This window comes from Pinus tabuliformis, chromosome 7, assembly GCF_031772625.1.
Source record: "Pinus tabuliformis cultivar Carrire ecotype Pingquan chromosome 7, CPIR1, whole genome shotgun sequence".
Lineage (NCBI taxonomy): Eukaryota > Viridiplantae > Streptophyta > Pinopsida > Pinales > Pinaceae > Pinus > Pinus tabuliformis.
The window spans coordinates 1,463,843,677-1,463,915,765 of record NC_142293.1 but is presented as its reverse complement, the minus strand read 5'-3'; the positions used below and the strand labels follow the sequence as shown (position 1 = coordinate 1,463,915,765).

The 72,089-nt window shown below is 37.5% G+C and overlaps 1 protein-coding gene across 1 annotated transcript; it reads left to right on the top strand.

The window, feature by feature from the left end:
- The first annotated feature begins 36,217 nt into the window (after positions 1 to 36,217).
- Positions 36,218 to 38,853, top strand: LOC149253310 (cyclin-dependent kinases regulatory subunit 2-like). The gene is made up of 3 exons (XM_089456805.1): positions 36,218 to 36,270; positions 36,488 to 36,548; positions 38,701 to 38,853. The coding sequence occupies exons 1-3, from the start codon at positions 36,218 to 36,220 to the stop codon at positions 38,851 to 38,853; spliced, it is 267 nt and encodes an 88-aa protein (XP_089312931.1).
- The last annotated feature ends 33,236 nt before the right edge of the window (positions 38,854 to 72,089 follow it).

Here is a 72,089-nt window from a genome sequence, read left to right as displayed (position 1 = left end):
CACCTCATCCTCTTGTCTGTACCACAAACCATATCCCGATGTGCCTCTCAAGTAGCGCAATACATGCTTGCCCGCCTTCCAGAAGAGCTTGGTAGGCTTAACCATAGCTTGTGAAATATGGTTAACTGCATAGCATATATCAGGTCGTGTATTGACCAAATACATCAGCGACCCCACCAACTGTCGATAAACAATGGCATCCACTTCTTCTCCCGAAGTGGCATCCTCCTTCCTCCAACCTCCAGGAAGAGGAGTATCAACAGGCTTGCAGCCATGCATGTTGAACTTCTCCAGTATCTCCCGAGCATACTTGCCCTGAGAAACAAACAGTCCACCACTGCGTTGCCATATTTCCAATCCTAGGAAATAGTGAAGGAGGCCCAAATCCTTCATCTCAAACTCTGTAGCAAGATCCTTCTTGCATGACAGTATCAACAGCTCATCACCTGTTAGAATCAAATCATCAACATACAGTACAATGATAAGCAACTTACCCTCCACCACAATCTGGTATAGGTTCGGATCCGCCTCACTCTTGGAGAATCCAAGTCCTGTGAAATAGCTGTCTATCCGTGTGTACCAAGCACGTGGTGCTTGCTTCAACCCATACAGCACTCTCTTGAGCCTGCACACATGAAACTCGCTGTTGAAGACTTCAAAGCCTTCGGGTTGCTCAATGTACACCTCCTCCTCAATGACTCCGTTGAGGAACGCAGTCTTCACATCCATCTGATGAATGTGCCATCCCATCTGCGCTGAGAGAGCAATAATCGTCCGTATGGAAGAATACCTTGTGACAGGTGCAAAGGTCTCCTCATAATCGATCCCCTCAATCTGTGAAAAGCCTCGGGCAACAAATCTTGCCTTGTACTTCTCCACACTCCTGTCAGCTGCCTGCTTAACTTTGTAGATCCATCTCGAACCTACCACTGATTTCCCTTCCGGTCTAGGAACAATCTCCCATGCACTGTTTCTGACAATAGAATCATACTCTTCCACCATGGCGTCTACCCATGCGGGATCCTCCACAGCTTCCTCGAAAGAGGATGGCTCAGTCACAACACACTTGCTCATAAGAGCCATGTATCCAGTGTACCGATCAGGTGACTGTCTCTACCTGCGTTGGGCTGTAGGTGGTCCTACAACTTTCTCTGCATCTTGAGCCAGTCGCTCAGCTTCTGTCAAGCACTTTCACCCTCTGATGGTTGGCGCTGCATGAGTGGTCTCTTCCACTCCATGAACCTCGTCCTGTGGCTGATCCACATCCTGAAGCTCATCCTTAGGAACTAATAGCTCCTCATCTGCATGCAAGTGTAACTCCCTCTCAAGCGAACACTTCATGGCTTTCTCCTCCTGAAATTTTATATCCCGTCGCACAACAGTTTTACCACTGTCTGGAAAATACACACGATAGTTGTGGGGCGTATCAGTGTACCCCACAAATATCCCAACCTCTGCAGTCGGCTCCAACTTCTTTCTGGCATCCTTCGTCACATGCATGTAAACGTTAGCACCAAAAATCCTCAAATGAGAAAGATCAGGCTTCTTACCAGAATAAGTCTCCTCAGGTGTACTCATGCTAAGTATCCTATGAGGACAACGGTTCTGCACATAAACTGCTGTATTGCATGCTTCCGCCCACAAGTGAAGGGGTAGGCCCTGATCATGCAACATTGCCCGTGCAGCACCCACAATCGTTTTGTTCTTCCGCTCAGCTACCCGTTCCCGCTGTGGGTTATGGGGAGCTATGAGCTCTCTACGAATCCCTTCTGCATTGCAGAAATCCTTGAACTCGTCCGAGATGTATTCACCACCATTATCGCTCCTAAGAGCCTTCACCTTCTTCCCCGACTCCTTCTCGACCAGTGCTTTGAATTCACAGAACTTTGAATATGTCTCGCTCTTCTTCTGCATGAAGAAGATCCAGCACTTATGAGAGAAATCATCAACAAAAATCACATAATACCTATGTTTTGCTGTCGAAGCAACTGAGAAAGGTCCACACACGTCTGTGTGAATTCTCTCAAGGATCTTCGTGGCGCGACTATCCTTCTCGTGAAAGGTGGCTTTCACAAACTTCCCCAAAGTACACCCCTTGCACTGATCTGACTGCGCAAGTGTGCCTTTAGGAAGCCCTGTAGTGATCTGCTGCAGTATCTTCAAGGCTCCATGGTGAAGGTGACCCAATCTCCTGTGCCACAACTCGCCATCATCCTGGCTCACCAATCCTTCTGCCTTGCCTGCCATTGTTGCGCATCCATCTACATGCAACTGATAAAGGTTCCTCACTCGAACCCCTATCTTCCGGGTCTCACCAGTTGTCTTGCTGCGCAGGAAGGCCTTTCCCTCGCTGAAAACAACATCATACCCCTTGTCTTCTAACATCGCCACTGAGATGAGATTCTTCTTCAATCCTGGAACATGCATGACTTCCTTCAATACAAAGGGTTTACCAGACTCCCTCTCAAAGGAAATGGTACCGATACCGATCGCACTGTATCTACCATCATCGCCCATCTCGATGTGCACTCCAAGATCTTTGTCCTCCAGATCAGAGAACAAATCTCTATCTCCCGTCATGTGAAAATACGCACCACTGTCCAAGAACCACACTGATCCCATCACACTTGAAACCAAGCATGCGATCAATGAAAAATCAAGCTCAAACTGAGAAGCTAAGGCCTCTCCCCCTGCAGATCCAGCAGCTTGCTTGTTCTTCTTCTTCTGAGGACAATTTGTGGCATAGTGTCCATGCTGGTGACAGTGAAAACACTTCACCTTGGACATATCCTGCTTCTTGCCTTTCGCACCAGACTGAGAAACTTTCTTGCTCTTCCCTTTCTTTGCTTTGGCAGCCAAAGCACAATTCTCTTCATCAGCTCCCTTTGACGAAGATTCGTCCCTGGTACTCCGCCTGATCTCCTCCTGCACAAGATCTGACCATAGTCTTTCCCATCCTGGCAACTTCTCCCAACCATTGACAAAGTCCTGATAGGAATGCCAACTCTTCGGAAGACCAAGGAGAGCCAAGCTCACCAAGTCCTTATCATCGACAGTAACCCCCACACTTCCCAGCTCATCTCGACACTGAGTGAACTTCGTGAGATACTTGGGAATACTGTCACCCTTCTCGCATTTGATGTTTCTGAGTTTATCTTTGAGTGCCAGCTTCCTCTGATCGCTCTTTCTTTGGAATAATTCTGTTAATGATTTCCACATCAAATATGGAGTAGCCTTTCCATGGAGGCTGGACACAATGTGATCCTTCACGCCCTCCAATAGAATCCTTCGACATTTTGCGATCTTCTTTTGCCAAGCATCAGCTTAAGTAGCATCAGTAGGCTTTGGGATATCCGTATCTATGAACTCCTTCAGCCCGTTATCATCCAATACTGCCTCCATCATGTCCTTCCATGCAATATAGTTTGAGTTGCCCTCAAGAGCATACTCCAATCGCAATCCGTTGAAAGACATTGCTGCGTTGTCACCAAGAAAACACTGCTGCAAATTCGAATTCCACCAGCAACCAACTCAACCGCCTCGGATCTAAGATTCGTGAGAACACAATATTTCTCGTATAGAGATTGACTGTATGGTCTTTTACCGGATATTTCACCTTCCAAAGGAAGGATGAATCCAGAGGCTACCTGGCCCGATTACAGGCTCTGCCTAGAGAAATAGAATGTAAACACTTCCTGAATAGTAGATCTGATGATCAACAGCTCTGATACCATGTAGAAACTTTTTCTACAAATCATCTAGCTCTGATACCATGTAGAAATTTTGAATAATTTAACACATATTCAATGGAGATTATCCTGATCATGTACTATTGCAGAAAACATACACAATACATAAGCTCCTCTACGTTGATCATCAATATAGCAGCATCAATAAAAATAAAACATCAAGAGCATTCACACATTAACACAGTATGTATCCCGGGGAAAGCATCACGCTAAAAACCCCAACTATCTGTATATTAATGATTGAGTCATGTAACATTACACAGCATAATACTTCTCACAAGTATCTCCACCTCTATTACACACAATACAGCTCAGATCTGATCTCCAGATCTCTTCCACTACTTGCCTGCCTCCACTGCTCAATACCTGCTCAAGAACTGATGAGAATGGCTTCTCAAACTCGTTTTTCACCTGCAAAATAGTCACTCACTCTTTGTGGACGTGAGCAAAGGCTAAAATGTGGGCCAAATACATGAGCAAACTCATTGTCATACTCAATCCCTTGATTGTGCAAGATCTAATGCACAACTATAGTCATAACTGATAGCAATCTGATTCTCTACCACTTGTCCCTGTTGAACTGAACATGCACTGACATGCAACTGAGTTAACTGATGTATTCTTTAGTTGTATTATGAGTTAATAATTAGTTTAACAACTCATCATTAGTCTATCTGCAGTTAGACTAACTACAACTAGTTTAACTAAGTCAAACTGAACACAACTCCATCAACTGTACCTCCAGTCCACTAAACTCAACTCACTTGAGTTCTAACTGAAGTCATGCATGCAACAACTCAACTGACTCATAAGAAAAGCGTATTTCCTTCTAACAGCTGCATGTGCCACCTCTGTAGCTCAAACTGAAGTGCTCCAAGAGAATAAGATCAAGTTTATAGTCCAAATATTATTGTGAGATAATAATATTTGACTTTTCTATTTTTGACAGCCAGTCTAAAAATAGACTTTGATCACTCACACTATGATCACTCACACTTTCATCAAAAATAGAAGTCCATCTATTTTCCCAGCTTGATCAATCATCCATAAACATAGACATGATCCATATGTCTAAAAATAGACATAGTCTAAAAATAGACATGCGCCAAAAATAGCCTGCGGGCCCACTTAGTGAAGGCGACTCTTTTCACTAAGCTCCATCATCTTGTTGCAATCTCAACATCCTGGACCTCCTCACACCCTTATCCTACCCCCATACTCACTTCTCCACCTTTTTCTCTCCATCCACCCTCCAAAATCCCATTTCTGAACATCTTGTAGAAAATACTGAACATTGTGTAGAACCCCTGCAGAATTCTTGTAGAAGCTCACGAAAGCAGTTTCTTGATAGCCAAACTTTGTGAAACTATCTGGAAGGATGCTATGGAACCCTTAGGTTCTCTTCCAAACTTTCCAACATCCTGCAAGCATTCCCTCTCGCCAATCCACCTCTGCACAGTCAAAAACCAGTTAAAGCACATGCGTGACAATTCTGACACTTCCTGTAGAAGCTCGCGAAAGCAGTTTCTTGATAGCCAAACTCTGTGAAACTCTATGGAAGGGTGCTAGGGACCCCTTAGGCCCCCTTCCAACCTTTCTAACCTCATGCAAGCATTCCTTCTCGCCAATCCACCTCTGCACAGTCAAAAACCAATTAAAGCACATGTGTGACAATTCTGACACTTTACACAAAAATACAAAAAGATGTTTTTTTTTTTTCAGATTTTATTGTAGAAGTAGCTTATACACATGTATTTCACCTTCTTAGAAGTCAATGGCATCTCTTTTAGTAGCTTTTGTCCTCTTTCCTACATCAGTAGGATTAGCTGGTAAAATTAGGGTTTGCTAGGGTTTGCATTTCCTTTTAGCATTTCAGTTTCTTTCTGCAAATAGATTAGCCTCCTTTGAGTTAGCTTCCATCCATCAGTTAGAAAGCTTCTTCTCAGAGCTCATAGAAGTTGGCTTAAGCTCCTAGCAGACTTGTGCCAGCTGACCAAGTGACAATTGCAGCAAGAGCTAGTACTTGTGCATACAGCACCGTCGCTTCCAATTTTGTTACGAACTACCGGGTTGATAAGAGTAAAGAAGGGAGTCCCAGGAGTTGCAGCATTATTGCTGCAAAACTGTAGCCCACCACCTACAACACAGAATCTTTAGAGAGTCTTGAGGAATATTTAGATTCCCTTCGAGGATGAATTTTTCCAATGTTAGAATGTAGCCAACTTTATACTCATTCTTCTCATAATTTCTCAAGGATCGTGATGGTGAGATCAGATTTTTCAACAAAGTAGCAAATCTCTAATCAGCCGGTGGATAGGAATCTTTGTGGAATCTTCAAGATTCCTGAAGGCCCAAAATTTGATGATATCAGAATTGGACGAGTTCACCGTCGATATTACACTACTCGACACGAGAAATTCAGTGGTGCAGTCAATTTCAACAGCTGAGACTTTCATTCTTAAACCACCTTCAAACATGGAGGCACATGATGCAGTTTGTTATGCATCCTTTTATTATTGTTGAGATGATGTATTATCTTTGAGATCCATGTTGACACTATGTTGGGGGATGCTTGTTGCCACATTATTGTGAGATTATATTAGCTTTTCATGCTGAAGGAAGACCCATTTTGAGGGAGAGTTCCTGTAGGGAGAATGTCTCATGGAGAGATAAGCCTCTTTTGTTGAGTGTATTTGTCCTTATTATGATAAATAATATTCCATGTACATCATCGTCATTTACAACATTATATGAAGCGACCTCCACACTCTTCACAATGGGCTTGGAGATGTAACCAACATTGGGTGAACCCCATTATCAATATGTTTTATTCTTGATTCTTTTATCGTCATTATGTTTCGTCTTGTTTAAGCATGCACATGTGGTTCCTTTATGCTCTTTTATATGCAATTCTATTAACACCACAAAATTAAAAGATATTGGTTAATTCCGGTAGCCGAAGAGATTCATATCACACACCAATGAAAACAATGACCCATGGAACCTTCCTTCAAGGAAGTCCATACTCTACAAGTTTTCACCCACAAAAATGATGGAATATCTTAGATTTAACACAGAAAAAAGTGTATCATGCCATTATAGGATAATACCATCCATCTAGGTTCTAAAATGTATATAAAAGATTAGAGGCATTATAAGAAGGAAATGATCATTAGTTATTATTGCATCGATTTGGTTGACTAGAGTAAAAATTATTTTCTTTCAAGACATGTCTCTTAGGATATGAACCAATGCAAAAACACACATACTGTCTCTACTAATTAACACAGTCCATGCAACTACAGACTCGTCATTGTAATATGGATCCATAATGTGATTTTATCCTTATCATAGTACTCAGCTAACCAATGTTATCAACACATTGTAGAGATCCAAAATTGTCTTTAACCTCAATGAAGAATACATGTTCTAGATCAACCTCCCTAAATAAATAATTTATTAAGGTGTAACCAGCCAATTCCTATTATCACCATGACACCTAGAATACTATAGAGGAATGCTTATCCATAAGGAAACAAACCCCATCATGTAAATATTAAGAGTATGATGTCTCGTCAAGCCCATTGTGTTGAAAGAATAATTTCTTTTTACCAAGCTTACGATGCACTACTCCTATCTGACACATGCCTTACTCCCTAACTATTAATGCACACTACGCACTGTGATCAGAATAATTTATCCATCCAATAACGCAAGTCCAAAAAAAACTGCACGGTGTATGAACTTGGGTACAAACTCAGTTCATTAAATACATAGTCGACACTAGAGCCTAACAACTCCACTAGTCGAAAGTAATATTTCTTAGCACTGTGACCCACTGTTTCATGCTCGACCCTTCACACTCATTAAAAATAGGTTCAACACAAAAAGTATCATGGATCCATACCAGAAGTCATCATCTCCCTAAGAAACAATTCCGTAGCATATTATTCATGAACATTCATACTATTAACCAATCACTACTAATTTCCAGTCTTTCCTATAGCATTTCAGGAGCTAAGCCATCAAATATCATAAAATATTCACACTGATGCACAAAAATAAATTAGAACAAATTCCACATTCAGTGGTTTATATTCATATTCGTATGAGAAACAGTGTATCCAAGGTTACATCCATTAAATCAATAGGCCCATCGGCCTTCGACAACACCACCAGGTGATAGTAGTAACCAGACTATAAACATTAATAATAAACTCATATAATAAGGGACCAAAGTCATTACAATGGATTTGCATAGTAGTGATAGACTCAACCACATACCCATAGATTACTTTCAAAAGACACTAACATTATACAAAAACTCTATGGCTCCGCCTTTCCTGTGCTCGATCGTCCAATAGCAACGACTCAACATTCCACCGTCATCAACTACTACTAATTATTTTTCCAACCCATGTTTTTTCCTCAACAGGTTGTCTTATAGTTTCCTCAAACCCTCTTGAATCCTCTTAGCTTGGCACCTAACTCATTCAGCAGTCTTGAGAAATCGTTAAGATATTTCGATCGTACTCCTGAGCTATCCCAAACACATAATTGATTGTCCCAAAATATATTTCCTGTTGTTCAAATCGACTCTAACCTACCCCCTCCCACCTCAAAATATATCCAGCTTCCCATTCATCATGATCTCCCTAGTTGGCTCCTCTCTCTACAAAATCATAACCGATAATATTCCTCAGCATGTGTCTTCCTTCCTAAGGTGATAATGTCATCCTTCTACTCAACATCCATCTGCACCACACTCTACCTACTGCGCTCCATCTTCTCCACTAGCCTTATGTCGCACTCCATATTATCCTTTACGCACCCCTTTTCCCTACTACGCAGAACTGCACTTACAAAAAATTTGCAAAATATTTCTTGGCTCCAACATTCGCTCCTCTTCATGTTGCAACTTTCTAAGGTTCATGAGTTATTCTTTCCTAGATCTCTTCTTGAGAATGAGTTTCTATTATATGTGATGAGGCCTCTCATTGTCTCCTCTATTTATCCTTTTCTTTTGGTCACTTAAGAACCCTCTAGTGCTAGAGTTTTAACCTATTGATCTTAAGAATAAATTTATAATATTTCTTTCCTGGTCTTAAATCGCTTACTTGGGTCTAAGGCCCCATTTTTGGTAAATGACCCAACAAACAACTTACTGATGGGTTGTCCTCTATCGAAAATACTTTCCGAGCTACCCAAAATCTAACAATCCTAGGTAGAAAATTATATAAGCCAAAGGAAATAGAGAACAAGGATTACATTTGAAAAGAGGAAGACTCTCCTATGGTCAATATGTACTTTGGCATGCCAATTGAAGAGTATAATAGATAGGAGGAAGGGGGTAACCTAAATAGAGAAATGCATGCTTGGAGGGGCTAGTTGGAAGATGAGGGCATTGTGCTTCAAGGAAATTTGAATTATGTCTAGCAAGATTATCTTAGCAGCGGAGGGGGAGGGTCTAGAAGATAGAGCTTCTACCAATTTTCACTCGAAGCTTGTGGTTACTGCTATCAATGAAGTCAATCCAACAACTAAGAAGAATTAATGAGATTTCCATTTGGCTCAAGCTAACTAGCGTAGTGCACTCCATAATCAATTAATCCAAAACCTGAGTTGGCCTAGGATTATAATTTTTTGAACAAAGAAATGATAGAGAGCCATAAGTTTATCCTAAAGGGAAGTAAGCCCACAAGTGACGTTATGCTAGTCTCCATTATCATTCATAATTGTAAACACCATTGCGAAAATAAATTATAAGTGTGATAGATTGTAAAATTTATTTAACAGCCCAAGATTATCAATACTGAATATTTCACAAACAGAACTTAATATGATAGATGACATACCTTGATTAACAACGGAAGATGTAATGGCTGCCATCTACTTTCTTCTGACTTCTGTCTTCTACTATTCTTCAGAATTCGGTTTCTCTCCTCTTGCCCTCACTTCCTTTATGTGCTTCTTGATGGAGAAGAATGCAACTCTTGTTTGAGAGAGAGAGGACCCAATTCTTTATATATTATTTAACTCTAATCTGGTACGTCCATCATATACCAATTCAACGCTTAAGATCTAATGCTTTAGATTAGAAACTGCTTTAGGATAAAATCTAAATTCTTTAAGATTAGATCGGGTCACATTAAGATTAGAAACTGCTTTAACGTTAAAAAGCAATGAGCCTTTTGCTGTTTCTAATAGCAGTTTCTAACATTCTCCCACTTGACCCGACTATTCATAATATTAAGTGTTGAACATCATACTATGATAAATTGCTGAGAGTTATGGCGGTTGTGCACTATTAATTCAATGCATTCCCTTCCATATACTACAATACCAGCAATCCATCAATTCATACTCATAATTTATATAAAACAGCATAATGGTCCACATAATGTCTTATATCATAATGATTAAACATAATATCTTTATAAGACTCTTTCTTGTTTAAAATTACATAAAATACGTACTACTTCATTAAAACAAGAAACACATGATTGTATATCAGAAACACATAAAAGAGCTCAGAATGTCACACATCAATTATTATTAATACAACCAAGATCCATTCTTTGAATATGTTCCTTAAATTGTCTTGGTTGTAACCCTTTCGTCAAAGGGTCTGTAATCATAAGTTCTGTCCTGATGTGCATGATTGACATTCTTTGTTTCTGAACCTCATCTTTCACAACAAGATACTTCAGTTCTTTATGTTTGGCACCTTTAGAGTACTTGTCGTTCTTTGAGAAAATACTGCTGCAGAGTTATCACAATAAATTTTCAGCAGCTTGCTAATGGTGTCGACAACCGCAAGTCCTGAAATAAAGTTCCGCAACCATAATGCATGAATTGTGGCTTCAAAACATGCCACAAATTCTGCCTCCATAGTGGATGATGAAGCAACGATAGTCTGTTTCGCACTTTTCCATGATATGGCACCTTGAGCAAACATAAACAGGTAACCAAAAGTCGATTTTCTAGTATCGATGCATCCAGCAAAATCTGAATCGCTATATCCAATCACTTCCGATTCATTGGATGAGCATGTAATCTTTCGTTGAGAGAAATTCCTTAGTCTCATGCAGTATACTTAAATTATTTGCAGCAAGCAAGACGTCATCAACATAAAGGACCAGATAAATAAACTTGCTCCCACTGATCTTTCGGTATATACAGTGATCAACCGTATTTTCCTTAAAACCAAAAGATGTAATAATGGTATTGAACTTAATATACCACTGCCGAGATGCTTGTTTAAGCTCATATATTGACTTCTTAAGTTTACACACCAATTGTTCTTTACTTTCTACAGAAAAACCCTCAGGTTGATCCATATAAACATCCTCATCAAGATCTCCATTCAGAAAAGCTATTTTCACATCCATTTGATGCAACTCCAAATCATAATGAGCTACTAATGTCATTATTATTCTTAGTGAGTCCTTTTTCGAAACAGGAGAAAATGTCTCCTTGTAATCAACACCATCTTTCTGAGTGTAACCCTTAGCAACAAGTCTAGCTTTATACCGTTCGATATTACCACTAGAGTCGTGTTTGGTTTTAAAAACCCATTTGCTTCCGACTCTTTTACAGCCATGTGGTAACTCAGCGAGATCCCAAACTTCATTCTGTTGCATGGATTTCAGTTCTTCTTTCATGGCATTAATCCATTCCTTTGACTCTTTACTTTCTACAGCATGTGAAAACGAAACTGGATCCTTATTGATTCCAATATCATAATCTGATTCTTGCATATAAACCACATAATCATTAGAAATAGCTGACCTACGATTTCTTTGAGGTCTTCTTAATGCTACTTGTTGTGGTTCATGCATATCAGCATTATGTAAGTCATTTCCTTCAGGAAGTACTTCTTCATTTTATATGTTGTTCATTATCATCATGCTGTTATACAACAGCTGGAACAACATTTGGAGTAATAGTAGATGGAGGAACTATTCTAGGTAATGTAACATTTACCCTTGTTTCTTTATTACTACTATTTCTCTTCTAGTACTCCCACTGACTTCACCATTCTCAATGAATCTTGCATTACCAGTTTCTACAATTCTTGGACTATGATTAGGACAGTAAAACACGTACCCTTTAGATTTCTCAGGGTATCCTAAAAATATCCACTGATCGTTCGAGAATCTAATTTCTTTTCATGTGGATTATAAATTCTCGCTTCCGCTAGACAACCCCAAACATGCAGGTGTCTTAAGCTAGGTTTCCTGTTAGTCCATAACTCAAAAGGAGTCTTTTGAACAGCTTTACTAGGAACCCTATTCAACAAATAATTAGCGGTTTTGAGAGCATATGACCACAAATTCTTAGGTAGTGTAGAAACTGACATCATACTCCTAATCATATCCATTAACGTCCTATTGCGCCTTTCTGCTACACCATTTTGCTGTGGTGTACCTGGCATTGTGTGTTGCGCACATATGCCATGACTTTCGAGGAATTTTGCAAATGGACCTGGACACTGGCCTGACTCATTATATTTACCATAATATTCACCACCTCTATCAGACCTTATGATTTTCACCTTTCTATCTAATTGCCTCTCAACTTCCTTTACAAACGTCTCAAGGACATTCACAGATTGAGATTTTTCATGAAGCAAATAGACATAACCATAACGGGAAAAATCGTCAATGAAAGTGATGAAATACTTTTCTCCATTAAAGGCTGGAGTGTCCATAGGTCCGCAAATATCAGTGTGTATTATTTCAAGAAGCTGGTTGCTTCTAGTGGCTCCTTTCTTATTATGTTTGGTTTGTTTACCTTTAATACAATCCACACATAATTCTAGATCACTAAAGTCCAAATTTGACAAAATTTCATTACTTACTAATCTCATCATTCTTTCTTTGGATATATGACCTAGTCGTTTATGCCACAAGAAAGCAGAATTTTCATTCAACCTGCTACGTTTACATCCAACATTATTTACTACATTCAACAAGGAATTCGCATAAGTGTCATTCAGTTTCAATTTATATAAACCATCAATTAGAATACCAGAACCAACATTATCAGTATTCTTATATAAATCAAAACAACCAGATCCAATCACACATCTAAAACCAGAAATATCCAATTTACTTGCGGAAATAAGGTTTCTAGATAATGAAGGTACATAAAGGGTACTGTTTAAGTCTAATACATATCCACTTTCTAGAATTAGACGATAAGTCCCAATGCCTTCAATTGAAGATTTCATTCCGTTTCCCATAAAGAGAAAACGATCTTCATTTGGATTTATGGTTCGGATCGTAAGAAATCCCTGCATATTGTTGGAAACATGAGTTGTAGCACCAGTATCAAGCCACCATGTATTAATGGGAACTTCAACTAAATTTGCTTCAAAACATACGAAGGGAACTCCTTGATTAAAAAAATAACTATAAGCTCATAACTAACGCGATTCAGATGCAGACATAATAGTATAATATAGCACTCCTTTGGGTAGATACTATCTTATACTTAACATAATTAAATACCAAAACATAAGTAGGTAATAAATATATTCAATTAAATAGAACTGATATCTTTGGATGATCAATACTTATTTAATCAAAATATCTATCAAACCTCATCATGTCAACTAGTTATAGAACAAGACTTTCCTTTGGGTAAGTTCTCAGGTTCTATCATTAGTGACGCCAGTTTTTAATTGGTATTATTATAACTGGCAATTTCTATCAATAATCATTATGTCACTTATGCACTAAATGATTATTCTGATTTTGACCACTTTGGTGATTAACAAAATCATAAATCTCATGTGCATAATAATTTATAACACATACCTTATGCAAAACAGCATTCTGATTTTGACCACTTTGGTGATTAACAAAATCATAAGTCTCATGTGCATAAATAATTTATATCACATACTTTATGCAAAACAATCAGTCATAGAGCAATTACTTTTATGCCCAAATTTCAAACAAGGTTGAAAACTTTATATCCGACGGTAATATCTACCATGGTTGACATGCAACCTCAAAATTTCCAGAATCCGGATCATCAATGTATCATTATATCATATAAAACATGAACTCTACACTCAATAGAGTAAACAAGGCCATATGCTAATCTTGAATCACTTTCGGCATTCTTCTACATTGATAATTCTCTAATATTTTGTGCATGAGTAAAGCGTTGGAAAGGTTGAAACATTTAAATATACATGTTAGCGTTCAATTAACCGGGGCGTATCTTCCCTTCACAACGCTCTTTGATTAGCAAACAATTATTTTGGATTTCCATTACTGGAAAGGCATACGAATGCGTCATTTAAACAACAGATTGGACTTTCATTACCGGATCGGGATTCTTTATGCCGGAAACACATGAACGGTTCATTCAAACAACATATTGGACATGCATTTCCGAAAAGGCATTCTTTATTCCACTGCAAGTGTAACACTGTCCAGATAAAGGCAAATTTTATGCAGCCTTTTGTGCTCTTTCTAATTATCGGATAACTACCCCACATGAAATTCAAAGAATTGTGGTGGATCGATAAGGTACTATGATAAATACGAATATTCCGTAACCTAAAAACTCCATTCACTAATATTTCCGTCAACTCACGGCTTTGTTGAAATCTTGATGGAAATCTCGTGCGGTGCACATATTGTATTTTCCAGTGACGGAATAACAAACCGAATATTCATTAATTTAAAGAAAGGGCATCGTTTCCATCACATTAATGAATAATTAGCCGTTTAACAAGACGGAATCCTAATGGTCTTCACCTAACGGCGGCGTAACCTTTCAGTTTTGCCTTCCCAATGACATGAAAAATTGCGGTTCTTCACATTTAGTGAGAGGAAAGAAGGCTGTAATGGCGATGGTCACGTTTAACGAGAGGTCCCGGGTTCGAACTTGAGAATCCGAGAAGGCAGGCAGAGACAGAGGCTAACCCCGGTTAAGCCGAGTCAACTTTTGTGATCATGGCATCTTACATTTAATATAAACAAATATTTTGGAAATAGAAAAAAAAAAAAAAATACGATTCGTGATCATTTCATGAAACCCCCACAATTTCCCGAGGGCTCAATCACATGAGTAAAGCACAGAACAGATCAATTGCAATCATAGGAAATATTCAGTTATTGATTGTGGCTCTGATACCAAATGTAAAATTTATTTAACAGCCCAAGATTATCAATACTGAATATTTCACAAACAGAACTTAATATGATAGATGACATACCTTGATTAACAGCGGAAGATGTAATGGCTGCCATCTACTTTCTTCTGTCTTCTGTCTTCTACTATTCTTCAGAATTCGGTTTCTCTCCTCTTGCCCTCACTTCCTTTATGTGCTTCTTGATGGAGAAGAATGCAACTCTTGTTTGGGAGAGAGAGGACCCAATTCTTTATATATTATTTAACTCTAATCTGGTACGTCCATCATATACCAATTCAACGCTTAAGATCTAATGCTTTAGATTAGAAACTGCTTTAGGATAAAATCTAAATGCTTTAAGATTAGATCGGGTCACATTAAGATTAGAAACTGCTTTAACGTTAAAAAGCAATGAGCCTTTTGCTGTTTCTAATACAGTTTCTAACATAGATCTCTAAAGAGATTGAGCCATTGTATTTTCCTTGTACTAAATGCATCTGAGATAGATAAAATAAATTCATTTGCATGTATAACTGTATCATTTAGAACAACTACACCCTAATGCATCTGAGATAGATAAAATAAATTCATTTGCATGTGTAACTATGTCATTTGGAACAACTATACCCTACCATTTCCTCCCCCTTATACCCATAGTTCTAATGTTTGAATCGAAACCGTGAGGAAATTGGCTTGACCAAGGAACAAAAGTCATCATTTATAGGGGAAGGAGGAAGTCACGGAATGCATCTACACCTTTTAATTCCATTTATTTATGTTTGACTAGCATTAAGGAAATAAGCAAGATTGGATTGTTTGTCGCTTCTGAGTTTTGATGTATGAGGACGTGGAAGGACTATGGATCGTTTAAAAAGCTATGGATATTTGAGATTATGCAAGATACTTAGGGCCATGTAGCTGGCTTAGTTGAAGTCTCTTTTATGCTGACGGTCGCATGAGGTGGAACTTCAATCTCATTACGACGATTCCGTCCGACAGCGAACGTGGTGGACACTATTTAACGCTTAACGTGGCAGTACCTTCAGTCAAAGTTAGAAGCCCCAATTTTTCCTGCGAATAGTTTATGAAATCTTAGGATTGCAGATTCCCTTGGGCATACACTAAATTTAGTCAAGTATGTCAGATATAGAGAATCTGCAGTTCAATTGAATTCATGTGATGATGGAAAAGTAAAATGACCATGAATAAGTTGAACTGGTTTGTTTTGTTTTGTTTGAAAATTACTAACATTAATAATAATATTAATTGCTTATATAGGTTTATTTTAAATACGAATTTAATATGAATTGAGAAGGATATAGTTTTTTTAAAGTGTAAATAGTTTTCTGAGGTAATATTATTTAAATGTTTTGTATAATTATTTAATTTTTTTAATTTTTAGATTTTTAAATTTTTTTATTTTGATCCACATGACTAAAATTTAAAATTTAATAACAATCAAAGAGCATTACACATCATACACTTTGTTATTCCTTTTCCCCACATTTATATAATAAAAATATGATTAGTTAATTTCTATTTTTAGACTTAAAGCCATAAATTAATAATTAACTCATTATTAATTTATATTATTATCACAATGTTCTTAAAATAATATTTATAAATTAAATTAAAAAAAAATTCATTATCAATAAAATAATAATAATAATATATCATAAATTTTAACATAGCCTATTTTGATTTTATATCATTTTATGAATCAAACTTTAACCATTCCAATTCTCTGAATAATTATTATTATTATTATAAGAAGAAAATTAGTTTATTTAAAATTTTCAAAAGCATATATTCATACAATTTCTATGAGCTACATTAATTAAAAAAATCCCTTAATCATTGAAAATTAAAAAATAATTACAAATATTTAAAATAGAAAAATTAAATCATTTCTACTGGTTTATTTTTAATTTTATAACAAATTTTATATATATACTATTACCCTTATTAAAAATTTAAAAATAATAACAAATAAAAAATAAAAAATTTTATTGATTTATTTTTAGTTTCATATTTTGTAATAAATTTTTAAAAATAATAAATAATATTAATATTATTACCAAATCCACAAGCATTTTCTATTTTTTTATATTATTAATCCTGCCCACCATTCACTTTTATTTATTTTTAGTTTTATATTTTGTAATAAATTTAAAAAATAATAAATATATATTAATATTATTGCTAAATCCACACGACTTTTTTATTTTATTTATATTATTAATCCTGCGAACAATATTTTTTTTACTGTGCATGACCTCGTCTGGTATTCTCCTTTTCATTGGTTCCAGTTATTATTTTGCTATAATAATAATCAAAGGCGTAAATATTTTATCACTTGTAAATATTTTATCACTGGTAAATGTTTCGTGTGAATGATCTCAGGCTTTAGTTTTATATTTTGTAATAAATTTTTAAAAATAATAAATATATATTTAATATTATTGCCAAATCCACACGACTTTTTTTATTTTTTTTAATATTATTAATCCTGTGAACAATTCTTTTTTTTAAGAGTGCATGACCTTGTCTGTTATTCTCCTTTCCATTGCGTCCAATTATTATTTTGCTATAATAATAATCAAAGGTGTAAATATTTTATCAATTGTAAATTTTTCGTGTGAATGGTCTCAGGCACATGACCCTCCCTCTCTTTGTCAATATTTTCATTAGGAGAAGATGGGTGGACATTGGGGAGAAAATCGCTTAGCCTAAGGTTGATTTCTTAGATTTATATATAATACACAAGATAAGCAATTTCTCCACTCGAAATCTGTAGAGGGCGTCAGTGGTGCAGGGACCACTAAAAGATTGTAAGTGCATGGGCTCTTACAAATTTGATGGTTGTTTATTTGATTTGATCTGATTTTAAAATATTTACTAAATTGACAATGGCTAAATTCTATAATATTTCAACCAGATTAGTGTCGCTTGGAAACCCGGTTATAAAACCCATGCACGTTATATGTGATTTGTTTTCTAATAACACTAAAATAAATACAGTGTTTTTCTAATAGCACTTAAATAAATATAGTTGTTCTCTAATAGCACTAAAATAAATGCAGTCGTTTGGTTTTTTCTTAAAGGCCAGTAATTGGTGCAGAGGCATCTAATGGTGAATAATTCTTGGCTGATGAAACTAATGGTGAAGAATATAATTAATAAGTAATATTATGTAACAAATAGCGTCATTATTAACAATTTTCGAATATAATTAATAATAAATATTATGTAACAAATAGTAGTTATTATTAACAAATTTCCAATTTTAGGTTCGAATTATAAAATCACCAAATATAGTGATAAAGTAGAAGAATTTGGATGTTTAGTCTACGCACAAAAAGAATGGGCCCTCAACCTCAAAAAAACAATACAAAACCCTTCCGTCGACAAAATTTGTGACAATGGACAAATGGCTCCCAAACATAAACAAGGCAAGCTGCGAGGCAGCATGTCCCTGCATTGAGTGGGGTAGTTGCTCAAACAAACAATTGACGTTTACGGGTGCATTATTTACTTGATTTAGACTGTAATGTTGAATCCTGTGTTCAATTCCTTATGGAAATAAGAGAAAAACCAGCGTAAGGTACAATACTTATCATAGACACACAGAGGCGGTGAACTGAATAATGAGAGGAACAGAAAAGGTGCTTAAATTCCCTAGCATATTTAGATTGGGGTTACGCATATACAGACCTTAATCCTTCACTGTGCAGTATCTTTCGGCATCCGCTGATTCCACTTTCTGTACTGGGCAGCTCGTAAAGGTCCTTATGAGCATTTGATGGGCGTTTCAACCTCCATTTCAGAATCGCTGCCACAAATACTAGGGCGAAACGCGGCAGTGGGTTACCTCCAGGCATGCGATGTCGATAAGTGGGCGTTCCTGCTAGAAATAACAGCGTGGACAATCCCGCTGCTAAAGCAGACAACCAGAATCCTAATACCCACAAGCCATTGTTTTCAAAGTAGACCAGTATTGTGTTAGAGAAAAGAGAACCAAGATTAAGGGCAAGGTAGAATCAGCTGACGAAAGCTATTTTGGAGGGTATTTTCGTGTCATCTTCTTCATCAAATTGGTCTGCACCAAACGTCGTTATCAAGGGCTGGTATCCTCCGTTTGCTAAAGCCACAAGGTAGATTGATAAATAGAACACTCCAATCCCCATTGTTGATGGAGATTGGCAACTCAAGCTTCCGTCTCCACAGTTAGTAGGCTTCACTAAGATCAGCTTTGATGATAATGCCAAAAGCACCAAACCCTGTTTGCCAGAGAACATACTTTAGTCTCTACTTCTTCATAGATCAATACCATTAAATATTGTTAAGAGAATTTTAATAGTTTTTCAGGCTTACAAAAGAATGAGTCCAGCCAAAACAGCACTTAACCCCCTTAAATGCTTGACGTATCTGTCTGGAAATGTATCAGGTAGTTCCAGGCACATTAGTGAGCAAAAAGTTAAGAATTTGACTCACCACTACAAAAATGATGAGAAACAGAGTGCATGTCCGATAGCGTCCCAGGTATGAATCACTAACAAATACCCAAGAAAATATATAAACAGTTCCAGTCCACTTGCTCACATTACTTGCTGCCGATGCATTGCTCTGATGAAGCACTCTCGTCAAGAATAGAACCAGGTTTACACCCACCCCAAAGAACGCAAGCGTTGCCAATCCTTGATTAACTATTTTACATGGACAAGCAGTACAAGTAGTCAGAATACAGAATAATTAAACTTGTCTTTCAGCGATCTCACAATAACGAGTTATTTTTGTGGAGCAGAGTTCGAGATACCACACCATGTAGTTCACAATAAAAAATACATAGACATTTGCGAGTACAAGAACCGGAACATAGATATAAAGATTATTAAATATTCATGAAAATCTCAATGTATGACACAGGAAACCTCTTACACAGAACATACAGAATACAGTTCGTTAACTCAACTGATATTCAAAGAACAAAGAAAATAAAGATGTAGGCAATCCTGAGTGTATGCAATTGTTACGACGACCTGATGTGTGGTAAACAAGAAACCATATTGCCAATAGAACAAACGCTGCAAGCAGTATCCCGCCATCAAAGATTTGTTGTCCAACAACTAAATTGTGGTTTAATCTTTTTATTAAGACAAGGCCAGCCGGGTTTTTGGCCCCACCACGAGAGACAAGCCAAGAGTGACAGAAACCTGGTTGAACATAAAAAGGTCGAAAATACATTTCAAATTTTAAGAGCGATGTAATAGTTGGTACTTTGAAAATTATAAATTTATAAAAATAAAATAACTTCAAAATTTAAAAGCAAAAACTTCAAAAAACCTTGGACGTAAAAGCCTCCTATACCCGACCGATCAATAGTTTTAATTGCTTTTAATTATCATTTGTGACCATAATATTTAGGAATTTGAAATGACACAATTTTAAAATTATTTAAAAAATCTAAATGTTTGGTTTAAAATTTACAGCCGCTTCCCTGTCACGTTGCAAATTCAAATCTGGTAGTGGAGCGGATGGAATGCTGGTTGTCCTTCCCAAGAAGTTATCAAACAAGAGACGCGGTGTTCGATAATTCGACTGATATTCAAAGAATAAAGAAAATAAAGATGCAGGCAAGTATATGCAATTGTTACGACGGCCTGAAGTGTGGTAAACAAGAAACCGTATTGCCAATAGAACATACGCTACAACCAATATCTCGCCAGTAGGGATATAGTTTAAATATTCATGTTTCATAATAATTTTTTTATTAAGAGAAGGCCAGCAGGGTTTTTGGCCCCACCACGAGAGACAAGCCAAGCGCCACAGAACCCTGTTTGAACATAACAAGAGAGGTGGTTGAACATAATGCATAATGCAGGATCAAAACATGGTTGAACAGCAGGACAACGGTGACAAGTGTTGGAATGTTAATTCCAACTGCAGGTGGCGGACGTGGAAAATACGGCTGCACCCAAAACCACCGAACAAAACCACAAACCGCCCAGACCATATCGCACCGCCATCCAGGGAAAAGCAGTTTCCGTATGTTTGGCTCCGATGCGATTTGGTGAAGACGCGTGGCTCTCACCTGACATCAGCATCTCTGACATATCGGGAGGTAAAGCTCAGCATTAAACTGCCTTCCGATATCAATCTCCATCGTCCGATCTGGTTGCGTGTTGTCAGCCGTCGATCCTTGAAGGTGCACGGGCCTGCGTCAATTTAATTTTGCGTGGAGTAAACGACTTTTGTGTTGACCGCCGGATGGATGAACTTATGGTTTTTAATGCTGTTCGTATTGTTTGGTCGAGGCCCTTTTAAATGGTTATGGGCACGTTAATGATTTTTATATATATATGCACGATGGTATGGGCACACATATCATATGTGTCATATTTCTTAAAGAAGCGTTGACCATTATGAAATAACAAAACATATCGAATAAAAAAGGGTGTGTGGTTGTGTTATTTTTTATTAACACATGGAATGATTAAAATAGTGCTCGTGGGTTGTAATTTGTGTTGAGCATTTTTTATGAGAGCTGGGGGAGCGTTTTAAAAAAAAGAGAGAGTGCACAGCAGTGCATGAGGGATATAGCGTAAAGTTATTGTTGCACATGAGAGTGGTGTAACGCGCAGCAGCGAAAGAGCAGGGAGTGCTCAGAATGAAGACCAGCATGTGAAGCAGGGGAAGATATTGCACAGCAATGCATGGATCTTTTTTAATGTATTGGGTATGCATTGAAATGCAGGAGAAAAGAGTGTTCAGGTATTTTTTGAGATTGTGAATGTAATGAAAAGTTTACTGTATGTGTAAAATAAATTTACAGCAGTATGTGTAAAATAGTTTTACACCAGCAAATGTAAAAATGGGTTTTACTGCAGTAAACCCAGTGAACTCCTCTCAGGTGGAGAGAAAAGACAGAGTTTTTGTTTTTGATGGGTGAAAGTAATTTTGGTGAATCCCTCTCAGCAAAGAGGAAGACATATGTATCAGGCATGTATTTGTATCAGGCATGTATTTAAATCAATAGAAATATTTTTATGGCTGTGTAATAGACTGTTGAGTCATTTTGTTTTTAATGCTTCCCTGTGCACAAAAGATCCTGGAACAGTGGAAACAGAGCATTGGCTCTGTGGTGTTTGTTTGTCTGGTTTTGGTATTTTCCCGTTCAAAAATACCCAACAGTGGTATCAGAGGTAGTCCAGGCTCTTTGAAGACTCAAAGAAGCTGAAGGAAGGTGTGGTTGCAACAGTAAAACTTCTTCAGCAGTGTGAAGATTCAGCCAAAGGGATTCAGGTATTTCTCAAGTTTTTCTGTGTTGCTGTTGAAGAAACAATGAGTCATTTTAAAAAACACAGTCAGGGATTTTAAGTATAGTTAAGAATGGCAAGGTCAAAGAAGAAAGCCTCCAAGCCTGTTAAAAATGTGTCTCCCTCCTCTACTAAAATAGAAGGCAATCCATTAGAATACATTTTATTTGAAACCCCAAAGTTTGATGGAAACTTTGATGTATGGGAAATAAGGATGAGGGCTTTCCTAATGTTTGAGGGGATTGAAGTCTGGGAGTCAGTGATTGATGACAGCAAGAAGGATAAAGAATCCATGGAGTATGATGCACAAGCAGCAAAGACTATCTTGGATGGACTGCCTGATTCTGTGAAGAAGAATCTAGGAAAATATACATCAGCAAAGGATATATGGGACAGACTGCATGACCTTCATGCAAAGGGAGCACTGACCATGACAATGAGTTTAGAAGAACCCATCATAGAAGCTGAGACTGAAAAGCTTGACCTCATCAAGCTTCAAGTAAAAGAAAGGGATGAAGAGCTGGCCAAGCTTAAGAAGGAGCTTGATCAATGCAAGAGGAAACATCATGAAGAAGTCATATCCATGACAAATCAGCTGAATGAAGCAAAGAAGCAGGCAGATGCCTTGACAAGCCAACTTGAACAAAGGCACAAGAGAGTGAACAAGCTTGTAGAAGAGATTGGACAGTACAAGGAAGAGGTCTCCTCCCTTAAGTCCGAACTACAAGAAGCCAGGAAGCAGGCACAAGGAGCTGAAAAGAAGATGGAGAGCAGTCAAGCAGAAATCTCCAAAATGAAGACAGACATCATCTCTTTTAAAGTAGCAGCAGCTGAAGCTACTTGTAGTAAAGAAGAAATTGAGGAACAGCTTGCAAAGAAGAACAATGTATGTGAACAGTTGGAAGAAGAGATTGTCCTCCTCAGGAAGAAGGTTGAAGGGATGAACAAGATCATGAAGAGCTCTCAAGCTCTAGATGACATGCTCAGCTATCACAGATCTCCATTTGATAAATCAGGACTTGGGTATGTAGGTGAACCCTCAAACAAGGATGAGGATGCTTTAAGCAAAGGAGATGTGAAGAAGCCAGAAAGAAGTTGTGATGCTCCTAGTTCCAGCAAAGGCAAGGAGAAAAATGAAGGCTGCAATAGAAGAAATCCTGCTCCAAGCAGAAAACCAGCTCCAAGAAGAAATGTAGCTGATGTCAAAGAGGCAAGAGGCAATGGTGATCATCAAAGGATCTCAAGGCAGCAAGGCTTCAGAAGTACATCAAGGAAACCTCCATCTCCCAGGTACCAAAGTTCATTTTATGGTTATTGTTATGCTTGCTCAAACTTTGGTCATATGGCAAAAGACTGTAGAGCATTTCATAAAGATAAATGTTGTGATCTCCAGAAATCTCCAAGAAATAATTTTAGAAGAAATCATGAAATGTTATTCATGAACAATGTAGAATGTTTCAAGTGTCATAACATTGGGCATATGGCACGAGATTGTAACTTGACATGGGCTCTTACACAAGCTAGACCCATGCAAAAGAAGAAAGTTACACAAGTATGGAGAAGGAAGGAAAGACAATCTGAAAGCCCCTTGAACTCCCCAACTGATCTAAATTTATTTTGAGAAGAGTCTGCCAAAAGAAGACAAGCATACATTAAAGGGGAGCTTGTAATTTTTGTTTGCTGAACTGTATTAACAGTCATTTGTTGATGGAGGATGTATTGCAGCGCAACAGTTGCAAATGAAATCTTTGTTAATCCCTCTAAAAGGTAATATGCAGCAGTGATGAAATCAACAATGTTTTTGCTTTGTTTTTATGCAATATGCACAGAAATGCATAAAGAAGAAAAGATGGCAGCGCTGAAATGTAAAGAGCAGCAGCGAGATAAGAGAAAAATGCAAAGCATGGAGACCCTCACAGCAGTGGGAAGATAGAACATAAGACAGCAGTTTGGAAATTTTTTTTGGAGCACATGGATTAGAATGAACAGCAGTTTAATTTTTTTTTTGTGGTGCACATGCATTGAAATGCATAGCAATGGAATGTAGTTTTCCTTTTATGTAAAGTGAGAGAATATACTCACAGCAGAGTGAGTATAATACACAGCAGATTGAAATGTTTTCTATTGGGAATGAAAATGCAAAGCAGTGAGAAGAAAATGAGAAGAAGGCAAAACGCAGCAGAACGTAAATGCCCAGTGGCTGAGAATGCAATGAAATTCTTTCACACAGCAGTAAAAAAAATGTAATGTTTTTTTTATGCAATGCAGCATGCAAAGAAATGCATAAAGAAAAACAAGGACATCAGATTTTTAATGCACACTGGATGTATAAGAATGTGTGTGGCAGCAGAAAGCCAAAGGAATTGCACAGTAGTGCATTGTGTAAAAAAATGAAGACTAAGATTGTGTGAAGCAAGGGTGCATAAGAAAAGGCAGCAGCCTGTGTTATTTTTTTGTGGAGAATGAAGTGCCAAGAGTATGGGCACAACAGTATGATGAAACAAAAGGCAGCCATAGTGCAAATTGCAGAGGCAACGCAGCAGCAAATAAAAACCCAGGGATGACAGTCTATGGTTATGGGTATGGACAGCAATGAATATGAAAAATGCAGCAGCAAGAAGTTATGGACAACAGCATGACGACAAGAAGGAGAAGCACACAGCAATGCAAATAAGAAAATGCAGCAGCATGAAGTTTTGTTGAAGAAATAAAAGGTAATGGACAGCAGCACATGTAAAAGAAAATTTTGTTTACAGCGGTATATGTAACTGTAATGAATTTGTTGTTCATTGAATTGAAATGCAATATATGTAACAGCAGTAAGTGTAAGAAATGTTTACACACAGCAGTGTAAACTTGTAAGTGGGGACAGTGTAATTGTTCCAGAAAAGACAGAGTATCTTGTCTTTGAAAAGTACAGAAGCAGTGCAAGTGTAGACACAGCAGCGTGGGATAGACACAGTAAAGAAGATGGCACAACAGTGCAGCAGAGAATATGCATCAGCATAAGAGAACATTGTAATGAGTTTGCACACACAGCAGTGCAATGATTGTTTGTTTTTGAAACTGCATGCAAAGCAGTGTCTGTTTGTAATCCCTCTGTTAATGAGGAAGGTTCTTTTCAGCACAGTCATTTGGTGAAACCCTCTATGAAAGAGGAAGATGCTTTTCAGCATAGTGTGGTAAATCCCTCTATCAAGAGGATGATGCTTTTCAGCATAGTCACAGGTGAATCCCTCTGTCATGAGGAAGGTGCTCTTCAGCACATTGTTATGGTGAATCCCTCTGTCATGAGGAAGGTGCTCTTAAGCACAGTTTCAGGTTAATCCCTCTATTAAGAGGAAGACAACTTTGTTTGTTTATGAACTGCATCAGAAGCAGTTGGTGAATCCCTCTATGTGAGGAAGATATTTTTCTAACAGCAGTGTTGGGGAATCCCTCCATGTGAGGAAGTGCTTGGGTAAGATTGAATGCCCAGCAGTTGAAATTAAAGGGGAGTGTTGGAATGTTAATTCCAACTGCAGGTGGCGGACGTGGACAATACGGCTGCACCCAAAACCACCGAGCAAAACCACAAACCGCCCAGACCATATCGCACCGCCATCCAGGGAAAAGCAGTTTCCGTATGTTTGGCTCCGATGCGATTTGGTGAAGACGCGTGGCTCTCACCTGACATCAGCATCTCTGACATATCGGGAGGTAAAGCTCAGCATTAAACTGCCTTCCGATATCAATCTCCATCGTCCGATCTGGTTGCGTATTGTCAGTCGTCGATCCTTGAAGGTGCACGGGCCTGCGTCAATTTAATTTTGCGTGGAGTAAACGACTTTTGTGTTGACCGCCGGATGGATGAACTTATGGTTTTTAATGTTGTTCGTATTGTTTGGTGGAGGCCCTTTTAAATGGTTATGGGCACGTTAATGATTTTTTTATATATATGCACGATGGTATGGGCACACATATCATATGTGTCATATTTCTTAAAGAAGCGTTGACCATTATGAAATAACAAAACATATCGAATGAAAAAGGGTGTGTGGTTGTGTTTTTTTTATTAACACATGGAATGATTAAAATAGTGCTCGTGGGTTGTAATTTGTGTTGAGCATTTTTTATGAGAGCTGGGGGGAGCGTTTTAAAAAAAAGAGAGAGTGCACAGCAGTGCATGAGGGAAATAGCGTAAAGTTATTGTTGCACATGAGAGTGGTGTAACGCGCAGCAGCGAAAGAGCAGGGAGTGCTCAGAATGAAGACCAGCATGTGAAGCAGGGGAAGATATTGCACAGCAGTGCATAGATCCTTTTTTTAATGTATTGGGTATGCATTGAAATGCAGGAGAAAAGAGCGCTCAGGTATTTTTTGAGATTGTGAATGTAATGAAAAGTTTACTGTGTGTGTAAAATATTTTTACAGCAGTATGTGTAAAAATAATTTTACACCAGCAAATGTAAAAATGGGTTTTACAGCAGTAAACCCAGCACAGTGAACTCCTCTCAGGTGGAGAGAAAAGACAGAGTTTTTGTTTTTGATGGGTGAAAGTAATTTTGGTGAATCCCTCTCAGCAAAGAGGAAGACATATGTATCAGGCATGTATTTGTATCAGGCATGTATTTAAATCAATAGAAATATTTTTATGGCTGTGTAATAGACTGTTGAGTCATTTTGTTTTTAATGCTTCCCTGTGCACAAAAGATCCTGGAACAGTGGAAACAGAGCATTGGCTCTGTGGTGTTTGTTTGTCTGGTTTTGGTATTTTCCCGTTCAAAAATACCCAACAACAAGTACCATTCTATGTTAATCTTGCGTGTTGGATAGCTGAGCGAAAAAACTTAGAAGCTTGGTTAGTACCTGCAGTAGCAGCGAGCATGAGCTGAGGTTCTTTCGGCTGTCATGAAAACCTGGAGGAGCCATAGTGCCGGTTTTGCTGCTGGTAGTGTGGAAATGCTGTCATGTGGAATGCTGCTATTCATTCTAACTTGAATGAAGGAAGCTCGAAGGATAGCGTAGCTGGTTATTTACCCCCGACGCGAAGGGAAGTTGCCTCTGCTATAAGCTCTTTAACAAGCTATAAAACTAAAAGGGATGTTGCGGGCTTGGATGCCTCCGCTCTAGCTGGCTTTGCTCCTGTATTTTCCACCTAGGTTGCCCTTGTCTCTACCATTGGACATAGTTATGGGTGCATTTGACCGAGATGGAGATCCAGATTATGCGGTTGATTATGCAAAAGGTGATTCAGTAGATTCTATAGATGCAGAAGTTGGAGCAGCAGGAAAGGCAAGGTCAAAAGCAGCAGAAGCTTATCCACCACCAGCAGTCTCTAAGGCAGAGGAATTACGTATATAGACCAGCGCTATCCGGTTTAGTAGGGTTATGCGCTGCGCTATCTGTTTTGCGTGCTTAAGCAAGTGATTCAGTTTCAAAAGTGGAAATTCCAAGCACGGATTCAGTTGATTCAGCAAAAGATCCAATCCCACCAGACGCAGATGCGAGGCTATCAGTTTCACCACCCATTGAATAAGCAGACTCTGCTGCGAAGATCTGGAATACCTTCTGCAAGGATAGCGTAGCTGGTTATTTTAGCTAGAAGCCGATGAATACCAAATTTTTTGTTGCTAATAGTATGATGAAGGGCTCCGTCATTTGGCTGTAATCCTGTGAGCTGTTGGAGCAATTGAGGCCACCAGAATAAGAATTTCTTTCGATTTTGCGTAAGCATTTTTGGCTTTTCAGCAACTTTCTCTATTTTGAGTAGGCATTCAATGGTAATCAATACAATAGAGATAACAGTAATGGGATTCACACTACTTAGATAAGAGTAGTATTACCATATGTAGAAGCTTGATACACGAAAGAGACGTGTGCCCCGGCGCCTCCCTCTGTCTACTGTCTCGACACCTACGGAATCTTTACTAGAAGCCTGGCCTTTAGGTGTTGAACTTTTTCCCTGGACATTGCCCTTAAACACTAACAACGATGTGCTCCAGGAGGGACGCTTATGAATTTTGGGTTACTACCAGCAGAGCTACACCTTTGCAGTGGGCACCCAGGAAGCTTGATACAGATTGAACAAAAACTTCTCATTGGTTGAATGACTGAGCTATGCCATGGAGGAAGTCTTTCTCTGAGCATGCCGTGGAAGAACTACTACTTTTGTTGCTGCCTTGGCTAAGCTGCTTGCCTGAAGCTCTGTTCATATCACGCAAGAAAGAGATAACCTATTGGCTCTGGCTAGATGAGGTACTAACGCCACCATAATTGTTGATGGGGTATTAGCTATCGATCCTATAACACCATCGGCCGTTCTGTCATCTTCATCTGCATCGAGCCGGAATTGAGCCGGATATTAGGGATGAAGCACCAGCTGTTCCAGGGAATGGCTTCAAATTTTGTAAAGGGTTCACTTACAGAAACGCAAATACAACACGCCATCAAAGAATGCAACATGTGTGGAGATTTGAGCATTGAGAAAGAACTCTTTCAGTGCGAAAGATGTTTATATCACCTTCAACACAGGTTATATTTCAGAAATTCATTTCTAGTTTCTCTATCTTTCTATAATAGTAATAGGCGTGTTAGTCTTTTGACATTTGTCAGCAGCCCCAAGTATCTAACCGACAAAGGTTTCTAAAAAACAGTTCATATATTGAAAGTCGATTTCCCTAATAAACTAGACTAGGTTTTCTGCAAACTCTGAATGACTGTTTCTGCCACATCCAGATACTGCAGTACACTGTATGGATATGGAGAATTGAAAGAGTTGATCTGCAACTGGTGTCTGCATGAACAAGAAAGCAGCTGCACGAGAGACATGAACAAGAAAGCCACTGCACGAGAGACAGAAACACGAGGCAAATGAGGACTGCACAATATATTTCAAGAGAGGAGCCAGCAGATTTAAAACCAAATTCAGACAATGAAAAAGCCAAAGGCAGGAGCTCAGGTCACAATGTGGAATGCGTTAATCAACCTCCAGCAACAGCAATAGGTAACAGTGAAAATCCACAACATTCTTCCCAGCGGAAAGGAATGATGGGAGAGAAAGATAAGATTAGAAAACAGCGATTTAGATATAGGTCTCTTGCAAAGCTTCTTCAGTGGCCTTGCGTCCATCCGTGTTCGACCAAAACTCGCTCTGTTCCTCCCTCCACCTGAAGACCATCCACCTTCAGCTGGCAATAAGAACTAGTTAGTCCCTACGCCTGGTGCCTGGTTCATCCGGTGAGTTCTCTACCTATTCAAGTGAATGAATTTGAATTTTATTGCAGCTCTTTAAGCAAAGAAATATTAATATTGTTAATGCACAGTAGAGAGGAAAGTTGGCACCTGTTACATGCCCACAAAAGGCATAGATGTGGTGGCAGGCGTACATGTAACGGTGGTACATGCGGTGGCAGGCGTAGATGCGGTAGCAGGGTACATATGCTATTGTATTGTAGCAGTGGTACATGCAATAGTGGTACATGTGCTTTAACATAAAATGTTTAAGATTTAATGCTAATATTAATTCATATCGTTTCAAATGGTGGTTTAATATCTATTTTACCCTAAGCTTTGGCCTCATATGCCTCGGTATGAGGCCAAATAAGACGATGAAAATTGAAACTGAAATTTCATTGGCCGTAAAAACTCGACTCAAAAAAACATTAAGCTATAAGTCATATAAGTCATACAAGATCACACAAAGTAATGCTAAAGTGACCCATTTCGATTACTATAGTCCCTGGCCATTGCCAGATGGCAGGGACTAATAAGGTGACTCTCACCTCCTTATCACTTTGACCTCACAATCCACTCTTAGCATAAAGGAAGATGACTAATTCCGAGGTGTCAACTCTGTGATTGCACCTTTAAGTAGTCACTGAACAGAAATAGTGCAAATAACATCATTGTGAATACAATATCTTTTCTCATCTGCATAACTGCTTATAGGTTTTTAGAAAATCGCTGTGTTTTCAAAGGTTATAATTGCGTAGAAGTTTTTGAAAAATGGTAGTGTTTTCAAACTCATAACGAGTTTTAAGTATAAATATTTTCTAACGAGTTACTTCAAGGTAAATTTTAGGGTACCTGTCGTTGCTAAGGAGGAGGATTCAAAGGAGGTTCTTGGATTTCCTAAGGCCTCCATCTTTATGATGGATTATTCTATTGATGGGGTTGGTTGAAATATGGCTGTAAGTGAGGATCAACACGTTGAGGAGGATATGGCCCAATAGTAGGCATGGGCCAAAGTGAAGAACTAGGAGGGAACTAAGGTTGATATTAGGAGTTGGAATGAGAATGGAAGTTCATACTTTTCTGAAATTGTTTTCAAGCTTGTGGCCTTTCCTTATTATAGAAGCACAACTACTCCATGTGCCTTTTTGTTCCTTAGTAAATAAACTTAACATATTATTAACATACATACAGAAAAATCTTTTATAACATTCATTATGTGATGTCTCTTAATGCACTAGGGAAAACACAACCAACGATTTTTCCATTTCTTCATGTTTCAATTTGATTTGCAAAGTATCCATCTACATAGAAGATGTGTGAGACATTTGGATTTTCATGACTTCTTGCTGGGAATCAAAGAATACTATTTTTTTTGGATGGGGGAGTTGAATCAATGTTATAAAAAAGTTACAATTATTTAGTCAATTAAACAATCAAATGCTTCAACAACGTAGTATAGAACATTTCACATAAAATGTTGAACACAGAGAATAACTTGGAAACCAATATTTGAGAAAACAAAAAATTATGTTTTGATTATGTTGTAAATATAAGCTCCAAATTTTGATTACATCAATTATGTAGGCATCAAACTACATGATGATTTAACCCCCATTTCTTTGTAAGCAAAAATTGCTACTGGAGAAACTTCCAATATTTGTAGCCACCAACCTGGTAGAGACATCAACCATCCAATCTTTTTATGAGCCAACCTATTACAATCACTCAGTTTTTTATTTCATTCAATTTTGAACTTTTATCAGATTTCTTTAAAATATTTATAGACAAAATGAAAAATTGTTAGGACTACTCACTATATTTTGGAGTGATATTTCTTCTCCTTATGTAAACATGCGACCTTACCCTCGGTAAAGTGCTCACTTGATACTTCAACTCTTTAGGTCCAATTAGAGAAGCGATATATTTTTTTTTAACTTTCTCTCAAGTTATCACAACTCAGAGTAGATGTCACCATCACTTGAGAAGTTTCTAGTGATATAAAATTTTGTCCAATTTCAACTCTTGGATCTTAAGTTATAAATCCTTAAAGTTTTATTTATTTAAAATTGTAATTTCCTCAATTCTACCATGTGGTACCCACATGGACTCCACATGCTTCCCACATGTCATATTATCTCATTGCTTCTTTGCTGAGGCTCATGGAGTCTAAGGACCTATGCCTATATGGCATATCACATGTGGTGTTCCCATTTGTAACTATGTAGGTTTATTTTTGCGGTTAGGTATATATAAATATATATATTTGTTAGTATTTAATTGTCAACATGGTTAAACACCGCAACCGCATGTTACTGACTCTGTCATGGATCCAAACCCTTATGCATTATGTGAATTTTATAAAACATAGATAATTATTATATATATGTATGGATATCTACACACAACCTTATACATAAGTCACAATTCATTCATGTAACTCACATAAGATACATATATATGTTTCTTATATATATATATATATATATATATATATATATATATATATATATATCACTTATCCCAACACACATAGTGGACCCATAGTTCCTGCTATCAACCACCATGTATAAGCCAAGTCATACAAGATGTCAAAGTGCATATGTGATTACACAATCCATTTATATTATCTCATGACTCTTGATTTATCGACATATATAAAGGTAGGCGGGGGCTCACCCCTTCCCCGGGAATGTCACAGGGGTCACCTCAACCAAAACCTCAACAGTTGATCATTTGGAGGACATCTGATGGCCAAAACCATCATAGGACCTTCCCCCCACCCATGTTGACATCACAGGAAGGGAGGCCCTATAATGATATAGGCCATTGAACTCATTATAATTCTCCACCATCAAATGTTTAATCTATTCAAATTCCATTACTTGTAAGTTTGGATTCTACCCTAGCAAACATGTATATATATATATATATATATATATTTCATCATGATGATAAGTTAGGACCTGATGTCCAAACTTAAAAAATTTGGTTATGTGACACCGTTTCATGGATTAAAGGCCCTTCAAACTAAGGATCTCACCTATGCTAAAAAAGTTATAGGTTTATTATGGTTATATGTATAAGGTAAGGTTAACACCATATATATATACAACCACAATAAACCTATAACTTTTTTAGCATAGGCAAGATCCTTAGATTGAAGAGCCTTTAATCCATGAAACGGTGTCGCGTAACCAAATTTTTATATACACATACCAATGGTTCAAACTCAATGCTACAAATGTCTCACTGAGCGACACTGATCTAGGTGGCTCCAGACATACTTAGGGGTCAAAGAGAGCTTATAATAACTCAAAATTAAAAATGGTAAGATTGCTTTCGAACTAGGACTAGATCGAGGTTCTTGTCGCCCTGATTCCAACAGTGTCAACGACACTCCAATCCAAGTTCATATGAAAGAGATAGAGCTAGTCAAAGTTTTGGTCAAAGTGGGCCAAGTTTAATGATCCTACAAATTCACCGAGACCTGGTGCACGGAATCCGACCACCGCCTACTTAATTTTCCGAATAACCCTTATTTTCGTCAAAGTTAAAAAAATACAGTTTATTTTATAAAAGCAAAAAATATTAAATTATGCATGACGGGCTACCACCCCAGCCAGCGCCACTAGAGAATGTCATAACAAAAAAACAAAATCAGTTATATGATTCGGGTGGCAGGCAGTCAAACCTTGCCAACAAGCCTGGAATTTGACATTCCCCAGCACATATTTCCTATTTTAAGACGTATTTGACAGTTGTTATAAATTTTTACCCGCCAAATTTGACGTGCTTCATAAATTAGAAACCGTCATTTTGACATTTAATTTAGGATTTGTCCCATCAAAATTTATAGTACCCGTCTTTAAGTTAAAAACACCAAAGTCAGACTAAGCTCAGGGTCATAATGCAAATGCATACAATACCTCTAGCTCACATGGCAATGGAGCCTAGCACACTTTCATCGATTTGAATTCTATAAAAAATTATCTGGCTATAGCTTTTTCGTAGATTTGAACTTTATGAAGGGAGATCTCGCCCTAGGCAACTAAGAACAATTACATTGTAATCTAGGTATTTCATTCAAGGAACCGAAAAACCAGTCTATGTCAAGAATTTGAATTTAGCCATCAAACTGTAAGCTAGTACGTGATCGAAAAATACTAAAAATATACATGCATTTTTTGGTGTGTATAACACTTAGAAGGGGTGGTGAGCTTGTTTTTGTTCCTTAGGCTTCCCTCAATCGTTCCACACTCTCCCTCTTGTTTGATTCTGCTATCTTCCAACATCGATGAAGAAGTTCCATCAAGAAATAAAAGCAGCCAAGGAACAACTGGTGACTGGTGACGTGAAGCGCAGTTGCAGTGTTTATTTCGAAAACATATTTGTGGAGGCTTATCAGAAGTCACAACAAATCAGAAATAATTGTAGGGCTCCCTACTGCGAAAAAGTTGGGCTCAAGAAGGGCCCTGGATGCCCGAAGAAAATCGGCAGCTCGTTACTTACATACTGTAGCACAACTATGGAAGCTAGAGGGCTCTACGGCAAAAAGTTGGGTGCTCAAATAAGAAAGAGCTGGAGATTACATTGGGCTAACTATCTAAGACCAAATATCAAGGGGAAAAATTCAGCATGCATGAAGAGAAGACTATTATTCAACTTCATGCTCTACTGGGAAATAGGTGGTCTACTATTGCTACTCACCTACCATTGCTACTCACCTTCCCAAGCAAACAGACAACAAAATAGCAATGGAAAGTGGTAAGCAAAAGGTGGACCTTAAACTCATTCAAAACAGTAGTCACTGTCATGTTATTTTCTTGAAAAGCAAGGATAATTATTGATTTGAGGCTCTTGCGATCTATATATCATGTGTGGTGTTGTCTTTTGGAGTCATTGCATACAAATTCTTGGAATTTATGTTTCGAACCATTCTCCCACGAAAGATTGTTTGAAACGTCGATTCAAAAACATTGTATGCTATAACTCCAGAAAACAACACCACAACCAAAAATAAGTCACTAAAAATAAATATTACTTCAAAATCGACAAGATTTACCTATTTTCAAGTCCCAAGTAAGTTTCCTTCTTCAACGAGTTTCAATCTCATTGGGTTGTTGTTTTTTTATTTCTTTCTTAGTATTTATTTTACGTGAAATAAATGTTGTGAAATTATACAGGCTTGTCAAAATGAATTTCTCTGAGGTCCATTCTTTTACAAGAATAGTATATCATGTCACATTAAAAAAGTGTCTTAAATATTAGAAAATTAGCTTGTGATTTATTCCATAATGAAGTGTTCAATTACCATTTTGAAAAGCCCATGCTTATTTTGACTATTTTTGTTTTTTTGAGTGGCCTGACTTATTTTGACTAAAAATACCTTGTGATTTATTGCATAATGAACCGCTCAATTACCATTTTGAAAAGCCCAGGCTTATTTTGACTATTTTTGTTTTTTTGAGTGCCCTGGCTTATTTTGACTAATTTTTAAATTTTGAGTTTTTTACTAAATGTTCTGAAATCAACTTCATTTTTACTGTAGTGAATTTCTCTTTAAAAAAAATAATTAGGCCGATAGGCCTTCCTTTGAAAGAGACTTTTGTCGTCCTTTTGTTTCTAAGGCTGACACCTGGTGTCCACATTCAGCGGGCATAGAGGCCCTAGGATTCGATCGTCTCTTCTCGCTCCATCGTTTCAATTCCCTCTGCAACGGCTTCGTTCGCATAAGCAGCATGAATTCCCGTAATTTTTCCGATGTTTTCATTGTGGCTAAGGGGAGTGGGCGGCGGTGGACAGCGGAAAGGGATATGGCACAGCTGGAACAATGCAATACCCCTGAAAGCGATCGGCATACCGTTATTAAATTGGAGGGTAAACACCCTTTTCTTTGGCACGACCATTGGCCTGTTCTTGATTATGCCAGAGTCTTTGAATGCCTGGTTCTTGTTGATAATTTGTCCGCCGAAGTCTCCAGAGTTGTATCCAAGCTAAAGAGCTTAAGCTCTCGAACTGGAATTGATCAGAATAAAATCAGAATGAGCCCATTCATATTTCAACCCAAATATGTGGCGGTTCATATGAGAATTGAGAAAGACTGGATGATCCATTGCAAGAAGCTTGAGATGAGGTCCAGAGCTAGAAATGGCAAGGACTTGAAAATTTGCAGTAGTAAGGAGGAAATAATGAAGAGGGTTGCTAACATTCCTGGACTGGAGAAGCCCTTGAAGTTTGTTCTTGAAGATGTTTATTCTAAGCGACTATTTTGGATATTTGGCAATTGCATATACAAAATTAGATGGTTTGACTCTAAAACTATAACGAACGAGGACCCTAGCCTGTCTTTCCAATGCATCTGGCTATTTCTGGTTGTAATAGAAAGGGATTGATTTTCCTGTCATCACAGAGTTGAGCAGAGACTATAAGTGAATCTTTTTTTCCTGTAAAAGCGGCCGAACACAAGTTCCTGGAGAAAAGTTTAAACAGCGCTGTCATTAACTGTGTTGTAGAGCAGATCAGACTGTATTTTTTTATTATAAATGCCGGACAACTTCAAGGTTCTCAGCTTCAGAGTGGACAAGTCCTGAATTTGCCATCTGCCAGTATTATTGGTGCTCCTGGTTCAGGGCAATTAAACCGTATGCCAATGCCAGCATATGGCCTGGGTGCAACTGAATCTAATGTACCAGAAGGAATTGGACGGATGTCAACTGTAGACTATAAGAGCCAGAATGTGCACATTCTCCAAGGAAATGATTATTCCATTTACAGGCTGGAAAGATGCCCCAAATACAGTATTTTGATAAATACTACGACGATACCTATGAGTACAGGTCTGATACATTTCCTGTTTGAAGGTCTTTTAATGATTTATTTTTTGAAGTTCTCTGTTTAGGGTTTCAATTTAGGGGTTTGAATGCCAAATTCGTTACACAAAAATATCTGTTTCAAGGCTTTGTTTTAGGGTTTGAAGGCCGAACTCTTATAAAATGTTCCTATTAGTTTTAGTAAGGAAGTGCTTTGAGACCTGGTCCTTGTTTCTGTGTGCAGGCATGTTGTGCTTCCGCCTGACGTTGCCCGACTTCTTCCCAAGAATCGCCTGTTGAACGAGGTAAGCCATGGGTTTTCTTATTGGAAGTTGCGAGGTTGATCCTAATGTCCTTTTTCGTTTCATGATCGGGTCCTGAGACGTGGATTTAAGGAAATGACAAGAAAATTTTTTCCCGATGTTTTTGATCAGTAGGGCCTTTAGCGTTCAGGGTTTAGGGTTTCGCCCGATTTCAGGGTGTATTATTTAGGGATTTCCCGAATCCATTTTTGGAGCAATAAATGATCCATAGTAGGATTCCGACATTTTACACCGAAATTAAGCTTACCTTATTTGTATTTGGAATTAATCTAGGTATTTCCAGTGGATTCCTAATACTTGGTTATATTCCCACGAGCGTTTTTCGGATTAGATACCCTGTCTTGGGTGCACACTCGGCTTTGTGTCGAGCGTTCCCAAGATGTTGGATGAAAAAGCGTCTGTTATATTTGCATCCAGCGCAGGCCCGGAATTGCTCAGTTTCCTGCCCTTTAGGCCCTAGTGGCTGTAAGTGGCCTGTAACTTGGGGTGAAGAGGAAATCAGGGCTTGGGTTTCTTCAGTTGGTAAGACCTGGTTCAAGTGCAAGCTCTGGAAGGTCTTGCAGCTTTGGATGACATGGGTATCCTTCAAATCATCTTCAAACACCAGAGTTTCTTTTTTCTTATTGGGCAACACTAAAGTTCCAAATGCAAGGTCTACAGTTAGTTTTGTTCTTTCCTTTGCCGGGAAGGATCTAGAATCTCCTGGTAAGGAACCACAAATGAGAAATCGCCCCCTACAGTATTCTCCCATTGTTTGGCTTGGAAAGAGGTCTCTTGTTTTCCAACCTTATAATGAAGAGCTTGCCTATATACCTAAGTCACAAGAGTTGGGTAATCCCACCCTGCCAATTCCTTCAGAAAATAAGCAACAATATCCATAGGTTCTGTTCCTTTGCCTACTTCCTGGTAAACTAGTATATCCATCGTATAGAAGAGCCCAATGATTCACTGTCTGTTTGAGCCGTTGATTGAAATAAAATCTGAATCTATGATTTCTTGGTAATTTTTTACAGAGTTTTTTACAGGGCTTGATGCATTTCTCAGTCAGATTGCTGCCAAATTTCAGGGCTTGACCCTAGCAGGCAGCAGAAATTCTGCTATCCTGGACTAGGACATGGGCCAGAGGGAATTTTGCATGGGATCTAAGTCTAATTTTGCAATGTCACATATCTGCATTGGATACTTGAAAATTCTAAATTGTCTAATTGGGGATATTTGAAACAGAAACTTAAAGGTCTCCGATAAAAAATGAAATGCAGCTTATGTCATGAAACATGTTGAAATATTCACTCTGCTTTTAGCTGGCAATTATAAGAGTTGCTTTTTCTTCTACCAGTATCAATGATCCAAATCTGATATCTTTATTTTGTATTTGGTTGTCAGTTCTAAAAAGAATCATTTATTTTCCGTTGGGTTTGGTACACTCTCTGTTGTTGTCCCAGGCCTTTTATATCAATGTCTCCTCTGGTGTCCCAAGCCATGTATTGTGACAGGAATTGGTATGCATTTATTTTGTGACACCATGTTGGACTTGATCATTCTTTCAGAATGAGTGGCGAGGAATTGGGGTGCAACAATCTCGTGGGTGGGTGCACTATGCTATCCACCGTCCTGAGCCGATGCATTTCTCAGTCAGATTGCTGCCAAATTTTAGGGCTTGACCCTAGCAGGCAGCAGAAATTCTACTATCCTGGACTAGGACATGGGCCAGAGGGAATTTTGCATGGGATCTAAGTCTAATTTTGCAATGTCACATATCTGCATTGGATACTTGAAAATTCTAAATTTTCTAATTGGGGATATTTGAAACATAAACTTAAGGTCTCCGATAAAAAATGAAATGCAGCTTATGTCATGAAACATGTTGAAATATTCACTCTGCTTTTAGCTGGCAATTATAAGAGTTGATTTTTCTTCTACGAGTATCAATGATCCAAATCCGATATCTTTATTTTGTATTTGGCTGTCAGTTCTAAAAAGAATCATTTATTTTCCGTTGGGTTTGGTACACTCTCTGTTGTTGTCCCAGGCCTTTTATATCAATGTCTCCTCTGGTGCCCCAAGCCATGTATTGTGACAGGAATTGGTATGCATTTATTTTGTGACACCATGTTGGACTTGATCATTTTTTCAGAATGAGTGGCGAGGAATTGGGGTGCAACAGTCTCGTGGGTGGGTGCACTATGCTATCCACCGTCCTGAGCCACACATCATGCTATTCAGAAGGCATTTGAATTACCAGCAAAACCAACAGCAACCAGCACAGGCTATGGGGCTTCAAGCCTGATTGGTTTTATGTTGTAAGTATTCTGAGTTAAAATGAACATTAATTTTTCCCTCGCCTCTTGTGAAACTGTCATTGAAATTTGTTGTTCAATACTGGAAAACTAAGAGGCATTTCTTGGTTATTTAAACCACAAGGGGAACTGACACATATGGTGGAAATGCGGATCAAAGTGGAAGAATGATACACTGCCTTGCAAATGCTTTCAGCATTAACTACTTGTGTGTTGATTAATTCTTTAAAGTTTCTTTAGTTTTTCAGCTCAGAGTTCATGTTTGCTCTGTTTTACCAATTTTTTTAGCTTTGGGCTTTTGAAAAGTTGCACCTCAGGATCTATGTTTGCTCATTACCAATCCGTTAGCTTTGTTACTGATTTCTGTAAGGAGATGCTAACTTTTGTCACCTATTACAACTGAGATCTACCTCTAAGCTACAGGCCAAGTGGCCCATCATTTTCTTTTCTACGTTAATATAAGCTGGGTTTTTGATGATTGTAATAACTTTTGTTTCTCTTCTGTGGGAAATTTTGTGCAGGAGTTCAAACGGTGTATATAAATAGAAAGATGCAGAAAGTGACAGTCACGGGATATGTGAAGCCGAACAAGGTACTGAAGAAAGTGAAAGGCACTGGGAAGCGCGCAGAACTGTGGCCATACATGCCATACAGCTCGGTTACCCAGCCTTTCTCTACGCTACTAACATGTTTAGTGAAGAATTTCTGCTATTCTCTTGTAATCTATAGGCCCCCAAAGCTCCTCATAGATGAGAATATTTGCATGATGTTAATATTGTTGTAAGTTTGTAGTAGATGTGGAATGACTAACTTTTGTGCTGCTTCTCATCTTCAACAACAAGAGTTTCTGTGGTGAATGAAGGGCTTACATCCTGTAAGCAGAATCCATGTCCTGCCTTGTGAAGCAGCTCTCCACTGTGATAGCGATCTTTGTAATGTCTCTGGTAAATCCTTTAGACTGCTATTTCATTCTGTAATATGATGGGATTCACTCTACAAGATTAGGGGATTCACTCTACAGAGTCCATGTCATGCCTTGTGAATCAGCTCTCCACTTATGTTTATTTTCTCTGTAATGACCCTAATAAATCCTATAGAATGAGATTTCATTTTGTAATATGATGGGATTTCACTCTACAAGATTGGTTTCAGTTTTACTTGTATTGTGGTATATGAAATTTCTCAGTTTTACTTGTAATAGGATGGGATTTCATTCTGTAATATGATGGGATTTCCCTCTGCAATATTAGCTACTAAATTTTACTTGTATGGAAAGATTACTACTTTCTTTGTTCAATATTTTATTTTAATTTTATTCATTTCAGTCTATTATATTATATTTTATTATAATTTTGTTCATTTCAGTCTATGATATTTTATTCAATTCTATCACATTGTTTTTCGAAATTATAAAAGTAAAGGCAGCTTCCTGTTTTTTGAAGTTAGAAATTATAAAAGCAAAGCAGCTTCCATTTTCTATCATTAAAGCTATCTTTTGATGCAGAATAAATATACCATTTTCAAATATTTAAAATTCAAAAATATTATTTAAATGCTCGATTATGACCAAGCTTCTTGACTTTAAACTTAGCTTCTTGACTATCAACTTTTATATGGCCACGAGTGTCACCCAGCTCATGGATCCACATTAATAAAGTGGATATAGTTAAGACAGGTATTATGTATATGATTTCATATTGATAAAGTATTTCCAGTTAATAGAGGAGTATAATTTGAATTTAAAGTGGGTGTTTTTCCATTTTCAAATAGGTATGTAGATACAGAACAATATGCACTGAGATACAACGTTCTTTTATAATAAAGTAAATTTAATTGGAACAACTTTTACTTTGGGATTTTATATTTTTTAATCCTTTATCACATAATATCATAATTATAAAAATTCAACAATTCCAATTTAATAATCCTATTGGCCTCGCTTTGTACCTTTTTTGGGACAATTGCTAGTTATATAGTTATTAAGCTAAACTTCTCTTACAATAAAAATAATTATTAAAGATGTTACAAACTCATATTTATTTAACATATCTATTTAGATTGTTAACCACTTCTAATATAATTGTATTTGGAGGATTCAACTCGTACTAAGTACATGAATAGAATAAGTGATGGTATTGTCTAGGGAAATGTTTAATAGGAAGGATTTCAAATGCAGATGATGAGTTGATTACCTCGTTAATAGATTGCATAGTTTACCTCATAGATTGCAGAGTTTGCTAAGTCTTGACATTTTTTAGTGTCATGGTTTTAGGAATAATGTGTTCCAAATATGTGTAATGGATACCAAATTAATTGAAAAGATATACGAATATTTTAAAAAATATTTAGCTATCATTACTGGATTTATTATTCAAGTAGTTCATAGTTGGTTGAAAGTGCACTTATAGGGATTAAAGTTATCTTGGTATAAATAAAGAATTCAATAAATAAAATAGGTATTGAGTAAATTAAGATGTGTGTGCCCATCTGTAAATAAAATATTTGGTGAAAATAAGTTATTAAGAAATAGTTAAACATGTAATTATATGTTTAATAAATTTGACATATGTAGTAGGTTATTGGATTTAAATAAATTATAAAAAGGGATAGTAGTTAAATTCTTCATATTCCCTATCGCTGCGGCCCTGACCTAGCCGGCGCTGCGCAAAGCTGTTGGCCGTCCGGCCCCTGGCTGCTGCAGAGGGCCTGCTCCCTCCTGCTAACTCGCAGATCTGCGCCTCAGAGGCTGCTGCGACCCTGCGTTCAGGTTGAGGATCTCTTTATCGGAGAACATGGACTCCAATGGGGGCTCGGCTTCCCCCCCTGCGGAGGTCCTGGCATTCAAAGCAATGATCGAAGCCTGCTCGAAGAGAGCCCCATCGGTGGCTCAGCAAAAGTTCATCAAGAGGATGGATAAGATCCCCACAGTCGCCCTTTCAGAGGAAGAGACGTGTAAAGCAGCACTAAACCTGGCAGAGAGAGGTCTTATTGGACAGTTCACAGGCCTCTGGCCTTCACCAAAGTCAGTAGAAGATTGGGCTCAGAGAAACTGGAGCCCCCTGATCAAGGAGGGTGTGAAAAGCTACTTCGTTGGGAAAGGATACTTCGTCTTTGTGTTCGATAATCCGGAAGACAGAAGCCTAATATTCAGAAATGGGCCATATTTTATGGGACCGCAAGGCCTGTACCTGAATAAATGGTCCCCAGACTTCGACCCTACCCAGGATGTCCCCTCAGCAGTTCCGGTATGGGTGAGACTTCCCCACTTGCCTCTCCACTGCTGGAACCAAAAATCCCTTGAAAACATCGGCAATGCATTGGGTAAATACATTGACAGAGCTGCAAGAAAAGATCAGTATTCATGCGCTCGAATATGTGTTGAAGTCGATCTGGAGGAGGGGTTACCGGAAGCAATCAAACTTACAGTAGCAGGCTGGGAGCACATCCAAGAACTGGACTATGAACAGCTTCCGTTCAAATGTAGACACTGCCACGAACATGGACATTTCGCGAAGCACTGTAAGAAGAAGGCAGAAGAGCAAACAGACAGACAAAAAGAGGAACAATGGACCCTAGTTCAGAAGACAACAAATCCAAAAAAAGGCCCAAGCAAAGGAAGGACAACAGGGATGACAAGCAGCTCAAAACCTATCCAGGAAGAGGAAACAGGGATGCCAAGCAGCTCCAAAATCATCCAAGAAGAGGAAGCAAATGTACAAGGGACATCAAGCGCACAGATCAACCCAACAGATCTGGAGCATGAAGACCTGGTGCATGTAGAAAGCCCCCCTCCAAGTAAAGAAAGTGAGAAAGAAAAGCAGGTCGAAGCCACTCAGGGCAGTTCGCCCAACCCTTCATATGCAGATATAACAAGGAAAAAAGCAATAGAAAGTTCAGAAACATCAGAAGATGAAGCCTACGAGCGTCCTACCAAAAGAGCTGGCAGGAAATCCCGGAAAGAAAAGAGAGAAGAAGAGGCCGAGAGACTTAAAACCCAAGGGAGCCAAGCAACCATAGAAATGTCCATTGGGCGGAACACCAGGCCGAGACCTTCCAAGGGAGGTCCCACCCCCTCAACAGGTAAATAATGAAATTTGTCTCTTGGAACTGTAGAGGGTTGGGGAGCCCTGCAAAACTAGAAGCAGTTAAGGATCTTCTTAAAGCTGAACCCACAGACATCCTCATGCTCCAAGAGACCAAAATTGAAGGGCATTCCCTTCTTGATACCAGTAGACTAAAATGGAACAAAAATACAGGCAAGGCAGTTAGCGCAAGGGGAACCTCCGGAGGATTGGCCACTCTTTGGTCAGATAGCACATTCCAGCTCAATAAACACCATGAAACTCAGCACTGGATCTACACAGATTTGACGCACAAAGTAAGTAAGTTGAATGTCTCTCTCTTCAATTTATATGTTCCGGTAAATTATGCAGAAAAAAGAGAATGCTGGTATTCTTTATCAACTTACCTAGAACAGCAGTCTCCAAACAATATTATCATTGTGGGTGACTTAAATATAGTTCTGAAGCCAAAGGAGAAGAGGGGAGGCTCTAGTTCCAGAGATCCCATGCTGGCCACGGTGGAGGAGATCGTACAGAACTGGGATCTCTTAGACTTCCCTCCAGTACATGGACTCTATACATGGTCGAATAACCGGGTCGGTTCGGAACAAATCTCTGCCCGGCTGGACAGATTTATGATCCAAAGCGGTCTCTTGTTGAACAAAAAGATCGCCAGCACCAAAATTCTGCCCAAATTGACCTCGGACCATAAGCCAATACAGCTGCTATTAGAGGACGAGGAAGATTTGGGCCCCATTCCCTTCCGATTCAGCCCTCTGTGGATTGAGAAGCCGGGTTTTTTCGATACAGTGAAAGATGCATGGGACAAGCCCATCATAGGTTCTACCAGCTACATATGGGAGCAGAAGTTGAAGGCAACAAAACAGGCGTTGAAGGAGTGGATTAAAAAGCCTGCACCCAATCCAACCAACCAAAGGAAAGATGCAACCCAGAGGTTGCACTCAATGCAAATGGAAATGGAGAATAAAGATATTACAACTGAGCTTCTGGATGAGGAAGTTGAAACACAACGCTCTACCTATCAAGCCTTCCGAGCTGAAGAAGAGTATTGGAGATTAAAGTCTAGGAGCTTATGGCTAAAGGCAGGGGACCAGAACACTTCTTATTTCCACAAACAATACAGAGCTAGACTATCCCGGAACCATATAGCGGAAATTAAAACCATGGAGGGACAGGTCTGCAAAGGGTTTGATCAGGTGAAAGCAGCAGCTGAAGCACATTTTAGGAATTTATATAATATTGGAACTCAAGCTGAAGAAGGGGAAATCAATGACTTTCTTTCTAATATTCCCCAGCTTGTCAATGATGAAGAAAATACAGTCCTATGCAGACCTATCACAACCGAGGAAGTCATCCAAGTGATCTGGTCAATGGAAGCCGATAAGGCCCCTGGGCCCGATGGATTCTCTATCCATTTTTATCAATCATGCTGGGAAGTTATCAAATCTGACCTCCTCAAAATGATCAAAGGATTTATGACAAAAGCTAAAATAGGAGGAGGTATCAAATCCACCTTCCTAGCATTAATCCCAAAGGAATCCAATCCAGAAACCTTTGCAAGATTCAGGCCAATATCGCTGTGTAACGCTTCTTACAAAATCATAGCCAAGCTCCTAGCAAATCGACTCAAGCCTTTGCTCAAAAAGTTGATCTCCAGCAACCAAGGTGGATTTGTAGAAGGCAGATATATTATGGACAATGTCATTCAGGTCCAAGAGACCATTCACTCAAGCAAACAACGGGGCGAGAAAGGTATGTTGATCAAACTCGATATGGCAAATGCATTCGATAGAGTAAATCGTTTGTTTCTATGCAAAGTCCTGCTCTCTTTTGGTTTCTCTCAGCACTTTGTCCAGCTTATCAAAGCATGCATAGAAACCCCGTGGATTGCCCCTCTCGTCAATGGACGTCCCACCAACTTCTTCCAAGCTCAAAGGGGCATTAGGCAGGGATGCCCTCTCTCTCCCTTCCTGTATATTCTCATGGCAGACTCTCTAAGCAGGAAGTTAGCAGTTGAAAAATCCGCCGGCTCCCTCCCGGGTCTCAAACCTTCCGAGGCTTCAACACCCTTAAATCATGCCCTCTTCGCGGATGATTCTCTGCTCCTCGGAGGTGTTTCTACCAGAATAGCGAAAGCATTTGACAATGTATTGAAAAGTTACTGCAGGGTGACTGGAGCTCTTATCAATGAGAGCAAAAGTGAAATATACAGTTGGAACACAGAACAACAAGAGATCACCGGCATCTCGAGGATACTCGGGTTCAAAGGCCAGGCCAAGTGGGACAGCTTCAGATATCTAGGCCTTCCCATTTCCTCTGGAGCGAACAAGAGATGTTTTTGGACTCATATAATCAGCAAAATTAAATCCAAAATCACAAACTGGGGCAGTTATTGGTTAACAAAAGGAGGCAAATCCATTCTTATAAAAACGCAGCTGTCAGCTCTTCCCATATATCAATCAGCATTTCTCCTCGCCCCCAAATATGTCACGGACCAGATAGCAACCCTGATCAGGAACTTCCTATGGCAAGGCAGGAAAGGAAACGAAAAAAAGTTGCACTTAGTTAAATGGTATATGGTCAAGAGGCCAATAAATGAGGGCGGTCTACAAATAAGGGACCCCTCCTTCATCAACAAATCGTTGGGTGGCAAACTACTGTGGAAAATAGTAAGCGACCCCTCACATCCAATCAGCATAATATTATAGTCAAAATACTCAGACAAAGAAGTGATAAGAAAAATGCAAATACAGTCCACAGCGGCCAACTCGCGGGTATGGAGGCTATGTTGCAAGAGCAGCGAATTCTTCAAAAAACATATGTACAGAATACCCGAAAATGGTAAGTCCACACAACTTTGGAAGGATTGAATTATGGGGAAAGATCCGCTGGTGGAAAGAGAGGATATTGCAGAGCTAAGAAATTGGCTGGAAAGAGCAGGAGTTAACAGAGTATATGATCTGGCAGGTTGGGACGAACGTGGAGAATGGTTAAAATGGGACTTCCACGGAGTCCCTGAGCGCCTAAAGGATCAACAGATCTAGCTTGAGAACCTGTTAGAAGACGCCACCCCAGACAGCAGATTCAAAAAGGATCGATGGGGTTGGGGAAAGTCTGGAAAATACACCTCAGCAGAGGGATATAAGTCTCTTCAGGGAAAAAGGATCAGCCATCATACTCCAGCCTTTTGGAAGCAGATTTGGGAGCCATTAGCGCTACCAAAAATAAATTTTTTCTTCTGGACCTTGGTACACAACAAGTTATTGACAGGGGACAATCTGACAAAAAGAAAGTTTGAAGGGCCCCATAGATGCGCTCTCTGTAGATGTCAGTCAGAAACTGCCCAGCACTTGTTTCTTGAATGCGCCTTTGCCAAGAAGGTGTGGGGACTTCTTCTCGACGAATTCCAGATCTCCCTCCCACAGCAAACCTCTGTCTCTGAGCTGTTCGCGACTTGGTGTGCTAGCTACCCCAAAGGCATCTTCCCCAAGTCATTTTGGCGCAGGATATGGATAGCGTTGCCAAAGTTTGTTTGCTGGCAACTGTGGTTAACCAGAAATCAGAAGATCTTCAAAGAAACGCAGTATTCCCCGCATCAGGTTGCAGCAAAAGCTAAGGCCCTTCTGTTGGAAGCGGCTCAGCAGCAATATAACAAAGAAGACCCCCTTCTCAGGCCAGAAGAAAAAAGGTGGCTTGCTATAGATCCGCTGCCCCGAAATTATAGAACCTCACCCCTGAAAGAAAACCTGGAATGGAGAAAAAGAGAGACTGATGACATCTTTCAAAGCTGGTGGAGGGCGCAAAAAGTAACTACCATTTTCTTTGATGGAGCGTCCAAAGGGAATCCTGGAGCAGCAGGTGCTGGCGGGGTTATCTACTTTGTGGAAGGGCCCTCCACTGTTTCCTTTGCATGGGGTCTCGGAGAGAAAACAAACAACCAAGCGGAGATTCTGGGGCTGCTAAAGGCCTGTCACATTGCAAGAGAGAAAAGTGCTAAAGATATTCAAGTCTTCGGAGACTCAGAAATTTTAATCAAAAAATTAATCAGAGAGGAATACTTCAACAATGTAGGGCTCAACAAAATATTGGATAGACTGAAGACGGTTCTTCAGAGTTTTGACTCATGCAAATTTTATCATATACTCAGAAACTCCAACAAGGAAGCAGATCGTATGGCGAACTTGGGCAGCACTCTCAACAAAGGAATCTTAAATGTAAACGGGGAAATTCTTTTTCATCACTTGTGAACTGCTCATTTCCAAAGGAAGCAAAAGTAGGATTTCAATCATGTAAGCAGCGCTGCCTAGGCAAAGTCCCTATCTATTTCTAACATATCAATAAAAAAAATCAACCGTTTCAGTTAAAAAAAAATAAAAATTTCTTGATATTTAAAAAAATAACTCTATCTCATTTACTTGCCATTAAGAATCTTCATCATCTTAACTATATGGCTTTCTTTAGTTTCTTTCACATGTCAAAATTTATGTGCATAATCAAAATTATTAACTCCCAAAGGCTAAAAAGCTTTATAAAAACTTTAAAATATGGTTGTATACTAGGTGGAAACACATATCCTAACTTAGGAAGAAACAAGGTACTCTAAGAGGGAGATTAAAGGAAGTGGAAACATGGTGAAACACACACGTTGAGAAGAAACAAGGCACTCTCATAGAGAGATTAAAGGAAGTTGAGATAAAAGAATAGTTGTAAGACAATTTCTAGATAAAGGAAAGTCGAGGCTCACAAATTCAAGTAGAACTTAAAATTAAAGGCATGAAAAATGCCAAAACGTCATCAAATTTTCATTTGATGGGCAGAGGGGATTTGAAATCCACCCCGACCTTGTATCGACCCAAAGACCGATCGTATCCCAAACCTTACCACACCCTTCACCTTGTATCGACCCAACGACCAATCGTATCCCAAACCTTACCACACATTGATTAACGCTCGTGAATTAGATTTCAGATAGTTGAATTCAACTGCAATTCTGTGTGAAATCAATGCATGTTGTTAGGCCTGTAGCTTGGTTTAATTGAATTCAACTGCAATTCTGTGTGAAATTAATGCAAGTAGTTAGGCCTGTAGCTTGGTTTATTGAATTCAACTGAAATTCTGTGTGAAATTAATGTAAATAGTTAGGATTGTAGCTTGGTTTATTGAATTCAATTGAGATTCCGGTTGATTTTCGTTTGCAAATTTGATTTCAGATGCGGTGTCTGATATCGGACCCCAGGAGGTGCCTGGGAAAATGAGTGCCGGTTGGACATCACGTGGCTCTATACTAACAATGGCGCTACGCCTATAAAAGGTCTGGCGCGAAATTTGTGTAAAGTTTGTAAGTCTGTCCGGCCAGACCTAATTCTCTTTTATGCTGACGGTCGCATGAGGTGCGACTCCAATCTCAGTACGACGATTCCACCCGGTGGCGAATATGGTGGACGCTATTTAACTCTTAACGGGGCAGTATCCTCCGTCAAAGTTCGAAACCCAAACTTTTCCTGCACATAGTTTATGAAATCTTACGTGGATTGCAGATTCCCTTGGGCATATGCTAAATTTAGTAGTTGCCTCTAGTCAGCTATGCCAGATATAGAGAATCTGCAGTTCAATTGAATCCATGTGATTATGCAAAAATAAAATTAACATGAATAAGCTGAAGCTGAGTTTGTTCGTTGGTTTGAAAATGAGTAACATTAATATTAATATTATTAATTAATATTAATATTATTATGGTTATAGATTTATTTTAAATATAGATTTGATATGAGTGGATAAGAATATAATTTTTTCAAATATTTATCTAATATGAGTTGAAAAGTATATAATTTCTTCAAAATTCAAAATTTTCTGTGAGCCAATATTATTTAAATGATTTGTATATGTTTTATATAGTTATTTAATTTTTTTAATTTTTAGATTTTCAATTTTTTTTTTTTAAATATAGCAAAATTTCAAATTTGATAACAATCTAAGTCTTACACATCATACATTTTGTTATTTTTTTCCACAAATTTGTATAATAAAAATATTATTAGTTACTTTATATTTTTAAAATTAAAACTATAAATTAATAATTAACTCAATAGTTGAATTGAGGCTTTTGTGATCCATCTCGAGATTAAGAGAATTCTTCGGCTTAAATCACATAATAGTATATTTGTCGAGATTAAGAGAATTTTTCAGCTTAAATCACATAATAGTATGTTTGTCGACACGTTTGGAACCAACAAGTGTGGTTCATCGTCAAAACAAGTTGTAGAATTCTCTTAATAATAATTAACTCATTATTAATTTATAATATTATCACTATTTTTAAAATAATATTTATAAATTAAATTTTATAAAAAAAATAAAAAAGGAATCCATTTTATTATCAATATAATAATAATAATAATATATCATAAATTTTAACATAGCCTATTTTGAATTGATATCATCTTATGAATGAAATTTTAACCATTCCAATTCTTTGAATTTATGTTGTCGTTAATTTAATTTAATACTAGCATTTGCACTAGATGTTGCAAAAGAAACGGCGTAAGGCATAAATTGAAGAACACAAATACAACAAAAGAATACTTTGATAAAGAATAAAAATATATTGAACGCTCAAATCAATGCCCCATTAACTGAAACCACTTAGTAGACATATCTATTAACATTAGGATTATACACAATGATCAAGAAATTTCCCATATACAAACGACACCTTCCACAACAACCTTTTGTCACATCCACATTTTAAAAAATGCCTTGGAACGTGATTGGAATCTCCCATATTTCCTTTTTCATTATGCAAATAAATCTTCCATATTGCTATTTTCATTATGAATATTGTTAGTTCATTGTTGTAAAGTGTTAGTGTGTTAAATTCAATACTATAAGTTCGACAAGCGAGAAACATTCCTCAATTAGCATAATATGAATTTTTCTCTCACCGTGTATTTTTCAGTCATGCATTACAAAACTTCGATCAAGGAGTACAAGTAACAGATTAACATGTATTTTCCCTTCATTATTTTCTTCATAGAGCCAAGAAATCTACGCCTTATCTATAAAGTAACAAAAACATTTTGAAATAAGTTTAATATTTCAAGCCAATGTCTAACCTATAAAGTAACAAAAACTTTTTGAAATAAATTTAATATTTTAAGCAATTCACTAACCTAATTTAATAATTGAAAAATTCTCAAAGATGAATTATACTCCATAATAAGAGAGCCAACATTGGAGCCCATACTTTCACTGAAACCAAAAGAAACACAACCACTTGTTAAGAAGAAATTCAAGTAATAATAATAAAATAAAAATAATAAAAATTAAAGTATAAAATGGTATTTCCAACACACATGTATAAATATACATGCTCTATGTCCATTGTTAGATTAAATGGGTGTGGAGAAAATTAGTAGAGAACCCAAAATTGTATTTCTAATTAGGAGAGGGGTGGAGGAATACTTTTAATGCGGGTCGTTGTCATTCTGATGAAACACTTTGCAAAGGGGATGCTAAGAATCTGAGAGAGAAGCTAGGCTTGGTAGAGAACACCTTCCTTGTGAAGACAGAATGTCAGTGTTTGGTTGCTTAGAGTTGTTCTCCTAAAAAGGGGCAGATGAGTTTTGAAGATTTGCAGGACGACTTATAGATCTATGAAAATTCCTTCCATATAGATGCTTGGCATCTTCTATTTCTGACCAATGTAAGTTTATGACATATTATATGAAAGTTGTGACCGATACCTCTCACATTATGAGCCATTTATGATGGGAGATTCACATGCTAAGTAGGGAACATCTCTTGAGGAATGATTATTTGTTATATTCGCTAATGATTCCTTTGACAGAGAGATATTTTTGTAATTTATGTTTCCTTTCTTGTCAAGTCAAGTTGGGAGAGCATTGTAGTTAGGCTTATATATAGCTAGAATGAGTAGAGTGAATCTACTGAGAGGGTGCCTCAGGCTTTTGAGAAGCCATTGTAATCCCTTCACGACAGCGGTGTAACTTTTATATTGTGTGGATAAGAAAATATTAACTGTTGTTTCAAACTATGCGGTATAACTTTTATATTGTGTGGATAAGAAAATTTTAACTGTTGTTTCAAACTACTGTGTGTTTTCCACTATATTCATGTTACTGAATTATTAGATCTAGTTATGTTTTGATATGCCATGTTTGTGGTCTTTGAGTTCACCATTCAATAGATGTATTTAAACAGATTGGAAATTTTGATTGAAGTTTTAGTATTGGAGTTTTTTCTCTTATCATGGAATCATCACAATGATCACTATAAATTATTTGAATAAACTATCATACAAGAAAATAAAGAAATTCAATGGAAATACAAGGCAATCTAAACATTCTTATCATGAAGAAAAATAGGCATATGCATTTCTGATAAAAATCCCTTATTCTCCACGGTGCAATCAACAATAATTGTATAACACCCTGCAAGCTTAGCATAGTCATTCAAGAAAATGCTTACCTCTGATAGATGAATCCACAGAGGTGATATTTTCACCGTAACGAGGTTTTATTTTCCCTGTTTCTCTCGATTTTGTGATCCCTCTGTCGCGTCACCATGGATGCAGAGGATCTAGGATTTAGTTTAAAAGATGAGGAAATAAGACACAAAAATGTTGCAATTCAATTTTAAACGAAGAAAATAAGACAAAAAAGACATTGCAATTCAATTTACAGGAATGGAGCTGTGTCAATGAAATTAAATCCATTAACCTATAGTCAGAGTGATCAAATGCAAAGAGTTGGAAAATAATTTTACTAAAGCCAAATGGTGTGCCCTTGGGCTTTCAAATGCAACAGATTCAGAAAAGCCAGATTGATTTGAGGGAGCCCTCCCAATCCAATTCGAAACCCCACTCCCATCTTCAATGTGACCAACTTTATTGCCAAGTTCTGAGGAATTTCGTCCCCAGAAAAACACTCTCAGTGGTCACCGTCCAGAACCTCTGATGGATGAATCCACAACAACATATCGACCCACTTTACTGTAGGTTCTGAGGAATTCCTTGTCCAGAAAAACACTCCTGGTGGCCACTATTCGACCATTGTTGGCATTTTCTATCACGGAGATGAGATGGTCATCGCCCAGATCCAACAATGAGATTGGTAGTAGAGGATCTATGCAAATGGAATTTATTGCCTATGTGAATTAGATCTAGGCAGATTGCGACTTGAAGAGGCCTGGTGAGGGCCATTGGTTGAAGAATATTTCTGTAAAATTGATTCGCAATTCAGTGGTTTTATTGATTACTTGTTGCATAGCCATCAACGTCACTGCACATAGTATTGTTGTCCATTAATTCAATCCCAGGAGGCGCAGTATTTTACACTACCACCATTAATTAATGAATGGTGTATTTTTAATGACTATCCACAAGAGTTCGCGGTCTAAAGATCACCCACTATCATTTAATCCCTGTTCAGAGAAACATACTATAATTTTATTATTAACATCTCACAGGATGCGAGGGAACAAGTCTGAAAATAACATGCCACGCATAATAAGCATCCAAGGAGTAATGGCTAAGTGATCAGGTTGTGAGGATGGGAGGAAGCACATCAATTTTGTGGCCTTTCACAGAAGCTTTTGTGTCAGGGAACACAATATCCTCCTCCTCCATTGAACCGTCCTCCAACACCCGCATTGGGAATGGCATCAGATGGCCTGGCAGATCCTCCACTGTCTCCTCCCGAACAAATGACTCCCAAATTTTCTCGGAGATCCGGCACACCATCCTCATGCATTCAACACTCTCTGGATGAAGATATTCACGCCGCGGGCCTCCATTCTTATGCACAAAATTTTTGTACCACAGAGACATTCAGTATCCGAATATCTCCCCTCAAGCTCCGCGAACCTGCTGGTCGATATGCTCTAGCTGGTAATAGCCCTGGGCTATTTCTATGCCTCTGGCTTCGTCCATGGATCGTTGGTTCAGGTTGGCTGATCCTATGATAACATGTTCATCATCCACTACATAGCATAATAGAAAACAACATTTTTCGGCATGTGTAAGAGAATCAAGCGAATTCAAAAATATTAAATGTAAATGTAACGGCTCTGTTAGGATAGTTCAAGTACATTTTCGAGATCATAAACTCGAAAAGCCGTGAAAATTTTTGAGTTCCATACCTAAACCAAGAAAATGAAAAACCCTAAGAAACCCTAAACCAAGAAAATGAAATAGAGTGCCTACCTATCATGAGCTTGGCATGGACATAGATCATGGTTCTCCTGTGAATCTGCGCATTCTAGTAGTCGGTCCCTTCTTCTGGTCTTTCTGGAGGTTCATATTCGCCCGAGAGCTTCACCTCCCTGTTCCCCACACAAAAGAAATTCAAATAATCAGTCGGGCGGTACTCATGGTCCAGGCCCTCCTCCCTGAGTGTTTCGCCGATCATCTTATACATCATGCGCGGTGTTCCTGAACCAGTGCAGGATTTCCTACATAGTATCCCCCTCCGGTATTCCCTCCAGCCACTTTGGGGTCAGCACATATACAACGAACCGCTCTGTGTATTTTTCAGTCATGCATTACAAAACTTCCATCAAAGAGCACAAGTAACAGATTAACATGTATTTTCCCTTCATTATTTTCATCATAGAGCCAAGAAATCTACGCCTTATCTATAAATTAACAAAAACATTTTGAAATAAGTTTAATATTTCAAGTCAGTGTCTAACCTATAAAGTAACAAAAACCTTTTGAAATAAATTTAATATTTTAAGCAATTGACTAACCTAATTTAATAATTGGAAAATTCTCAAAGATGAATTATACTCCATAATAAGAGAGCCAACATTGGAGCCCATACTTTCACTAAAACAAAAAAATACACAACCACTTGTTAAGAAGAAATTCAAGTAATAATAATAAAACAAAAATAATAAACATTAAAGTATAAAATGGTATTTCCAACACACAGGTATAAATATACATGCTCTATGTCCATTGTTAGATTAAATGGGTGTGGAGAAAATTAGTAGAGAACCCAAAATTGTATTTCTAATTAGGAGAGGGGTGGAGAAATGCTTTAAATGTGGGTTGTTGTCATTCTAATGAAACCCTTTGCAAAGCGGATGTTAAGATTCTGAGAGAGAAGCTAGGCTTCGTAGAGAACACCTTCCTTGTGAAGACAGAATGTCAGTGTTTGGTTGCTCAGAGTTGTTCTCCTAAAAAAAGGGGCAAATGAGTTTTGAAGAGGAGGGGCAGATGAGTTTTGAAGATTTGCAGGACGACTTATAGATCTATGAAAATTCCTTCCATATAGATGCTTGGCATCTTCTATTTCTGACCAATGTAAGTTTATGACATATTATATGAAAGTTGTGATCGATACCTCTCACATTATGAGCCATTTATGATGGGAGATTCACATGCTAAGTAGGGAACATCTCTTGAGGAACGATTATTTGTTATATTGGCTAATGATTCCTTTGATAGAGAGATATTTTTGTAATTTCTGTTTCCTTTCTTGTCAAGTCAAGTTGGGAGAGCATTTTAGTTAGGCTTATATATAGCTAGAATGAGTAGAGTGAATCTACTGAGGGGGTGCCTCAGGCTTTTGAGAAGCCACTATAATCTCTTCACGAAAACGATGTAACTTTTATATTGTGTGGATAAGAAAATATTAACTGTTGTTTCAAACTACACAGTATAACTTTTATATTGTGTGGATAAGAAAATATTAACAGTTGTTTCAAACTACCGTGTGTTTTCCACTATATTCACGTTACTGAATTATTAGATCTAGTCATCTTCTGATATGCCATGTTTGTGGTCTTTGAGTTCACCATTCAACAGATGTATTTAAACAGATTGGAAATTTTGATTGAAGTTTTAGTATTAGATTTTTTGCTCTTATCATGGAATAATCACAATGATCACTATAAATTATTTGAATACACTATCATACAAGAAAATAAAGAAATTCAATGGAAATACAAGGAAATCTAAACATTCTTATCATGAAGAAAAATAGGCATATGCATTTCTGATAAACATCCCTTATTCTCCACGGTGTAATCAACAGTAATTGTATAACACCCTGCAAACTTAGCATAGTCATTCAAGAAAATGCTTAACTCTGATAGATGAATCCACAAAGGCGATATCTGCACTGTAACGAGGTTTTATTTTCCCTATTTCTCTCGATTTTTTGATCCCTCTGTCACGTCACCATGGATGCAAAGGATCTAGGATTTAGTTTAAAAGACGAAGAAAATAAACCACAAAAATGTTGCAATTCAATTTTAAATGAAGAAAATAAGACAAAAAAAGACACTGCAATTCAATTTACAGGAATGGAGCTATGTCAATGAAATTAAATCCATTAACCTATAGTCAGAGTGATCGAATGCAAAGAGTTCGAAAATAATTTTAATATAGCTAAATGGTGTGCCCCTGGGCTTTCAAATGCAACAGATTCAGAAAAGCCAGATTGATTCGAGGGAGCCCTCCCAATCCAATCCGGAACCCCACTCCCATCTTCAATGTGACGAACTTTATTGCCAAGTTCTGAGGAATTTCGTCCCCAAAAAAATGCTCTCAATGACCACCTTCCAGAACGTCTGACAGATGAATCCACAACAACATATCGACCCACTTTACCGCAGGTTCTGAGGGATTCCTTGTCCAGAAAAACACTCCCAGTGGCCACTATTCAACCATTGTTGGCATTTTCTATCACGAAGATGAGATGGTCATCACCCAGATCCAACAGTGAGATTGGCAGCAGAGGATCTATGCGAATGGAATTTATGCCTCTGTGAATTAAATCTAGGCAAATTGTGAGTCGGAGAGGCCTGGTGAGAGCCACTGGTTGAAGAATATTTCTGTAAAATTGATTCACAATTCAGCAATTTTATTGATTACTTGTTACATAGCCATTGGCGTCGCTGCACATAGTATTGTTGTCCATTAAGTCAATCCCAGGAGGCGCAATATTTTACACTACCACCATTAATTAATGACTATCCACAAGAGCTCGTGGTCTAAATATCACCCACTATCATTTAATCCCTATTCAAAGAAATAGACTATAATTTTATTATTAACATCTTATAGGATGCGAGGGAACAAGTCTTAAAATAGCATGCCACACATAATAAGCATCCAAGGAGTAATGGCTAAGTGATCAAGTTGTGAGGATGGGAGGAAGCACATCAATTTTGTGGCCTTTCACAGAAGCTTTTGTGTCAGGAAACACAATATCCTCCTCCTCATCCATTGAACTGTTCTCCAACCCCTGCATTGGGAAAGGCATCGGATGGCCCGGCAAATCCTCCACTGTCTCCTCCCGAAAAAATGACTCCCAAATTTTCTCGGAGATCCGACACACCATCCTCACGCATTCAACACTCTCTGGATGAAGATATTCACGCTGCAGGCCTCCATTCTTATGCGCAAAATGTTCATACCAGAGAGACATTCGGTATCCGAATATCTCCCCTCGAACTCCGTGACCCTGCTGGTTGATGTGCTCTGGCTGGTAATAGCCCTGGGCTATTTCTGTGTCTCTGGCTCCGTCCATGGATCGCTGGTTCAGGTTGGCTGATCCTATGATAATATATTCATCATCCACTGCATAGCATAATAGAAAACAACATTTTTCGGCATGTGTAAGAGAATCAGGCGAATTCAAAAATATTAAATGTAAATATAGCGGCTCTGTTAGGATAGTTCAAGTACATTTTCGAGATCATAAACTCGAAAAGCCCTGAAACTTTTCGAGTTCCATACCTAAACCAAGAAAATGAAAAACCCTAAGAAACCCTAAACCAAGAAAATGAAATAGAGTGCCTACCTATCATGAGCTTGGCATGGACATAGATCATGGTTCTCCTGTGAATCTGCGCATTCCAGTAGTCGGTCCCTTCTTCTGGTCTTTTTGGAGGTTCATATTCGCCCGGGAGCTTCACCTCCTTGTTCCCCACGTAGAAGAAATTCAAATAATCAGTCGGGCGGTACTCATGGTCCAGGCCCTCCTCCCTGAGTGCTTCGCCGATCATCTTATCCATCATGCGCATGGTGTTCCTGAACCAGCGCAGGATTGCCTACACAGTATCCCCCGCCGGCAACATTGGGGTCAGCACATACACGGCGAACCGCTCCCGGGCTCTGATCTTGCTCACTACCTTCAGTGCAATCTCAATCAGTATCAGATGCAGGCATTCACAGTCCTGATCTCGGTCCCAAGAAGCGCAACTGCCGAAGAAGTGTTTCCCAACCTTCAATTGATGATGCGAAGCCGAAACCAGAAGCGAAGCCAAAACTGTTATGGAGGATCAAATTTGCGCTGGTCAGGCGGTTAGGGAGTTACAACTACCTCAGCATAATCGAACGACTCAACATGGCTCAATCGTCTAACATATCATCTAATGGTGCAAAGTAATGACACGTAGGCAGAGAGCAAAGTTTATTTCAGAGGGAATGCCTTACGGCGTAATTATTACATTATTTTATATGTTATTTACTAAAAGAAAATTAATGTATTTAAAAATTAAAAAGTTAAAATGTATTGGTACAATTTCCATGAACTACATTAATTATTTTATTTAATTATTAAAAAAAATGAACATTGAAAATTTAAAAATAATAACAAATATTTAAAGATAAAAGATTAAATAATTATATTTGTTTATTTTTAATTTTAATTTTATCATAAATTTTAAAAAATAATAAATATATATTAATATTATTACTGCTCTTAAAAATTTAAAAATAATAACCAATAAAAGAATAAAAAATTCTGTTGATTTATTTTTAGTTTTATAGTTTGTAGTAAATTCTAAAAATGAATAAATATATATTAACATTATAAAAAATTCTGTTGATTTATTTTTAGTTTTATAGTTTGTAGTAAATTCTAAAAATGAATAAATATATATTAACATTATTGCGCAATCCACACGACATTTTTTATTTTTATAATAACCAATAAAAGAATAAAAAATTCTGTTGATTTATTTTTAGTTTTATAGTTTGTAGTAAATTCTAAAAATGAATAAATATATATTAACATTATTGCGCAATCCACACGACATTTTTTATTTTTATTTTTATATTATTAATCCTGCGGACAATCCTTTTTGATTTATTTTTAGTTTTATATTTTCTAATAAATTTTTAAAAATAATAAATATATATTAACGTTTTTTATGTTTTTATATTATTAATCCTGCGGACAATTCTTTTTTATTTAGTTTTAGTTTTATAATTTGTAATAAATTTTTAAAAGTAATAAATATATATTAATATTATTGCCAAATCCAGACGACATTTTTTTATCTTTTTATATTATTAATCCTGCGAATAATTCTCTTTATTTTTGTAACTGTGCAGGACCTTGTCTGACATTCTCCTTTCCATTGGTTCTAGTGCGGAGCATGTAGGTGTTAAAGAGTCATAGGGTTGTTTGCCCTTATTTTGGAAATGTAATGTCAAATGTAAAAGATCTACCCATGGTCTACGGACCATGGGTTTGTATAAATAGAGCTAAGCTCTAAGTAGTTTCATGGAAAAAATACGACAAAGAGAGTCATAGCTTTAGAGCAAGAAGTCTAAGTCATGGTTTGTAGCGTACGTAGAGGCTCTACAACTGAGTGCGCAGAGGCCTAGAAGTCTGCAGCTGAGTGTGCGGACCACTACAACTGAGTGTGCTGGGCAGGTCGAGTTTGTAATCATCCAGAATTATCAATAAAGAGAAGTACTCTACAACTTTTGCGTCTTTATTTCTTGTTATGCATTTTGTTATTTTGAGCATGAATTTCAATTATAATACTTATACGATGTTTGAATGTATGTAAATGTGTTGGTTAAGTGAATGCAAGTAAGAACATCTGTTTACACAAAGTTAACTAAGATCGATTAATAAGGTAAGTAAGACACTTAGCCTAGTTTGGGAGATATCACAGTTCGCTGCCCTAGCAGCACGAAAGTCCTTGAGCTATAGGTTAAAGCTGTGCGGAAACCAATTGTACCCTTTCGCGAAGGTACTGTAGGGTAGAAGAGATGGCTAAGCAACCTGCGTGAAGGCAGGTATAGCCGGAATAAATTGACATCACAACCATCTCAAGGGTGTAGAAACTTGGTTCCAACATCCCCCCATATTGCTTCAGGTGAGACTTCAGTATGCACTCTGTGGGTTGATGTCGAAAGGGCCAGTAGTGTAGGGATTTGTTTGGCTAACTAACATTGAACCTGAGTCAGGCCCCCTCAATCCAACACCCTGACATCCTAGTGAAAGTGGGTAAATGTGGGAGGGGTGGTTATGGATTGGTATCAACGCATGGATCAAACACTTGGACTAGATGGGCTAGATGCATGTTGCTAGGCATGCATTTTCATGGTTATGATTTCCATCCATGAGACCACAGTATGAAATTGGTATTATCATACATGATGCTGATATATTGATATAATTATGATTATACATGTGTCGTGATAATTTGGATTGATTTTTGCAGATGAGATAGCCTCCCTTAAACATCATTGAGGTATGATTTTGATTAAGGTATCTATTTGGTTTATCTAACATGAGATGCTTGTAGGAAGAAGAGAATCAGTGGGCTACATCTCATGTGACACTCCCTACAAATCAGTTGGGCATCAAGGAGAAGAATATTCTGATGTTATAGCAAATACATTGAGGATTTTGAGGGAAGAGATTTGATGTTGTAAGGATGACAATGACAGGTTGGTTGGGGTTCAGAAAAGGCTTGCAAGGGCTTAGGAAAAGTAGGCAGAGGTTAATGTAGTGATCCTTCATATTTTGTCAGACTTCCAGAGAAAGGGATGGTTGAGGATTAGTTAAGAACATGAAGAGAAGACTAATGGGGCCTATGGTAGTAGGTCTCGATCAAGATACAAGTTATATAGAGGGGACACAAACAAAGGGAAAAGACCATTGGATACACCAGAAAGTAGGATTATTATGTATGGGTATCATTCTAGTTCCTCATCCAAGAGACATCATCCCCATCATTACCGCCATCATCCTTATAGGAGGAGTGATTTATTTCCTGAGGAGTTAAAGAATGTCAATCCTCCTATATTCGATGGAGATATGAAGAAGTCAGAAGATGTAGAGGCATGGTTTCTTGGGATCAAAAAATTCTTCAGATTGCATAATTATTCAGAGAACATGAAAGTCAAAATAACTACCTTTAGTCTCAAAGGGAAAGAATATATTTGGTGAGAAGATGTGAAGAATGTCAATTTAAGGAAATTGAAAATAAGAGTTGATTTGTAATGAGTTCGAGAGATTCTTTAGGATGAAGTACCTATCCGGAGGATATAATGATGATAGAGATAAGGCATTTTATGAGTTGCTTATAAGTTTTATGACCGATGATGAATATACCAGTACGTTCATAGATCTATTGAGGTATGTTTCTTACCTCAAGTATGAGAAAACAAATATTAAAAGGCTCAACAGTGGGTTGCCAACATCATATAGATACCAGATTGAGTTAGATGAGCCTCAGTTTCTGGACAAAGCCATCAAGAAACTGAATCATTGATATAAGAAGCCAAAGTGTAAAGCTAAGCCTAAGCATGATTTGAACGAGAGTGATAAACCTAAAGGTAACTTTCCACCGAAGTGAGGAGGACGTTATGATGTAAGTGAGAAAGAAAATGTTTCTCCTTACAAGAAGTTTAATGCAATTAAGAAGGGACATGGGTCATATCCTGTCGAGTAGCAGAGTGGATGTGACGATAGGGGACCATTATAGTGTTGGATTTGTGGCAAGTATTATCACAAGAAATATTTTCCATTGTACTAGGGTCGTCGGTCTCAGATCAATAGTGCTTAGGAGGTGCAGAAAATTTTGGATGTTGGTCATAGAATTCCTCATATTTATGCAGCTATAGACAAAAAGAAGGAAGATCACCAGGCATCCATTATTGATATGGAAGGTAAGCTCTATGATCAATTTGTTTTTATTTTGATTGAGGATCCAATTATAGTTATGTTAATCCTTACTTGATGGATAAGTGTGGTTTGAGAAAGGAAGTGCGTGTAGAGTCTTGGTTGGTGTCGTTGGCTACGGGTACTAAGAAGAGAGTTTATTATTGGGTAAGATCATGTGCATTTGAGATGAATGGTATGTCTCCATAAGAACATCTAAGTGTGTGTCCATTGAGATCAAATTGTATGCTTTTAGGTATGGATTTGTTGTACATCCATAGGACCAAAGTAGATTGTTATGACAAGGCTATTGAGTGTCTGGATGATAATGGGGAAAAGGGAATCTTGTAGGGAAAGAAGAATCATACATCGGTTAGGATGGTTACATCTATGCAAGCCAAGTACAGTTGGTGGAAAGAGTGCGTACTATTTGTAGTTCATATGTCTAGTGACAAGGGTGAGGATGTTGAGGATGTGGAAGTCCTCAAGAGGTACCCTATCATGTAGAAGTTTTATGATGTATTCCTATTAGAGATTTTAGAGTTTCCTCCTCATAGGGAAGTAGAATTTTCTATTGAGTTGGTACTAGGAGCAATACCTGCATCAAAGGCACCTTGGAGGATGAGCACTCCAAAGCTAGTAGAACTGAAATTGTAGTTTAAGAAAATGCTTGATAAGGGATACATTAGGCCAAGTGTATCGTCTTGGGGTGCACCAGTATTGTCTATGAATAAGAAGGATGGTACTCTTAGATTATGCACTGATTACATGCAGTTGAACAAGGTGATGATCAAGGACAAGTATTTTTTTACCGAGGATCTATAACTTATTTGACCAGTTAAAGGGAGAAATTGTGTTATATCTATAAGACTTCTTTTCAGACTAGGTATGGAAATTATGAGTTTGTTATGGTTCCTTTTGGTTTTATTAATGTTCCAACAACTTACATGCACTTGATGAACAATGTGTTACGCCCTTATTTTGACATGTTTGTGATCACATTCACTAATGACATATTGATATACTCTAATAATGACTAAGATCATACAAAACACTTGGAAGAAGTGTTAAGACTATGTAGAGAGCATACGTTATATGCCAAGGTTAGTAAATGCAACTGCTTTAAGACAAAGGCATATTACATGGGGAATGTTGTCTCCCAGAAGGCATAGTAGTGGATCCGAAAAAGATAAGAGCTATCATGGAATGGGAAGATCCTAAGAATGTGGATAAGGTCATATTATTCATGGGGTTAGCAGGTTATTACATGAGGTTCATTAGGAAATTATCATAGATTTCCTATCCTATTACATCATTGCAGAGGAAACGGAAGAAATTTGAATGGATAGAGGAATGTGCAACAAGTTTTGAGTAGTTGAAGTAGTTGTTAACAAATTCTCTAGTTCTCAAAATTGTAGATCCATATGAATAGATCTTGGTTTGTACATATTCTTTCCAGAGAGGACTTGGTGGAGTGTTTATGTAGGAGGGATAGGTGGTGTGCTATGATTCAAGGAAACCGAATGGGCACGAACAAAACTATGTAACACATGATCTTGAGTTGGAAATGATCATTCATACATTGAAGATGTGGATGCATTATATTAGAAGGAGGTTTGAATTGATGAGTGATCAAAATGGGCTGAGATACTTCTTTGACAAACTTAATATGAATGGAAGTAAATCTATATGGTTGTCTACACTTAGTGAGTTTGATGTTGAGATCAGGTACATAAAAGGAAAGGAGAACATGGTTACAGATGCTCTCAGTAGGAGACTGCAGGTAAACCATGTTGCAACTGTGAGATCTTAAGTGACATATTTATAAGAGTGGACATTGTGGGCAGGGAAACACGATGACATGTATCAATAGCTTAATCATTGGTTACAGTAGGGTATAGGTGAACAAGATATGGACTATCATCTCATGACAGATGGCTTGGTGAGATTTAGGGACAAGATCTATGTGTTAGATGAAAGTGAACTCAAGAATCTATTGTAGCAGTTGCAACACCCTCAAAAATTTTGACCTGTACTTAATTTATGAGCTTTCCTTGGTCCTGTACATTGTTTTCGTAAACACTAAGACTCATTTCATTTATCTTTTTGGAGAGTTTTGGTCCCATTTGATACTAAGGAAAATTGTTGTCTTTTCGCATGTGGGTTGTTGCTTGAGGTATAAAAGCTCATTCTAGTGGTTTCAAGGGTCTATATTTTTTTTTATAGGTTAGCCTAACCATATAAACACCTATCACACTCATTGACAAAATTTTGAGTATTGTTGCACAAGTGTTGTCATGGTTGTCATAAAGTGTATCTGTTGTGTTGTACTTGCTGTAAATGGTCATAGAGCGGTCTCAAATAGGAAAATGTATTGTTTGCGTGTCATGGGTGATCTATGTTATTGATCTATCAAGTGTTATAAGTCTTATATCATATTTGAAGCTTTATCACTTCACATGTCAGCCTCACTCGTCTAACACTTAACCTTTTCTGGAAATACTTCCCGATCCATAAACTTGACCTCACCCAACCTGCCTGGACTATGTGTTACACAATTCCTTTCCTTAAGCAGTGACCTTGACCTTGAAACTATGTAGTTTGCAATTCCCACATCCCAAGACCACTACACTTCACAATCCCTGACCCTAAGACCGAGCCTTCCATTCTAGAATTACACAATCTTCTCAGAGATCCTAACCTTGACTGAGCACTGTGCAATCACAAGCATCAAGCTCTCTCCCTAAGCTTTTAAACTACACAGTCTCACAGTGGACTAGTTCTCCTTCCCTCTCAGAACTATTCAAAAATCTTTGCAGTGGTCATCCCTTTAGCCTAACCCACTTGTTATCAAAGTGCACAGACACTGTCCCTCTGCCCGACTTGATTGTGCACTGCTCAATCACAAGCATCAAGCTATCTCTATGAGCCTCTGAACTATCCAAGTACATCATTTCTCAGTCTCCCTTACGTCTAGGAACTATTCACTTTGTCCTCATAGGACCCCATCCTGCACCCTCCATTGCCTGCTTGAACTGCGCAAATTTTTCCCTTAGTGGGGACTATGCAATTTTTTCCCTCAGAGGGGACTGTGCAAATTTTTCCCCCAATGGGGAATGCGCTGAAATTTTCCTTAGTTTGGCCTGAGATGTGGACTATGCATCTTGAGTGATCATGCTTGACCCTTGGCTACTTGAACCTCTTAATTGTGGAGTTACTAGGCCTTCTCTCCTGGCCTATCACCCAGTCCTGTCCCAATTCATGAACCAAAATTCTTCATCTTAGTCTAGAGTTTTTTCAGACTTGTTTTGTCTCATCATGAGTGATTTGTAGATGCGGGTACTCTCTTACACATGATCAGATGATGAATAAGGAGATGCAAAAGTGGAGCACATAGAAAGACATCTTTGCAGCTGAAACATGCAAGCTCGTCTATCAAAGAAAAGTAAAGAGATACTAACTAGTGACCACAACTCAAGACTTAAGATCATCAAGGGCTCCCAACATTAAGCCACGAGGAGATGGAAGAAAAAGTGTTCTCAAAAAGACATCAAAGACACAATAGCAATAATGGCTTGACATTAACACGTCATCAAGTAGTCCATGTCAGTGTGTCATGTCATGTTATGTCATGAGTTGTCATATGCCACATCATCATTGAGGACTATGTGTATTTTATTCAAATGTATTGTAAAGTGGAAGTCCAACAGATGCACATGAATATGAAGAGTCATGTAAGTTGAAAAGCCATATGAATTTGAACATTCATGAGGGTTGTCAAAGAGTCACAAGGAGGGGAAGCATCACCCCTTGGTTATATATAGACCTTGATTGTATGATCAAAGTACTTTTTCACCTTATCTTCTCGTACAAGACATTAGATAGATAGTTTAGTTATTTTGAGGAGTAAGGTGTTCCTCCAATGCTCCATTACTCGATCTAATGGTGTTCATTATATCAATGTGTCTTAGAAATTTTACTTAATATTGGAATACCTCTAGGCCAACACATTATTCACGCATGGGTTATGGATATTTATAAGACTATTTTGTGAATGTTTGTAATTCATGTTTTCTTTCATATGTGTTAAAGTAGTGGAACTATTTTTCTTATTTTGGCACTCATCTTATTTAGAATGTGTTTTAATTATTGTTAACGGTGTCACATCCTTGTGGACTACTACACTAAATATTGGAAAAATCCTCCTTTACACATTGGTTTCATAATCGTCTCATCTATGTGCACTATCCTACTTGATGTTGTACATGTACTTCTTTTAGGTAGAGGAGGAATGACCTGTTGTAGAGTTTTATGAACCCAACGTTTCAGACTACCAAGTGAGTCCATCATCAGGGGAGGATGTGTCAATAGATATTCTTAAGATCTTAATGATGTATCCAAGAGCTATAATTACGGTATATATATAAAGTTATTAAACAAAAGAAATAAGAAAATAGGTCGGCTCTTATCTTTTTATTTAATTAATTATTATTATTATTATTTATTAATTAATTAATTTATTCAAGGGGACTTAATCGAATAATTTTATTATTTATAGAATTAATTATTATGTTTATTAATTCTATTTTAAATAATTGGTTCAATTGATTCATTAATTTGTTTAAATAATAAATTAATTTGTTTGATTAATCAACTTAATTTGTTTGATTAATCAAATTAATTAATTTAATTATGTATTCTTTATTAATATGTTTATTCATTTATTTACATTATTAATTTATTAATTTGATTAATTAATTCATTAATTAATAAGTTTACAGGGATAAATTACAGGGACAAATGGTACTCCATGTGATTTTCGCTGAAAAATCTCTCACAATCTTGATATGGATCACAGAAGCAGCCTGAACTCTTTAAGGGATAAATTAATTACTTATTTTTCTATTTCTTGAATTAATTATTCGGTTTAATAAATTTATGAGATTTTTTTTTTTTTTGATTGATTAATTATTATGTTTTACTAATTAACTAATTTTTGATAGTTAATTAAACGAATAGATTAGTTAACAAATTTATTATTTATTATTATTTTTTTAATAAGTTTATTAATTTAATTTAATGTACTTATTTCTTTGTTTAATTATTTATTTATTTGATTAATTTGTTTTATTTGCTTAATTAATTAATTAATTAATTTTTATTTTTATTTTTTATATTTATTTATTTTTTATTTTTTGTTTTTAGTGAGTTATTTATCTATAATTTCTAGAGTTTATTTATTATTAATAATAATAATAATAATAATAAATAAACTCTAGAAATTATAGATAAATAACTCACTAAAACCAAAATAAATAAATATATAAATAAAATATAAAAAATAAAAATAAATAAATAAATTAATTAATTAATTAAGCAAATAAAACAAATTAATCAAATAAATAAAAAGAAATAAGTACATTAAATTAAATTAATAAACTTATTAAAAAGTAATGATAATAACTAATAAATTTGTTAACTAATCTATTCGTTTAATTAACTATCAAAAATTAGTTAATTAGTAAAACATAATAATTAATCAATCAAAAAAAATTAATTAATTTCTCATAAATTTATTAAACCGAATAATTAATTCAAGAAATAGAAAAATAAGTAATTAATTTATCCCTGTAAACTTATTAATTAATGAATTAATTAATCAAATTAATAAATTAATAATGTAAATAAATGAATAAACATATTAATAAAGAATACATAATTAAATTAATTAATTTGATTAATCAAACAAATTAATTTATTATTTAAACAAATTAATGAATCAATTGAACCAATTATTTAAAATAGAATTAATAAACATAATAATTAATTCTATAAATAATAAAAATATTCGATTAAGTCCCCTTGAATAAATAAATAAATTAATTAATTAATAATAATAATAATAAAATAATTTAATTAATTAATTAATTAAAAAGATAAGAGCCGACCTATTTTCTTATTTCTTTTGTTTAATAACTTATATATATACCTTAATTATAGCTCTTGGATACATCATTAAGATCTTAAGAATATCTATTGACGCATCCTCCCTGATGATGGACTCACTTGGTAGTCCGAAACGTTGGGTTCATGAAACTCTATAACAGGTCATTCCTCCTCTACCTAAAACTATCCTCACTTGTATGGATTCATTATTTAAAAACATGTACTTCTTGTTCAAGTGTGTCACTACTAGGGTGGTAGTACTACCTCTCTCTTGAAGGCTCACCTCTCCTTCCTCCCACAATGAAAAAATAAGATATATATGTGATTGAACACTCATTGGGCACATCCCCCTTATTGTTAAAAGGCACATTTGCATCCCTCTCTTTTCGTTGACAGTTGGAGCCAAGGCATATATTTAAGTTATATGGAAACTAGGACATTGTAAATGACAGGGATCATATCCCAAACTATGTGAGGTATAATTGGGACTTCATATCGGGGAGACCCCTTGGTTGACGTATTTCCAAAACAATCAACAAATGGCGATCGAAGGAGGAAAAAATGACAAGTTGATCCCATTGTATCTAGTTTGAATCTCTTATCTAAAATGGATCATACCCAAATCTTACTCCCGGGGTGTTTCTAAATTTTTTCCCTTTATCAATTGTCAATCCCTGATGAGCCTCTTGATCACTTGTCCTAGTTAAAGTTTGATGGTAAGGATGGAACACCCATAACTGAGCACATTTCTAATTTTTAGAAATTTTTTGAATCTCACGAAATCGACAATGACAAATTTTATTATGTTATTTTCTTCCTCACCCTTGAAGGTTGTGTTAATCGCTGATTCCATTTCTCTCCACGTGACTCCATCCATTCCCTTCATTAGTTCCTCAGGAAGCTCCATCAAGACTTTAACAAGTATAGTTACCAATATGTTTGTAAGATAACCAATCTCTTACGAATGAAGCCTAATGAATCATATTAGGATTTTTTTTATCGATTCCTTCACCTTTGTTGTGAGATTTCTGAAGAAGACATGAATCAATATTTCTTGAAATAATAGTTTGACCACTAGGTTCTTATCTCTTTACATGGTGAACTTGAGCCCCCTGATGTTTCTACTTCCCCAACTCTTTTGAATCATGAGACACCCTTAAATTTAGAGGAGGAATTTTATGTTCCCTTTGTTCTTTGTCCTCATCCTTTTCCAATTCTGATAGGGGTGCCTTTCTTTGATGGTAACAAATTTGAAAAATATGCAAATAAATTCCTAATCCATATTCTCATTCTTCTTTCGTTTCTCATGACTCAGATTCAATAGAGGAAATCCTAGAATGGCTCATGAAGTCCACAGGGAAGACTAACTTCCCCATTCTGCAACATGTTAACTCTAGCCTCAAATTTGATTAGGATTTATGTGATCTTCTATCATTTATATGCCTTGACTCTTTGTAATTTGATTTGCTCAATCAATCTTTTCCACCATCTAGTCTTTTACACTCTCTTTATTTTCACATTACTGGTTCAAATTGCAATAAGGTACAAGGTAGTCACTTTACACGAGCAAAGGAAGAGGAAGGTGAAGATGCCCTCAACATTTCTTATTTTCTTCATGATCCTCTATGCCAAGATGGTGCACTTCCATGGTTGGGTAATTTTCAATCTACTAATATCGGTAGTGAATCAAATCCAATCAACTCTTTTGATCAATCTATAGCCTTGGGCAACAATCGTCCCCATGATGATGAGTGTGATCACAAATGCCCAGGTACATCATCTAATTTTTTGGATCCTCTAGAACATTTTGATTTGACCAAATTAGATCGGGAACCTAATCCATCCAAAGAAAACTTATGTATCAAAACTTCCTCTTCATATCAAAATCCCTTGTGCTCTACCATTTCTAATGAACCTACTTGTGACAGAGATAATTCATTGATGCAAATTAGATCCTTAAACTCTCTTAAAGTTTCCCGAACTCTGTAAAAACTCATGCCGAAGTTTCAAGGTCTTATGGATGTCGTTCTTATAAAAAATAACCTCTAAACAATGGAAATTTGTGGTCAACACGGAACAATGAGGACCCTCTGTCAAAGCGTGTAGACCGTTGGCCTATGGTAACCATGCATTGGCACAAATTGACAAACGAGAGGTCAAATCCAAAAACATAGGTAGTTTTTGATACGTGATTAGCGCTAATCGCGTATCGCAGGGCGTCCCCCTCAGTGAAGGAAACCCCCCAAGCGCTCGGTCACGAGGAAAGCATAAAACCATACGGAAATCGCCATTTTTTTCAGAAGGCGGGTCCTGCACTAAAACTGGCAGGATATCAAAAAAGCTTCGAGCAGTAAGTAGGTTTGATTGAGTCCCGCCCGATGCCATACACTGGGTGACACGCGTCCAAAACCGCTCACATCAGACGGGTAAAGGTCATGCTACTTACCCACCCGATATGAATGGGGACTATAGGATCTGGAGGCTCCAGATCAACGGCGGGGAAATGATCCAATGGATGACCGGATTCGATGGGGAAATATACTGAGTCACATGAGATTTGAGGTCCGGTATGATCGATTAGTTGGCAGAGGAATCAGTTTCGTGGGCAATCTCGGAGCAACGGAAATAACAACCATTCAAAGAGAACTGACACTTAGTTCATGAGGAAACAAGTGGCCACCTCTTTGTGAAGCGTTACACAGTGATGATGACGCAGAGCAGGGGAATTCAAGCAGACAGAGGCAGGAGATCCAGGGAGCTGGGAAGTGGAAATGAACAGTTAGAAAATGGATTGGCTTTAAGTCATGAATAGACAGAGAGTAAGAAAAGCAGGCAGAAAGAGAGAGAAGCAAATTGCAGAGAACAAAGAAGCCGAGTTGGCCTGCAGACAAAGGCATCATCGAGCAGACAGAGATAGAGAGAGCCCTAGAGTCTGTGAACTCTAGAGAAGTCTTGAGAGGTTCAAGTAACTCTTCTATGTATACCTGTTAGGTATTGAGTACCAAATTGGATTCATACCACTGAGAACAGTGGAGGTCGAGATTCAGTAAGGGGAGTCTGTGTACTCTAGAGACTTGGGGGATCCAAGTGCAATCCTACTGATCATCATCTGTTCCGTGAGACTCAATTTGAGTTCACTATTGTAAAAACTCTTATTTTAAGAAACAATTGAAAGGCCACCACTGAAGGCTAGACTAGGAGATGTAGCCCAGGAAGATTGGGTGAACTCCTTTTTAAGCTTGTTGCATTTTATGTGTTTTCTTACTGTGTTTCTCTTACTGTTTCAGTGTCTGTGTATTTCGCAATCTTATCGATCCGTTGCATAATATAACATAGGCACACCCTAGCACTTGAGTCTGTAATACCTTCATTAATTCACTGAGGTCATTTACGGGTGATTTCAGATCAAGTGGTATCAGAGCTCCTAGGTTATTAAGGTTAGACAATCTTGTGCTAGATTTTTTGTTGAATGCTAACTAGATCAAAGATTAAATTAGGAGAAGGAGAGTTGGTTGAAACTAACCCAGAAATTGGAAGAGTCTATTCCAAGAAGAAAATGTCAGAAGAAAATCCCTTGGAATCAGATTCCCAGTTCATGGATACTTTTATGACCCTGAAGTCAATGGTGGAGGAAATGTATAGGGACTTTAGCAAACATAAAGATGAAGATTCATCAAGCTCCAAACAAGACAAAGGAGTAGAAGAATCTCCCCTCCATGACAACTCTAAAGGAAAAGGGAAAGAAGAAAAATTTCTCACACCTCCTAATAGCCCTAAAAGTAAAAACAAGACATCTTTGATTAAATTAGATGTTAAATTTGACTTTCCAATATATGATGGAGAGTTGAATGCAGAGAAGCTAGATAATTGGATTAGAAAGATTGATTTTTATTGCAGAGTGCAAAGCATTGACTCAGAAAAAAGTAAGATTTAGCTGGCCAGCCTACACCTTGGAGGCACTACCATGGTATGGTGGGAAGGCAGGACACAAGCTGACATGAAGAAACATGGTAAGATTCTTTCTATCTGGAGTGAACTTGTTTCTACAATATGAAAGCAGTTCTATCCACTAGCTTACATGCAGAAACCCATGATGAGCTAGAAAACTCTTCGCCAATTGAAAGGGCAAAGTGTACAAGGTTACACCCAAGAATTTAGGAAAAGAGCTTTGATTCTAGGAATTTTATTAGACTCACCTGATACTCTATTGAAGTACATAGGTGGTCTACACAACTACATGAGGCACACCATCCTCATGTTTAATCCCACTAGTATAAATGAGGTGTCCATTCAGGATACACATCTAGAAGTGAGAGGTAAGAATGGGAACCCAGAAGTTGGGGGATCATCCCAACCGACTACAAGCAAAAATAAGGAGAAAAGAAAACAAAAATGGAAAGAGAGGAAGACAAACAATGTACAGAAAAGCAAGTCTTCATGCAGTCACTGTAAGAAGGATGGGCATGATGATGAGCACTGTCGGATTCTGCATCCGGAGCTGAGACCTAAGAAGTTTGAGGGAAAGAAGAAGAAGACTGTTGCAGCTATTCAAAAATATTTGGGGTCAGACTCAGGAGATGAAGCAACAATCGCAACCATAGGTATAAAAGGTTGTCCGCTTTAGAGAATGCAAAAATAAAGAAGCAGGTGCAGGAGTTGCTCGAGAAGGGGTTCATCAGACCTAGCACATCACCATGTGGGTCTCCAATTGTCTTGGTGAGAAAGAAAGATGGCTCGTGGAGAATGTGCATTGATTACCGAGCACTGAATAAGATAACGATCAAAAATCGTTATCCTCTTCCTCGTATAGATGATCTATTAGATCAATTGAAAGAATTTGTTTATTTTTCCAAGTTAGACTTACATAGTGGATATCATCAGGTTAGAGTTGCAGAGCAAGATGCATGGAAGACTGCTTTCAAAACAAAGCAGGGATTGTATGAATGGCTGGTTATGCCTTTTGGCTTAACTAATGCTCCTGCTACTTTCATGAGAGTAATGAATGATGTACTCAGACCTTTTCTTGATGATTTTGTTATTGTATATTTGGATGACATTCTTATATTCAGCAAAATGTGGGAAGAACATTTAAAGCATGTTAAGCAAACCCTAGATGTTTTGAAAAGAGAAAATCTTTATGTTAAACTCTCAAAATGTGAATTTGGCAAAACATCTTTGAATTATTTGGGACATATAGTAGGGGTGTTGAATTGAAGATAGATCCCTCTAAGGTTGCAGTCATTGTAAACTGGCCTAAAC

What these genes read in the sequence shown, in the direction of transcription:
- LOC149253310 (XM_089456805.1), top strand. Translation starts at nt 36,218, where the DNA reads ATGCCCCAAATACAGTATTTTGATAAATACTACGACGATACCTATGAG. An exon ending in GACGATACCTATGAGTACAG is followed by an intron (nt 36,271 to 36,487) that starts GTCTGATACATT and finishes TTCTGTGTGCAG; the next exon opens with GCATGTTGTGCTTCCGCCTG. An exon ending in AGAATCGCCTGTTGAACGAG is followed by an intron (nt 36,549 to 38,700) that starts GTAAGCCATGGG and finishes TCATTTTTTCAG; the next exon opens with AATGAGTGGCGAGGAATTGG.